This window comes from Myotis yumanensis, unplaced genomic scaffold (genome assembly GCF_028538775.1).
Source record: "Myotis yumanensis isolate MYYU_CA2020_CCGP unplaced genomic scaffold, mMyoYum1.0.hap1 SCAF_10, whole genome shotgun sequence".
Taxonomy (NCBI): domain Eukaryota; kingdom Metazoa; phylum Chordata; class Mammalia; order Chiroptera; family Vespertilionidae; genus Myotis; species Myotis yumanensis.
The window spans coordinates 61,840,074-61,907,315 of record NW_027223761.1 but is presented as its reverse complement, the minus strand read 5'-3'; the positions used below and the strand labels follow the sequence as shown (position 1 = coordinate 61,907,315).

General features: G+C 43.2%; 2 protein-coding genes across 3 annotated transcripts in view; both read right to left on the bottom strand.

Annotated features, from left to right (window-relative positions):
• Positions 1-41,619: 41,619 nt before the first annotated feature.
• MMP27 (matrix metallopeptidase 27) lies at positions 41,620-53,539 on the bottom strand. Its single transcript, XM_070426913.1, has 10 exons — positions 53,438-53,539; positions 52,398-52,636; positions 51,172-51,320; positions 50,953-51,081; positions 46,727-46,888; positions 46,430-46,550; positions 45,039-45,169; positions 44,176-44,335; positions 42,825-42,928; positions 41,620-41,861 (listed from the first exon to the last, which is right to left on the bottom strand). The coding sequence occupies exons 1-10, from the start codon at positions 53,537-53,539 to the stop codon at positions 41,620-41,622; spliced, it is 1,539 nt and encodes a 512-aa protein (XP_070283014.1).
• Positions 53,540-62,433: 8,894 nt separating this feature from the next.
• The window catches only part of MMP8 (matrix metallopeptidase 8), an 11,565-nt gene continuing 6,756 nt past the window's right edge, over positions 62,434-67,242 (bottom strand). For both annotated transcript variants that reach the window (XM_070426910.1, XM_070426911.1), the window contains exons 5-10: positions 66,968-67,129; positions 65,579-65,696; positions 64,719-64,852; positions 63,634-63,787; positions 62,691-62,794; positions 62,434-62,537 (exon numbers count right to left, since the gene is read on the bottom strand). In XM_070426910.1, the coding sequence (XP_070283011.1) occupies positions 62,434-62,537; positions 62,691-62,794; positions 63,634-63,787; positions 64,719-64,852; positions 65,579-65,696; positions 66,968-67,129 (776 nt within the window). The remainder of the gene's footprint in view (positions 62,538-62,690; positions 62,795-63,633; positions 63,788-64,718; positions 64,853-65,578; positions 65,697-66,967; positions 67,130-67,242) is intronic.

Sequence of the window (67,242 nt, the reverse complement as noted above, 5' to 3'; positions counted from 1 at the left end):
GGATGAAAATGAAGCAGGGTATAGACTTTTGTCATCTTGAGCCTTTAACTCACGTTAAGAAAATGAAGGATGATGGAGAACCACTTAAAGAAAGGGAAAACATTATCAATTGTATTTTAGAGGACTTGCTATGGTGTGAAACACTGGATGTAGCAATAACCCAACAGAGAGAAGACTGTGTCCTGGACTGAGAAGGGAAACAATTAAGTGAATTTGAAAAATATAAATAAAGTAAAATGGACAAATGAGATGGAATGCTCTGACACTCCCATCACATTTGCAATTAAAATGATACAAGACTTAATCCTAGCCAACAGAATTGGGGCTGTAGCAAGCTTTTGGGTGAGACACACTGAAAAACAGGAGTGCCTTGGTTTCTTTGGTTGACCACTTCCTTCCGAGTAACCATTGTCTAGAAGTAGAGGGATCAGCCTTATGGGACAAGAGATTCTCGCCTTGCATGTGTTCTTGGACTGGACAGTCATCCTGCAGTAGAGGAAGTGTCAGCCCAGATCAATCATTGGTCTCAGCACTGATCAGAACACACCTGAACCATTGTGACCAGTAGTAGAGCCCACAGTTTTTAAATGGTTATAACTAGAACCTCCCCAGAGAGGAATCAAAAGATAAAAGGAACTCAAAACACATTCTATCAGGAAGGTAAAGTATTTAAATAGAGAAAATTCACAGTATAGCTCCATTTGAACACCTGCAGTGTTCTTATACTTGTTCTGTGTAAGCTCAAGGCACTGAACTGGAATTAGTGGAGAGACAGGGTTCCCAAGGAGTTGATAACAGCTCACTCTAAATCTAAGTTGTGGAGCTGGCTGACTATGGATGCAAAATGTGCCCCGCCAATGTAAATATTCAACAGACCAGGCGTGGACCTTAAAAGTACCTTCCAGCCCTGGCTGAGTAGCTCAGTTGGTTAGAGCATCATCCAGATACACCAAGGTTTCAGGTTTGATCCTTGTACGAGTCCAGACACATACAGGTCAATCACTGAATGCATAAATAAGTGGAACAACAAATTGATGTGTGTCTCTCTCTCTCAAAATCAATCAATAAAAAGTAAATACATAAAAGTACCTTCCAACTCAGTCTATTCAGTTTTAAAAATACTTCTATTTTTCTTTCCCATTAATTCTCTTGCACAGAACAGAATAGTAGATATCTTGCCCCTTGCATTTTGCATAGTAAATGATTCCTAGATATATGTTGAATACGTTTTGTGTATTATTATCACTGAGTTGTTACCATATTTCCTTTTTGTCAGGATTTTTATAAGCTTATCTTAGACTGAGGTTTCCCAATTATGTATCAGGATTCACTGAAAATCATTAATAATCTGTGTCTTACTACTGATGTCCCCACTTATGAGGTTGAATCAGCCTCTCATATCGAAACTGAAAGTGCCAAGCATTTGCTTGCAACTAGTGCCTGGTCAGCTTCTCCACACTTGGAATTAGCATCTAGTGACAGGAAGACTCAAGTGCCACACGGATACATTCTGATGAGTCTGGAAGTTGTGGCTGCAGCTACTTCCGGCTTCCAGGGATATACTGAAAAGTATTCTAGAAATAGTATCCAACACCCAGTGTTGGTAGCAGTTGTAGTGCAAGCTGCAATGACTATGCCAAGCTATGGTGAAGTAGCATCTTAGTGAACAGGTTCTTATAAGGTATTTGGGATTCTTGGTTGTTGTAGCCTCTAAATTTGCTCTTTAGTCTCACATATACTCTATAAGCTACCCAAATGTTTTAAGTACATTCTGTTTCTATTTAATTAGTCAGAGTTTGCTCCTCATGCTTACAACCAAATACCCTGACTGATACAAACAAATTGGTGAATTTCATTAAAAATACAGTAATAAAGTGAAGAATATTGTCTAGAAAATAGAATAAATATATGAAAAGCTAAAAATCTGGAGATAAAACCAGGAGAACTAACACCCAACCAAGAGGAGTTCACAGAGAACTGAGTAAATGGAGAGTAACACATTATCAAAGAAATTATATAGGAAAATTTCCCTCCTTTAAAGACTGAGAAGTTCTAGACTGAAAGAGTCGACCAATGACTCAGGTCAACATATGCAAAAAAGTCCACCTTAAAATTCAAAAAACCAAATACAGATAGAAAAAAACAGACCACAATCAAAGGATAGAATTCAAATGTCTAGAATACTGGACTTTAGAAGACAGTGGGAAACTGTTTTCAAAGTTCTAAGGGAAAATGACTTTAACTTAGGTCTATCAATCAAGATATAAATTAAGAAGTAAGAAAAACCAATTTTCCATGTGTCTTCTCTCATGGTTACTGGAGAACACAGTATAGTCAATGACAGGGTAAAATAATAAAGAGAACAACATGGTATTCAGGAATGAGGGGAGCCAATGAAGAAGAGAAATGAAGGGGCGTTTCAGGATAAGCAGCTGAGCATCAAGGTTAGAGACTTAGTGAGTCAGGATGGACAGCTTCATGCTCAGGAAGGAAAAATGAAACTAAATTAAATGGTTGAATAATTATTGATAGGCACACATAAAATCAGATGGAGCATTTGAAAAAAAAACTTGGAATGGGCACACAGAAAACTAAGCAATGAAAAATAAAGCAAAAACTAACATTTAGGAAAAGAAACCTTTTTTAGGGAGAGCAGAAAGCTGTATGTAAATGGAATTTTTTTCATAGTAACTATTTTGATTTAAAAGTAAACAATATTTATATAATAAAAATGTAAAGTATTAGTTTAGTTTAAAATGTGATATGAGGCCATACCGGTTTGGCTCAGTGGATAGAGCATCTGCCTGTAGACTGAAGCGTCTCGGGTTCAATTCCGGTCAGGGGTGTGTACCTTGGTTGCAGGCACATCCCCAGTAGGAGGTGTGAAGGAGGCAGCTGATCGATGTTTCTCTCTCATTGATGTTTCTAACTCTCTATCTCTCTCCCTTCCTCTCTATAAAAAATCAATGAAATATATTTAAAAAAATAAAATGTGATATGAGGAAAGAGGAAGTGTAGGGTGGAAAAGGATGGGGAACTGGGAGTGTGATAGAGCTAAATCTTATTTTAACAGAAATTGGTAGATAATGTATAAAATAGATAAGTCAAGAAATAAATGCATAAGCTTATTATTTAGGGAAATGAAGTTGAATACTAGGAGATAATTAAATATGCTGCAGTGTTGCCTCTGAGTTTTTCAGACTGGGGCATAGCAAAAGGCAGCTTTATTTTAGGTCTTTTACTACTATTTGATTTAATTCTTACAGAAAATTAGAAATAGGTTTGCATTACATTTACTTTTTACTTAAATGTACCTGGCATCAGTTCTCTTCTTCCTCTATCCCTTTCCTCCAATCGTATTTAAACAGGACCTCCCCTGGCTCTAGGTAAAGAGAGCTCACCTAAAAAACAGAGAGAGGTAAAAAGTGATATATTTCATATATCCTTTGCCTTTGAGCTTCTGAGTCTTCAGGTTTTGACAGTTTAAGGATTACTCAAAAGTAATTAAAAAAATATAACATCTGGGTTCCTGCAATTAATTAAAATTAAAAAAATATCTAATGTGTTCATTTTGTAATGTATAAGAACCATGACTTTTTTTTTGGGGGGGGGGGGGCAGTAGTTATCCTTTAACAAAATAAGCAAGTAAACATCTAATACACTGATAGTATAATATGTCATGGAGAAAATAAAGCAGAATGAGGAGGGGAACAGGCATGTCACTCTAGAGAAGGTGCTCAGGAAAAACCCTCCTGAATAATATATATATATTATATATATATATATATATATATATATATATATATATATATATATATCTTACCTAATAATAGACAAACATGCAAATTGACTGTACTTTCACTATGCCTTAAGCCAATCGGAGCGACTATATGCAAATTAACCCAATCAAGATGGCAGCCGGCAGCCACAGAGCTGGAGCGAGCAGGAGGCTTGCTTGCTCCAGTGATGGAGGAAGCCAGCCTGCCACCAGCTCTGAGCTCCATTCAAAAGCAACAAAGATTCAATTATAGAAGGTAAATAAACCCCAGATACCTTCTTTCAGCAGGTCCTGGCCACAGAGCTGGAGCGAGCAGGAGGCTTGCTTGCCCCTGTGATGGAAGAAGCCAAGCTTCCCGGCAGCTGCTGCCTCCTCTCAAGGCAACAAAGTTTCAATTATAGAAGGTAAATAAACCCCAGATACCTGCTTCCAGTCACCATGGCCATGGAGCTAGAGAGAATAAAAAAAAAACAAAAAAAGGAAAGGCCGGGAGCTTCAGTTGCCAGAGGGCTTGGTCAGTCTGAAAACAGCCATCAGCCCTTCACCCAGGCTGGCCAGGACACCCTTCAGGGCAAAACAGTTGGCCCCCACCCATACACCAGGCCTCTATTCTATATAATAAAAGGGTAATATGCAAATTGACCCTAACAGCAGAACGACTGGGAATGAGTAGTCACTATGACACACATTAACCACCAGGGGGCAGATGCTCAATGCAGGAGCTGCCCCCTGGTGGTCAGTGTGCTCCCACAGGGGGAGCTCTGCTCAGCCACAAGCCAGGCTGTCGGCTGCCAGTACAGTGGTGGTGGTGGGAGCCTCTCCCACCTCCTCAGCAGCCCAAGGATGTCCGACTGCAGCTTAGGCCTACTCCACACTGACAAGTGGACATCCCCCAAGGGCTCCCGGGCTGCCAGAGGGATGTCTGATTGCCAGCTTGGGCCCAATCCCCCAGAGAGCAGGCCTAAGCCAGCAGGTGGACATCCTCCGAGGGGTCCCAGACTGCAAGAGGGCATAGGCTGGGCTGAGCGACCCCCCCTCCCCCCGAGTGCACAAATGTTTGTGCACCGGGCCTCTAGTATATAAAATAAAAGAGAAACATGCAAATTGACCGTACCTCAGCTACATCCACAAACCACGCCCACAAGCCATGGCCACCAGCCAATCAGGAGCGAGTGTGCAAATAAACCCAACCAAGATGGCGGCAGCCACAGAGCTTGAGTGAACAGGAGGCTTGGGTTGCCCCTGGCGATGAAGGAAGCCAAGCTTTCCACCTGCCATGGCCGGCTGTGGGCTCCGCTCAAGTCTACAAAGTTTCAATGAAGAATCCAAAGGCAACAAAATCTCAGACATATGCCAAAGCAATTTCTTCACTGATACAGCTCCTAGGGCAGTTGAAACTAAAGAGAAAATGAACAAATGGGACTACATCAAAATAAAAAGCTTCTGCACAGCAAAAGAAACCATCAACAAAACAACAAGAAAACCCACTGCATGGGAAAACATATTTGCCAACGTCATATCTGATAAGGGCCTAATCTCCGAAATTTATAGGGAACTCATACAACTTAACAAAAAGAAGATAAACAATCCAATCAAAAAATGGGCAAAGGATCTAAATAGACACCTTTCAAAAGAGGACATTCAGAAAGCCAAGAGACATATGAAAACATGCTCAAAGTCACTAATCATCCGAGAGATGCAAATCAAAACAACCATGAGGTACCATCTCACACCTGTCAGAATGGCTATCATCAACAAATCAACAAACAACAAGTGCTGGAGAGGATGTGGAGAAAAAGGAACACTTGTGCACTGCTGGTGGGAATGCAGACTGGTGCAGCCACTATGGAAGACAGTATGGAGTTTCCTCAAAAAGCTGGAAATGGAACTCCCATTTGACCCTGTGATCCCACTTCTAGGAATATATCCCAAGAAACCAGAAATACCAATTAGAAAGGATATATGCACCCCTATGTTCATAGCAGCACAATTCATCATAGCTAAGATCTGGAAACAGCCTAAGTGCCCATCAGTAGATGAATGGATTAGAAAACTGTGGTACATCTACACGATGGAATACTATGCTGCTGTAAAAAAGAAGGAACTCTTACCATTTGCAACAGCATGGATGGAACTGGAGAGCATTATGCTAAGTGAAACAAGCCAGTCAATGAAGGAAAAATACCACATGATCTCACTCATTCATGGATAATAAAGACCATTACAAACTTTTGAACAATAATAGATACAGAGGCAGAGCTGCCTCAAACTGATTGTCAAACTGCAGTGGGAAGGCCAGAGAGGGTTGCGGGGCAGAAGGGAGGGGAGTAAGAGATCAACCGAAGGACTTGTATGCATGCATATAAGCATAACTAATGGACATAAGACACTGGGGGGTAAGGGAGGGCAGGGGATTGTCAAGGGCGGGGGGTGGGGGAAGGACACATATGTAATACCCTTTGTAATACTTATTATAATATTTTTTTAAAAGAATATATATATATATATATATATATATATATATATATATCTTGACTTATATCGTTACTCAGAAGTTACTTTCACAGTTTTGAGAATAAAATAATAGTGTTCATAAGGTTGCAATTTTAATTCTGGTATTTCTATTTTCTCACCCTATGTAAAATGAAAATATGTCTTTATTAAAAGAATTTATTGGTATAAAAAATAAAGGCTACAAAGTTTCAATGGTCCTATCTAATAAAAGACAAATAGGTTAATTAACCGTACCTCCAACATGCGTCCCATTGGCTAATCAGGGTGATATGCAAATTAACTGCCAACCAAGATGGCGGCCAGCAGCCATGCAGCTGAAGCAAACATGAGGCTTGCTTGCTCCAGTGATAGAGGAAGCCAAGGTTCCCCATCTGCACGCCCGGGCTCTGAGCTGCACTCTGAGCAACAATGTTGCAATTATAGAAGCTAAACAAACCCCAGGTACCTGCTTTCAGCCAGCAGAGGCCTCAGAGCTAGAGCTGCAACCGTGTTGCAATTATAAAAGCCAAACAAACCCCAGATACTTGCTTTCAGCAGCGGAGGCATCAGAGTTGGAGGTATAGAAGGTAAATAAATCCCAGAATAAATAAAAAAGAAAAAAAGGAGAGGTTGGGAGCTTCAGTCGCCCGCCAACCTGAAAACGGCCCTCAGCCCCTCATCCAGACTTGCCAGGCACCCCAGTGGGGACCCCCACCCTGAAGGGGGTGCAACCAGGTGCAAACAGCCATCAGCCCCTCATCCAGGCTGGCCAGGCACCCAATTGGAACCCCCACCCTGATCTGGGACACCCTTCAGGGCAAACCAGCCAGCCCCCACCTGTGCACCAGGCCTCTTTCCTATATAATAAAAGGGTAATATGCAAACTGACCCTAACAGCAGAAAGACTGGGAATGACTGGTCACTATGACACACACTGACCACCAGGGGGAAGACACTCAATGCAGGAGCTGCCCTCTGGTCATCAGGGTGCTCTCACATGGGGAGCTCTGCTCAGCCACAAGCCAGGCTGACCGCTGCCAGTACAGTGGTGGTGGTGGGAGCCTCTCTTGCCTCCTCAGCAGAGCTAAGGATGTCCAACTACAGTTTAGGCCGGCTCCCCGCTGGCAAGTGGACAAACCCCGAGGGCTGCCAGGCTGCCAGAGGGATGTCTGATTGCCATCCCCTGGGGAGCAGGCCTAAGCCAGCAAGTGGTCATCCCCAGAGGGGTCCCAGGCTGTGAGAGGGCACAGGCCGGGCTAAGGGACCCCCCTCTCCGAGTGCACAAATTTTTGTTCACCAGGCCTCTAGTAGAAGATAAATAAATCCCAGATACCTGCTTCCAGCTGCTGTGGCCTCTGCTCAAGGAGGGTCTGGGAGCCTGAGTTGCCCGGGGCCATGCCAGCATGCAAGCAGCCATCAGCCTCTCACCATGCTGGCCAGGCAGCCCAGTGGGGACCCCCATCCTGAAGGGGGTGTGACCAGCCTGAACATGGCCCTCAGCCCCTCACCCAGGCTGGCCAGGCACCCCAGTGGGGACCCCCACCCTGAAGGGGCTGTGGCCAGCCTGCAAACAGCCATCAGCCCCTAACCCAGGCTGGCCACACTCTCATGGGGTGAGAGTCCCCCCTGGGGGGCTTGGCCAGCCTGCAAACCACCACAGGCCTCTCATCCAGGCCACTCCACGTATCAAGGGAACCCCCACCCTGATCTGGGACACTCTTCAGGGCAAACCAGCCGGCCCCCACCCATGTTCCAGGCCTCTGTCTATACTAATAAAAGGGTAATATGCTAATTAGACTGGGAGACCTTCCAGGAGACCTTCCGGATGTTCTTCTGAACAAAGCCATGGTGGCGGGGCTGAGGTAGAGGCGGTTAGAGGCCAAGAGAGGAGGGCAGTTGTGGGTGATCAGGCTGGTGAGAGGCGGGGCCATTGGGCGTAAGTAGACCAGCAGGGGGGCCAGTTGGGGGCAAGCAGGCCATCAGTGGGGGTCAGTTGGAGGTGATCAGGACAGTGGGGCGGGCAGATTGAAGTGAGCAGGTCAGCAGGGGGGCAGTTAGGGGTGAGCAGGCCAATGGGGAGAGAAGATAGGGGCGAGCAGGCCAGTAGGGGGGTGCAGTTGTGGGCTAGCAGGCCAGCAGGCAGAGTGGTTAGGGGCAATCAGGCAAGCAGACAGGCAGGTGAGTGTTTAGTAGCCAGCAGTCCCGGATTGCGAGAGGGATGTCTGACTGCCAATTTAGGCCCGATCCCTGTAAACCAGCAGTAGGACATCCTTCGAGGGGTCCCAGGTTGGAGAGGGTGCAGGCCGGGCTGAGAAACACCCCTTCCCCTATGCATGAATTTTGTGCACCAGGCTACTAGTGTATATATACATATAAATGTATATATTATACATGTATATATATATACACACACACATATGAATAAATTTATTTCAGAGATGAAGGGAGAGGGGGAGAGAGATAGAAACATCAATGATGAGAATCAATGATCAGCTGCCTCTTGCACGCCCCCTACTGGGGACCGAGCCTGTGACTCACAACCCAGGCATGTGCCCTGACCAGGAATCAAACTGTGAACTTCAGGTTCATAAGTCGATGCTCAACCACTGAGTCACACCAGCCGGGCTCAAAAGTAATTTTGATTTGACTTGAGTTATGCATTAATCATTACCCCAATCATATAAATTGTTGAAATAAAAGATAATAAATTATTCATCCTCATAATAATAGCTAAATATAATTGAAGGTTTTCTATGTGCCAGGTCATATACTAGGTATTTTACGTATTTCACCTCACTTTTTTCTCATAAAACCCCTGAAAGTAGCACTATAATTATCCTCAGGTTTAATGGAAACTGATGCCCAATATTGCCCTTGGAGTGTGGGCAGGAAGACTCCCTGCTCTCTTTTGCCCATACCCCGGGCGCTGAGATTATACACTTGGATAAATTGGAAACGGTTGGCCTATTGTGGTTTTCTCATCCAGCATATCACCTTTCAAGTCTGATGTTTATTCTGCCGTGTTATGTTCATGAAACCTTTTTCTGCAACATTAAGCAGAGCAGCTACAGATCAGGAGCCTGAGTGAAGGCAGGAGCCAGGGTGAAGGTAGGAGCCAGGGTGAAGGCAGGAGCCAGGGTGAAGGCAGGAGCCAGGGTGAAGGCAGGGTGCCTTTGCACAAGTGCTGGATGTAGGCTTGAGGTCTAGCCAGGCAAGAATGCTGCAATTCGTTTCCCTTCAGCACTCATAAAACTCTTTCTTTCTAAGGCTGAGTATGGCTTCGGGGTCCCCCACCCACAATGCAGCATTCTGGACAGCAGCTCTGCATGGAATGCGGTTGTCCCTCCAGGTGGGAAATCTATTTGCCTTCCTTAGTCAATGAGGTCCTTATGAAACAATTCTTAGTTCTAGGTGTTAGCATTCCAGTGAGGGAAGGCTTCCTCTCACCCTCAGATAACTATATAGATTACAAAGCACTTTCGCGTACATGGTTTTATTTATCAGTATAACAGCCATCTGAGCTCTCATTTATTAAGTATATATTTCATGCTAGACACTATAAAATATATGAACTTCAGTCCTTTGAGGTGGGTACTGCTATACTCATTTTAGGTATGCATGTATGTATGTATCCTCACCCTAGGTGTGAGGACACTTTTTCCATTGCTTTTTAGAGAGAGTGAAAGGGAAGAAGGAGGGAAGGAGAGAAACATCGGTGCAACAGAGACACATTGATTGGTTGTCTCTCATATGTGCCACAATGGGGGGTGGGGATCAGACCTGCAACCAGGTACATGCCCTTGACTGGGAATCGGATCCTAGACCCTCCCGTGTGCAGGCTGATGCTCTAACCACTGAGCAACGCTGGCCAGGGTGATACCCATTTTATCGATAGAAATGCGGGCTCAGAAAAGTGGCATGATTTGCAAAAACCCACTAGTTGGTAAATAGCAGAAGCAGGAATAGAACATGGACTTCTTGCAGGGTAAGTTCTCAGTTTTTTTCAAACATTGTAGCTGCCTCTAGATTTCCAATCATTGGAGGAAATTCCAGTCCTTTAGCCAGATGCCTGGTGCCTGGTGGAATGTTGTTCAGTGGGAGTTTTGCCCCACCCATACTTCTATCCTCTGTCTTTCGTGTGTGTGTGTGTGTGTGTGTGTGTGTGTGTGTGTGTGTGTTTAGACCCTTGAAACCTTCCTAGGTCTCCTATTGGCCAACCACAGAGTTTAATCATCTTGCAGACATAATTACTTTTCTTACGAGTCTCAGTTCTCTACCTTAGAAAGACCTTTATAAACTGTATACCTGCTCTGAATCTGTGCAAAGACTCTGCTGACAGCAGCTGAGTATAACTAGAGGGTCCATAGATGCCTAACCTCATATTAACAAAGAATCCAGGTGAACAAACATGCAGACAGCCTTTCTTTCAATTTTTTTGGCTCTGTATTTGCCATATTATATCTAAAGCACTTGGATTCTTACTGGAAAGGTATATTTTAAAATGGAAACATGGTTATTATATCTAATTTTCTGTCTGTCTCACCTCTAGGTCTTCCAGTCAAAGTTATATTTCCAGGCACTTCCTTCTTTTGAAATTTTAATACCCAGTTCTTTTTTATTTTCTTTCTTATATTTTATGTGAGTGGAATCTATCACACTATATTATAACTGTTGGCTTTTTAAAAATTCTGTCTAAGATACGCACTTAAATATTAGAAGCAGTTATCTTGGGGGCAGGGAGACAGGTTATGTATCAATGTTGTCCTTTTTCCTTAGGCTTTTATGTATTTTGTAATTCAGGAAAAAGTTACAGAAAATGTATTTTATTTCAGACCATGCCTTTAAAAATGGTGTTGAATATCTCCACAGAAATATACATGTGCCAGGTTATGTGTGATTCTATAATATTTTATGTTAAGCAAATACAGATATACAATAAATAAAAAACAAACTTTAGATGAGTTTTAAAGCTAAAAGAGATAGTTTTAGAAGTAATTATATTTGCAAATTTGATTTGTATTACACCTGTAACTACTTCTTTGCCAATAAGAATTATTTCCTTAGGACACCTTGGAGGAAAAATTTGAGAAGCCCCGAGTGTTGCTCAAGCCATATCTGATAGGTGTGTTCTATAGGATTTCTATACTAATAGGAGAAGGAATGATGACCTCTGAGATCCCTTTGAAGTCCAAGTTTTTAAAAATGCCTTTGAAAAGGCAGGCAGAGTCTAAACTAGGCAAGGAGAAAACTTAGATTTCTGGTTTTGAGGTGATTCTACCTCAAGGAAGATCATTCATGTTAAGTAGCATTTACTTACCCAGTGACTTTATTTTCTTCCATACAAGATCAGGTCAGAAACCGAATGATGTCACCCAAGGGCAACATACCCCTTCTGTAATTGCTACAAGGAGTTTATCGTGTTTCCCCACAGACCCCAGACAGAGATCTGCTCTCTAGTTGATATTTATGGAGTTTGCATCTTATATTTAAGTTTCAGATCCTTAGCTCAGATTTATTTGCCTTTTTGTCCATGATCCATCTTCTTATACCCGAGAGCAGTGGTTCTCAACCTGTGCATCGAGACCCCTTTGGGGGTTGAACGACCCTTTCACAGGGGTCACCTAAGACCATCAGAAAACACATATATAATTACATATTGTTTTTGTGATTAATCACTATGCTTTAATTATGTTCAATTTGTAACAATGAAAATACACCCTGCATATCAGATATTTACATTACGATTTATAACAGTAGCAAAATTACAGTTACGAAGTAGCAATGAAAATAATTTTGTGGTTGGGGGTCACCACAACATGAGGAACTGTATTAGAGGGTCGCGGCATTAGGAAGGTTGAGAACCATTGCCCTAGAGCATGGTGAAGCAAAAGTGTTTGTGTCCATGGATTCCCCACATCTACCCCTACCAAGGAGAGCGGATGGGACTCAGCATATAGTTGTATTCATGGCTCTGATTTATTTTGGTTACAGGATTCAGAGAAAAATCAGCAAAGGGAAAAGGTGGAAAGGATCAAGTCCAGGGGAGGTCAGGTGCACGTTTCCAAGGGTTCTTTCTCAGTAGAGTCACATAACATGCTTACATCTCTTAGCAACAAGTCGTGACAATATGTGTGATGTGTTGTCAGCCAGGGAAGCTCATTAGAGACTTAGTGCCCAGGGTTTTTATTGGGTGCTGGTGACACACTCACTCCGCCTGCCTCTGCCAGGCACGTAGCCAAATTCCAGACTCCCAGAAGGATACCAGGTGTTCGGCATAAACCATATTATTTGCACAAACAGTTTAGGCACAGTGAGCCATTCCTATCCATTAATGGTGGGAACCCTTCCAAAATGTACATTTCTAAAAGCCAGCCAGAGGCCAACCTTGCAAGCAGAGCTTTCTGAGGATAGCAGTTTAGGCCTGCCATGTCCACTCTTTTCTGCATGGTGGTCCTTCACACATTTTCTGAGAAAGGCTTTTAGTCTTGCCAGCAAAGGTAGGACCTCTGGCTCTTCTTTTGTAGCTTTTGGAATGAGCGTAACTTCTCTACAAACCTCCCTTCCTTTCTAGACCAGGAAGGACAGGGAGAATTACAGGGAGAGAATCAGTAGAGGGATTTTTAAAAATCCCTCAAACGGGACCAAATAAGTAGAGGCTTGCCCACATGAGCATCACAGCTTGGCCCAGGTAAATACCATAAAAGAGATCCCTCGCCACAACCCAGTGTCTGCCCTAAGTATGTGTTGGAGCAGGAAAATATACACGTGCAGGAGCCCCAGTAAGCACTTAGAGGCACCCTGCTGGCTTACTGACGGGGCCTAAGTGCTGATTTCAGGTTTAATACACAGTCATCACATTAAACAGTGTTTACTTGCCGGGATCCTATTGTGTCTGGCTGGGGCAGCTCCTTGATGTTCTTTCCTGGCCTCACCCGAATGCCCCGTGTGGCATATCTCCCAGCTCTTTTCATTGCCATCTCGGTAGCTCTGGGTCCCCTGTGCACCTCCTACGAGACCATCACTCAGTAACAAGAGTGTTGTCATCGTTTCCTTCTCTTGGGAAAACCTGGCTTTCTTGGTTACCCATTAAGGGAACGGTGGTGGGGGAAAGAAAAGTTACTCGAGAATCACCTCTGAACAGCTGATGGCTTTGACTAGATGAGGAGTGGCAAACAGGAGGCCAGTCCCCTCACGCCAGCCTCCTGAGCCCTTGGCAGAGAGCACTGTGGCATTTTTCTTTCTTTCTGTGACCAACACAGCATTCCAGGCAGCTGTTGCCAATTCCTCAAATTGACATATAATTGAAGCCTACTTGTTTCTGAAATAAATAGCCCTTAAGATAATTTTAGTCATAAAATAAGGAATTATTCTATTTTCTTTAACAAAATAAAATTTTAGTGTGTTTGACTTTCACCTATGCTGACAGAAATTGTGAAATCAACTAGTAGTTATGTTTCAGTTGTATTTTGTTAAGATTATCTTTGTTGAGCAAAGTGAAAAGCAAAATGCAGTAAAATGAAAATGGTACCGTACCTTTCTTTTGAAACAGACTCCATGGACAATGACTCCAGGTGACCCTTACATAACAGGGGCTTGAACAGCGTGGGTCCACTTGTTCAAGGATTTTTTTCAGTTAATACAGTCGGCAATAATATCCTCAGGTTCCATACCCGAGGATTCAACACAAGACCTGAATTGAAAACAGTATTTTCCCATTCCCAACCTCGGATTCCCAACCACATATGGAAAGTAGTGTTTTCAATCCACAGTTGGTTGAATCGCAGATGCGAAGGCCGACTGCAGAGTCAAAGTTACAGGGGGATTTTCTCTGTATGGTGGTGGGCTCCCTCAACCCCCATGTTTTTGCAAGGGTGAAGGGTAAGCATTTGAATTTATGAGATACAGTGGGGCCTTGACTTACGAATTTAATTCGTTCCGAGACCGAGCTCGTTAAGGAGCTCGTTAATTCTAATTACTCTATCAACTCAATGCAAAAAATCGGCGGAGAGACAGCTGCTATCTCAAAAAACTCGTTAGTCGGGACACTCGTAAATCAAGGCCCCACTGCACATGACTCTCGCCTGCAGCTTTGCATTTGTTTGTAGTTGTGTACGGAAGGTACATTGAACTTGTGTGAAGTCCCGGTTAGTTTGTGTCTCAGAGGGACGTCCTTTCTGTGGGACCAGAATGAGTAGTGAGAACATGCTCACAGTTCTCGGCACGTGGGGTTTTGTAATATGCAAGTGGCGGCTGCCCTTCTCATGTTGTCTAGTCTGAACATAAGTTTTCAGTCTTCTGTTCCCAGAATAAAATTTTCTGGACTGCATCCTCACTGGAGTGTCTACCCATAACAAAAGGAAAACTGCCTCTGGAGAAGAACTCCGTCTGGAAAAGTCCATTTTTCTGAGGAAGCAGTTTCCCTTGAAAGGGGTGATTGGGTTGGAATCGACTAAGAGTTCCTACCGGAGTATTGACAGAAGCTTCTCACAATGGTCCTGTGTTATTATAATATGAACACAAGCTATTGATAATTTGCTCAAGTAATTAAAATACTAACTAATAGAGTACTTTACATTTCTCATAATATTATTCCATCAGTTAATAATTTTATTCTTCCTAGGGTCCAGAGAAGAGCTGCACCATATGGCATTATTCAGATGTAACAGATAAGAGAAAGTAATGGTCGAGAGAATTGCTATATGGACCAAAGCTACTTAGGTAGTAGACCAAAGTCTAGAATTGAGGTCCTTTGAACTGAGTCCTATGTTCTTCTTTCTACATAGGTCACAGTTTTGGCTCTCTTGCTCTCTCTCTCTCTTTCTCTCTCTCTCTCTCAATCTCTCTTTTATTCTTCTGTTTTGTCACCCTCTCTCTTCTTTTAATTAGAATTTTTAAAATTTGTTTTTATTGATTTTCTTTTTAGAGAGAGGAAGGGAGAGGGGGAGAGAGATAGAAATATCCATTAGAGAGAAACATTGATAGGCTGCCTCCTGTGCGGCCCCTACTGGGGATTGAGCCCCAAACCTGCAACCCAGGCATGTGCCCTGCCTGTGAATCGAACCAGCAACCTCTTGGTGCAGGGGAAGATGCTCAATCAACTGAGCTACACCAGCGAGGCTCTGTTTTATAACAGTGATAAAAAATTCAACATGAATTGATCTTAACAAACTTTTAAGTGGACAGTGCAGTATTGTTATCCATATGCACATTGTTGTACACAAATCAACTACTTTATTATTGTAAAGCTCATATAAGTAACAGGCTAAGCAGCATGAAACACACAGTGCTGTTTACCAAGGAAGAGATGGGCAAACACTTAAGAATTGTATGTTTATTTTCATGTGAATTAGGATAATTCACTGGTGAAAGTGAAATGAATTTTACATTTATACTATATTTATATAAAACATGGAGCCAAGTTAAAGAATAGTAAGTGAACAGTGGTACACATGTGGCAAAAGTCACATAGTGACATGCAGTTGACTGAAATTTCGAAAGAGTTAGCATAGGGTTCAATTCCTTTCTCCAGCACTTCCTGACCATGTCATTTGGGGAAAAATACTTAACCTCTATGAGCCTCAGCCCTCTTACCAGTTGAAGTGGGAAAACACTACATCCTTCCAGTGTTATAAGGATTAGAGGCAATATATGTCAAGTTTTGAGCACCACAGCTGACATATAGCAGACACTCAATAATTAGAATTAATTGAATGCTTGCTATGTTTCAAGATTGTTCCAGAGCTTCACATGTTAACCTAATCCTCAAAAAAAAAAAAAAATGTATGGGAAAGGTACTATTTTAGCACCTTTTTGACAATGAGAAAACAGGTAATATTTTCCTACGTCACACAGCCAGTAAATGGTGGAAGGGAGATTCATATATATATATTGATTTCAGAGAGGAAGGGAGAGAGAAATAGAAACATCAATGATGAGAGAAAAATCATTGATCAGCTGCCTCTGCATGTCCCCCACTGGGGATCAAGCCCACAACCCTGACCAGGAATTGAATCGTGACCTCCTGGTTCATAGGTCAATGCTCAACCACTGAGCCACACGAACTGGGCAGAGGGAAGATTTGAAGCCAGGCAGTCTGGCTCTAGAACCTTCTTGTTAACTAATATTTTAAGTACGATCTGTCATCATGTACCTAAAGTTTATTATTCAGGGGCCTTTCCCCAGGGGCACTAGGCAGCCTCTGACATGTGCTAACAGGGATACCTGGGGTGTAGGGAAACCATGAAGTGACTTTGAAGATGGAGCATGAGGCTTGGAATTTATTTGGTAGATAATGGGGACCAACTATGAGGATCAAAATACTCCAGATACATTTCTGGATGTTGAGTATTAAACACACACACAAATAAATAAGGTGTCAACCAACCCCCAAACACCTGGTCTAGTAAGAAGCAGCTGGTTGAAAATTCACTGCAGTAACGAGGAATAGACGCTATGAGAGAAGTCTACATGAAACACAGTGGAGACACAAGGTGGAGAGGGTCAGTTCTTCTCAGAGAGGCGGAAAGAGAGTAGGCTTTATAAAGAAGATGGAATTATCTGATCCCTAAAAGGCCCATATGCTAGATAGGACAAGCACCTCAAAATCTGGGCCACTCTTACTAAATGCTATTCTTGCTAAATGTTGAAATGTAGCACCGTATTTTGCAGACCAACTATAAACAGGATGAGCTGGAGAGGAACTCCACCTGATAAATGTAGCCAACGGCAAAGAAGAAATCAACATGTAATTGACCAGCGTATCTATGCAATGACTCAGCCTCCCTTCCAGGAGACAGAGCTTTGGATATGAATCCCGGTCTCCTTTACTTGCTGCAAGTAAATAAAACCACCTTTTGACAAGCACATCTCATTTTTGAATAGGGCACCCTAAGTGGCGAACCCCTTGAGTTTGGTAACACCTACGTGGTTTGAGGAGAAGGTCATGGTCAGAGCTGTGTATTTCATCAAACAGCCTGTTGCAGCAGCTGGGAAATGAGGAGCTGACCCCGGGTGGTGGTAGTAAGAATGGGGAAGAGAAATCTAGGGCCATGCTTGAGGTGGGATGATTAGGGGGTGATGATTACAGGGCCTGAAGTTCTGTAACTGGGGTGGTATTATCAAGGACAGTTTATGGAAGAAAAGAATTACTTTGAGTTTGAAGCACCTGTAAGACACAGAGGGGTAGGTAAAAGACACCTCTTGGGTTTTGGCAACATTTTTCCCTATGGTATGATTATTAAAAGTCATGTTACTGATAAGGAAAGGAAGGGGTCATTCTTGACTTTTCCTCATTATCTCAGGGGCAAGGCATAGAGAGGTTAAGGCAATGCTTTTTCAAGTCACACAGGGTATTAGCCTTGCAGTTGTCAATAGAGAGTCAAGGAATGTAGGCGATGGGATGTGATTTCCACAGATGAGAGGTGGGGGACCACTGCAGCATCCAGCCCTGGCTGGTTGGACATAGAGTCTGTCTCGTTCACTTGAATATGGACTTGCTTTCTTTTTATTTTTTAAATATATTTTTACTGATTTCAGAGAGAAAGTGAGAGGGAGAGAGATATAGAAACATCAGTGATGAGAGAAAGTCATTGATCGGCTGCCTTCTGCACGCCCCACACTGGGGTTCGAGCCCAAAACCTGAGCATATGCCCTGACTGGGACTTGAACGGTGATCTCTGGGTTCATAGGTTGATGCTCAACCACTGAGCCACACCAGCCGGGCTGAATTTGCTTTCTTAAGGAAAACAGAACAGGTGTTGTTTCAGCTAGTGGGATGAGTAATTTTTGAGGACTTGGGTACTCGTTTAATTTTTATTTGATGAATATTTATTGCATAAATATTTATTATTATGAAGTTGGCACAGTTCTTGAGGTTGGGGATGCTGTAGGGAACAGAGCACAGCCCTGTAATCCTGAGCCTTACATTATGGAGGGAGGGAGCTAGAAAGTAAGTACATGAAGGAGTGGACTGCACAATGCCTGGGGAAGAGGACCCAGGAAGATGGGAGTGTAAAGGCTCTATAGTAGGAATGAACTCATGTTAGTTGGGTGAGTGCCTTTGTGAGGAAGTCATAATTGCTCGTCGTCCCCTTCATCCTTGGATTTCAGGAAGGAGCCCTGAATCTCTTAGTCGTTTAGTGAACAAATTCTCTTTGAGGGGCTACCCTGTTACTTGGTGTGGATCTAGGCCTGATATGTAAACATGAAAACCAGCCTTGCAAACCATTTAACTTCCTTCCAGCACAAATGTTCTGAGGGACAAGTGCCATCTAGTGGCCGAGTGAAAAAACATACCTGACACACTGGGAAGGGGAGAAGCTCCATTTTCCATCCGTGGCTACGCACGCACTCTGAAAATTTGCTCATTTCCCACTCGCACAAAAATCAAAGTTGAAAAATTAGTCAAAAATGACCTCCATTACAACCATTTTCATTAATTTGACATCTACTTGGCATTTTACATGTTTTTACATTTAATCTTCAATAGCAACTCTGCAAACTGGGCATTTTTATTATTTTCATTTTTAATATAAAGTTATTTAAAGATTAAATTACTTTTCTATTGTCTTAAAGGTTTTAAATGACAGAGTTTGCATTTATCCCTAATTTTTTTTCTGAGGCCAAACTTGAATTAAATTGTCTGTAGGTAGCTCTGAGCACTTAATAAAAGAACTAGTTCTTTTTTTAAAAAATTATTTTTATTTTTCAATTAGAGTTGGCATAGAATATTTTAATACTTTCAGATCTACAACCCAGTGATCACGCATTTAAATAACTTACAAAGTGATCACCCCAATAAATCTAGTACCCATCTGACCCCATATAATGTTGTTACATTATTGAATGGATTTCCCATGTTGTACTTTATATTCCCATGACTATTTCGTAACTACCAAAGTGTACTTCTTAATCCTTCATCCTTTTCACCTGTTCTCCCTACACTCTCCCCCTAATTTGGCAACCATCAAAATATTCTCTGTATCCATGAGTCTGTTTCTGTTCTGCTTGTTTGTTTACCTTGGTTTTTAGATTCCACATATAGTAAGTGAAATCATCTGGCATTTGCCTTTCTCTGTCTGACTTATTTCACTCAGTACAATACCCTCCAGGTCCATCTATGTTGTTGCAGGTGGCAAGACTTTATTCTTTTTTTTATGGCTGTATCATATTCTTTTGTATATATGCACCTCTTCTTTACCCATTCATCTATTGATGGACACTTAGGTTGCTTCCATATCTTAGATATTGTAAATAATGTTCAATGAACATATGGATGATTTAATGTTTTGGGTTTCTTTAGATAAATACCCAGAAGTGAAATTGCTGGGTCCTTCTTTATCTCTTGTTACAGCAGTGGTTCTCAACCTTCCTAATGCCGCGACCCTTTAATACAGTTCCTCATGTTGTGGTGACCCCCAACCATAAAATTATTTTCATTGCTACTTCATAACTGTAATTTTGCTACTGTTATGAATCACAATGTAAATATCTGATATGCAGGATGTATTTTCATTGTTACAAATTGAACATAATTAAAGTATAGTGATTAATCACAAAAACAGTATGTAATTATATATGTATTTTCAGATGGTCTTAGGCGACCCCTATGAAAGGGTCGTTCGACCCCCAAAGGGGTTGTGACCCACAGATTGAGAACCGCTGTGTTACAGCCTTTGTTTTAAAGTCTGCTTTGTCTGGTATAAATATTGCCACCCCAGGTTTTCTTTTCTTCCATGAATTGTCTTTTTCATCTCTTTAATTTCATTCTGTGTGTGTCTTTCAGTCTGAAATAAGTCTCTTATAGAAAACATATGTGTCTTATTTTATTATCCATTCAGCCACAGATGCCTTTTGATTGAAACATTTAATCCATTTGCATTTAAAGTAATTGCTTTTAGATATGTATTTATTGCCATTTTATTATTAATGTATTTATATATTTTCTTCTTCTTCTTAAAGAAGATCCTTTAACATTTCTTGTAATACTGGTTTGGTGGTAATAAACTTTTTAAGCTTTTTCTTGTTTGGAAAGATCTTTATTTGTCCTTTATTCTAAATAATAGCTTTGCTGTGTAGAGTAATCTTGGTTGTAGATTTTCATCACTTTGCTATTTCATCACCTTGTTTTTCATAACTGATTATTCTGGCCTGAACTGTTTCTTTTGAGAAATCAACTGACTGTCTTATGAGAGCTCCCTTGTAGGTAACTAACTGCTTTTCTCTTGCTGCTTTTAAGATTCTCTCTTTGTCTTTAACCTTTGGCATTTTAATTATGATGTGTCTTGGTGTGACCTCTTTCTATTCCTGGACTTGTCAGTCTATTGTGATCTTACTGGTTTTAGAAAGCAAATTCCTCTGTACCTGGGAACCAGGACAGCACAATTATCTCAGGACCTGAGGGTTCCAGATAATATTTCACTGTCAATACCTTTGTGATTTTTGCCTATATAAATCTGGTGTTGCTGCCATCTTATCACTATGAGATGTGGGAGAGCAAAATGCCCCCTCATAGTCCTGGATTTGCAATAAATGTGACTCTTTAATTCGACTTCTTGAGGCATCCTTCTGTGATTCGCGGGGTACATTATAACAAAAGGGAAAAAATGTTTACAAAATTTCCCCATGTTTTCTCTCAGAACTTTGTGTTTGCATTGTAATCTAAAACACCAGTTCAGGTGGAATAGGTCTTTTTTGCTCTAAGTGCTATTTGGAGCATCTCAGCAAGACATCCTGTAGGAGCTCCTTAGAAATGGAGAATCTCAGACCCTACCCAAGGCCACCTTGCATCACAGTCTGCATTTTACCCAGCTCCCTAGGGCCTAGGTCATTCTTATGCACATTAAAATGAGAGAAACACGGCAGCAGGGGTGTGTGTTTGCATTTCCCCTTTATTAAAAAGGACAGATGTAAGAACACATTTGCAGCTCACTCAACTTATCACTAGGTGGTGCATGGAGGATTTTAAATGCTTAAGATTCCAAGTTTTAAATTCGGATAATTATGAATTTAAATAATTAAATGTCAGTGGACCCCTGACATACTGGGTCCACTTAATTGAGGATGAATTGTCTGAGAGGTTGAGAGAGAGCAAATTAGTTCTGTGTTTAGGAGAGAGAGAGAACCCAGGATGTCTAGTTCTGTGATCTGATTTTATTCCCTTTCTGGTCATTGGTCTGAGTGTTTTCTCGATGGCCAAGCCTGATGTTTCCTTCCTAATAACTCCGTGGAGATTTGTGGAAACTGGTTTCTGTCAAGGTCTAGAAATGGGGGCTTGATTTTCCCCGATGGAATTACCTCTTTGGTAACGGCTGTATCCAAGCCCAGTTAGCACCAGCTGTTGGCTAGTTACTCTCACTGCGTTGGGTGTCACACACTGCTGGACATGTATTTACTTTGCCCTCTCCTTCTTCCACACGGAGCCCAAGGGGTCAAAATAGATGAAGTGAATGATGGCAATTCTCTCTCAGCAAGAAGAATACATTGGGAATTCATTCACAATCAGGCACTTCCCATTCTCCTCACCAGCCAGTCATGTCTCACTCTAGAGAGAAAAATGCCATCTCTGTCCTCAGACTATTCTTGGTAGCAAGTTCCACTTCCAGGTGCTTTTTAAAAAATTGAGTTAATGAAGATCTTGATGCTTCAAATCGATTCCTGAACCCTCGGAGTTCAGGTGGGTGTTGATGCTTTCTGGGAAAGATATTTCATAACTGACTTTAAGCACTCACTCCCGTGTCCCAGAACTCCAGGGCCGCCCAAGGGAGTTGCCTGTTTTCCTTGGAAGTTGGGTGCCTGCTTCGCAGGAAGCCGAGTGAATGTGAGTCTGGCTCCTGCTTGGTAAACTCGTGGCACACAAATGGGGACTGTTACGCCGAGGCTGGCGGCCTGAACCCAAAGCCTGAAGTTGGGTTGAGGGAGCCAGACCCAAGAACCATCCAAGTGATGGGAGCCCTCTGCCTCTGTTGCCTGGTCTGGTTTTCTCTGCTCCCCTTGTTTTCTCTTCACCAGGAGAGCCACAGAGGAGTAAGAAGGGCAGAAAGGCAGGCAGGGTGTGTGTGTGGCGGGGGAGGCAGTGCTCAGTATAGTGATTTGTAAAGTTTGGTCTCCAGTCCAGCCCATCAACATCACCCGGGGACTTGTTAGAAATGCAGATTATCAGGGCTCCCACCCTAGACCCACTGAATCAGAAAGTCTACAGTCTGTGTTTTAAGAAGCCCTCTAGGTAGTTTTGATGCTCACTAACATTTGGGAAGCACTGTTTTAGAAAGTTGGTGCCACTTAAAGTCTGTGGGCCATGGTCACCTGGGAGCTAGTTAGACATGAGAATGTCAGGCTCCCACCCTCCTGAGATTCTTACTTTATTGTCTGGGGTAGAGGAGCCCAATTATTGGAAATGTAAGAAGCTCCCCAAGTGATTTCAATTGTGCATTGCTAGGGACTAAGTGTTTGTGTGTCCTCCCCACCCGCCCCCCATTCCTATATGGAAATTCTAGCCCCAACATTATGATGTTTGGAGGTAGGGCCTTTGGGAGATAATGAGGTTTATATTAGGTCTTGAGAGTGGGGCCCTGAGGATGGGATTCATGCCCCTGCGGAAAGAGATCTCTCCCGAGTGCAAACACGAAGAAAAGGCGATGTGAGGACATAGCCAGGAGGAGAACCCTCACCCAGAACTGACCATGCTGTTCTCCCAGCCTCCAGAACCATGAGAAATAAGTGTTTGTTGTTTAGGCCACCCAGTCCACGGTGTTCTGCTACGCAGCTGGACCAAGGCATGCGTCAGGATTCAGAATCATGCTCTAGGAAAGACATGGTCAAACACATTGTGTTTTCCAGGAGAAAAGGGGCTCCCTTCTCCACAGATACTGAATAATTTTCCCTTGAGGGTCCTGGAGACCAGTGAGAAGAGCTCAGTTATCACTTCTCTCTCAACAGAGGGGTCAGTTTCAGGATCAGCAGCAGAAGACAGCCTGGAAGACTCAGGCTGGATGTTAGAAGTGACACAACATCAGCCAATGATACTTTCAGGTTCCCTCAAGGGAATGAAGGGAAGAGCCAAGATCAAGCCTTACCCCAATGGGAGGTCAAGGCCAAGAAAAGCCGAAATAGAGATTAAGAAAAAGAGGAACTAGCAGTCCAACTTCAATTCCCGCCCAGCCCAGGTTCAGCAACCAGGGAGAAAGTGGACAGTTCTCAGTGTGAGAGGAGTTGAGAGGCTGCCAGGGCTCTGCCTGAGGGCGGGGGCGCAGGGTTAGCTGGTGGAGAGGCCCCGCTCAGGGAGAGGGGAAGGCAGTGCTGGGAGAGCATCCGGACTGTCCCCACCAACCGGGTGATGGTCAGGATTGGCCTTGCAGCCTCACCAGGAATCATCAGAATCTTGGTCACGCAGGCTAACAAACCAGCTGTGCATATGGGTGATAGGTCAAGGATGCTGCAGCTCCGTGATCTTGTGAACCTTTGCTCCCACTAAGGCCTGCTTTCTTATAATCCTGGACCTGACTGGCAGCTATGTCTTTGGGTGTTAAAGGTTAAGTTTACTGAATGCTCCTTTCAGATGATGCAAAGCAGTGAGTTGAATTGTAATATTCCCCAAACCACCACTGGTACCCAGGCTTGTATCTGATGGAATCAATGCCGGGAACATGAAGGCCCAAACAAGATCATGGCAGTGTGACCGTGAGGTCATTTATTTCAATCTAATGCAATTCCTTGAGGCCTCCTAGGAATTAGACACTCTACTGAATATAAATATGCCTAAGGCATAGTTCCTACATGTAGGAAGGTGATCAGTTAAGACTAAAACGAATTACCATCATCAGCAATAACAACAAAAGAGAAGCTGGAAAGGCAAAGAACATTACAGAGGAAAGAGTAGTAGTCAAAAGAGCACAGAACCACCAGCCAGGGCACCTAAATCGAAGTTCCATCTTTGTTAGAAACTCATTGTGCATCTTAGCTTTCTTAGGCAGTGAATGGATGTATCAGATTTATCACACCAGTATTTCCTTTTTCACCTCCCAGGGTTATCTTGAGAACCAAATAATGCCTTAGGTGTGAAAATAACGAGTGAAGTACAAACTTTGTCAGTTTGTCATACTTTGCATCTGTAGTTCTTTGCAAATAATTTTCCAGCCAGTATTTTTATTACTCTGACAGACACCTGCATTCAGCAGGAATATCTTCGTGGAAGGACACAGGCACCCCTGGGTCTGGCATAACCTGGGTTACTATCTTTTGTCACTTGGTGTGTCATTTGATTGCTTAATGCAGAATCCACTGTGTTCCTTCCTTTCCCGTTAAACCCATTAAAGAAATAAACCACAGCAGTCGTGAAATCAGAGCCTTGGTGAAACTATTGCAGAAGAACCAGGAAGCACATTGCAATGGGACCTGCCGGTGCTGCTGCAAGTCAGGGTGCGCAGGAAAGTCAGCTTCTTGTAGGTAAAGTGATAAATGCACAAGGGGGTTTTGTTCTGTTTGTTTGCTTTGCATGGTGCTGAGTGCGGGTATGATAGAGTGTTGGGACAGCCATGTTTCATGAGTAGACTAGAATGTGAATATGGAGCTTCTGGAGACAGGATTTGGCGTTTAACATTTATCCTAGGACTTGGGCAAGAAAAATCGTCTCTCTAAAATTCACTTCTTTCTTTATAAAGTGCAACAGTATTTTAAAATACCCGCATAGGATTGTTACAAGGATAAATGAGCTACCATATAGTGACCAGGATATTGTTTAGTAAATTGTCACTGCTATTATTATTTAAAGAACCCTTATATAACTAGCTTGCAGATAAGCATTTTTAATAGTGAATATAAGATATATGGGCTTCTTTTTTTTTTTCTTTTAATACTCACCTGAGGATATGTTTTCCATTGCTTTTTAGAGAGAGTGGAAGGGAGGGAGGGAGGGGGAGAGAGAGACACACACATCGATTGTGTTAGGTTCGTGACGCAGGAAAAGAGAATCAAGCCAAATCAAGCCGATCAGAAAGGGGAAAAGAGGTTTTAATCCACATTTTCAGGCGAAACCCACGAGCCCCAGAGACAGGGCCAGTGAGTTTGCGCCAACAGGGAGGGGCGGCACTTCTTTTATACAGGTGTTTAGTGAGGGGCAGGAGGCATGAGCTGAGGAAGTTCCCGCCACAGGGGGTCGGCAGGGTGTTCAGGAAGGAGTCAGTATCTGTGTGGGGGTCGTTGTGGATTCAGGGAGGAGCCAGTATCTGTGTCTGGCATGCTGATCTGTCAGAAATTCCAGGGAGGGTCCATTATCTCATCACACATCTGCATGTATCCAATCCTGGGATCTCTCCGACCTAACATCCCGGCCTTTTGGTGATAGGAGATGCTGACTTGTTCTGACTACTTCCAGCTGACCAGGGACGACGACGAGGGGGGGGGGGGGGGGGTTGGGGGATTTAAAGGCCAGGGTCAGGCAGAGGCAGGTCAGAGGGCAGCCAAGTGTAGGGATGGAGCAGGAGCTGATTCACAGTCACCCGTGACATCTCCGCGATCTGGGAGCGGATGAACTTGAGGAGGCAGGGGGCTAGGAGAAAAAAGACACAGATGAGAATCAGGGGCCCTATCATGGGTAGGACCCAGGTAGCTAAGGGGCTTTGGAGCCAGCCAAAAGGAGAGTTGTCCTGGAAATGTCCTGCATGTAGTTCTTCACTCAGCTTAGTCAGGGTCTGCACGTTTTGCTCCACTACTCCGGACTCGTTGATGTAGTAGCAGCATTCTTCCTGAAGGAATATGCAGGTTCCTCCTCTTTTTGCAGTCAGAAGGTCTAAGGCGCGCCGGTTCTGTAGGGCTACTTGGGCTATTGATGTTATTTGTCACTGTAGGGAGGCTAAAGAGGCAGTAGTAGACTCCAGGGCTAACTGGAGCTTGTCATTAAAGTCCTGAGCCGTGACCAGACTGTTCCCAAGGCCCCCACCCCCACCCCCCTCGAGGCCTATCGAGGTATCGATACTCACCCCTAACATGACAGGGAGGAAGGCAGCCCGGCGGTTCCGGGGACGGGATGGAGGGAGCAGCCAGGCGAGCTCCGACTCTCCATACAAGGTTAGTTGGGGAACTACTGTGACCACGAAGCAAGACCCGGGGTCAGAGGAGTTCATGCAGTTGCTTAAGGTGCCATTGCACCAAAATAAGGTACCCAGGCTGGCCTTGGTGAGACTGGCTGCGGTGTGGTTTTGGGTGTAGTTCCAAGTGACTCGTCCCCCAGTTACCAGATTACTGGTCTGGTAGCATATCCGTGGGGGCAGGGTGGGCTCTGGAGTTTCAGGTTCCCAAAGGGGAATGCCAGCCATGGGAGGCTGATATTCACCTTGCCCCTGGGTTCTTGGAGAAGTCGTGAGTGGGACAGCAGCCAGCAAAGACCTTTGGAGAGAGGCGCATAGAAAGCAGTGCGAGACATTGGGCAGGGCGTGGGTCTCGTTGAGGAATAGTAGGGTGTGTTGAACAAGTCTGAGCCAAGAAGATAGGACTTCTACCCGGAGGGAGTCAGGCAGCTTCCCTTTAAGGGACTGTTAGGTCTGTAGGATGCTGTTGGAGACCTGGACTTGGGCCTCTTGGTCCAAGACATTTTCCCAGGAGATGTAAATGGTTCCTGAAGGGGTTGAGCTCCAACTACTTAAGTATAGCTTTCTCACAACACCCGTAACCCATTGCTTGTCCCAGGGATCCTGGATTATGATGTGGAAGGCCCCATTCTCCCAGATAAAGGAGCCACCCCTGTAGGCATCATTGACCACACAGTCTCTCCAGCGGCAACTCTCATAGGTGTCGACATCTTGATTACACCTGTCTGGGTCCTCTTGGTCGTAAGCAAAACAGGCATAGGGTCGGCCACCATTGTACACTGACCGGATGTCAACAGTCATCTGGATCTTTGTCTGGCATCCGACCAGAGGGCAGTTCTGAGATCCTACCTGCCGGGTGACTTGTTTGTAGTAGGTTTCATGGACCTTGAACCTCCACACATAAGTGGGTGGGGGTTGGTGTAGGTTGCTCAGGGCTGGGAGGAGGAGGGTGACTAAGGCGGACCTTAGTGGGGCCCAACACCTCACATTTATAGAAGTCATCCTGCTCCGGGGTCCTCTTGAGCCTGGAGAGGTGGTGCCATGACGGGTCGCTGAGCAGCTTGGCCGAGGTAGGGGTTGTAAGGATTACGGTGTGAGGTCCCGTCCACCTAGGCTCCAAGGCTTTTAGATTTAGATTCTTAAGGAGGACTGAGTCACCAGGATGAAGGGCTGGTCCTCGGGAGTCCTGGTCAGTTGGTTCTGGCTTGGGCAGAAACCTGTCAGCGTGTTCTCAGAGCAGCTGCCTGATTAAGGACAGATATGGAAGATAAATACCCAGGGGAGGAGGATCAGTAGGGAGACGATGGTTGAGCAAGAAAGGTCTCCCATGTAGAAGTTCAAAAGGACTTAAGAAGGTGGGGCTCCTTGGTGTAGCCCGGATTCTGGTCAGAGCCATGGGCAGGAGGTCCGGCCAGGAGCTGTGAATTTCTAGAGAGAGTTTAGTTAGATGGTCTTTAAGGAGGCCATTAATCCTCTCGATCTTACCCCATGATTGTGGTCGGTAGGGTATGTGTAGTTTCCAGGAGATGCCAAGAGAGGTGCTAACCTGCTGAATGACCCTTGATATAAAAGCTGGGCCATTGTCTGATTGAATGGAGGTGGGGAGGCCGAACCTTGGGATTATGTGTGCTATTAGGGTCTTAGCCACCACTTCAGCAGTTTCCTTGCGGGTGGGAAAGGCCTCTACCCACCCTGTCAGAGTGTCTACCATGGTAAGCAGGTACCTGGTCTTTTTGTGGGGAGGCATGTGGGTGAAGTCTACCTGCCAATCCTGCCCTGGGAGGTGTCCCCTCATTTGATGAGTGGGAAAGTTGGGGCACATCCTTCCCTGGGGTGAGACAGCCGCACACGTAGGGCAGGAGGAGCAGGCACTTGTGATCACCTCTCGCAGTGTGGGCGAGGTGAAGAGGGGTCCGAGGAATTTCCAAAGTGCCAGTGGTCCCATGTGCAAAGACTGGTGGACAATGGCCCCTGTCTGGGCTCGAGGAAGGGCGATTTTGTTATTTAAAATGATCCATCCCAACTGGAGAGCATTATGCTAAGTGAAACAAGCCAGTCAATGAAGGAAAAATACCACATGATCTCACTCATTCATGGATAATAAAGACCATTACAAACTTTTGAACAATAATAGATACAGAGGCAGAGCTGCCTCAAACTGATTGTCAAACTGCAATGGGAAGGCCAGGGAGGGTTGGGGGACAGGAGGGAGGGGAGTAAGAGATCAACCGAAGGACTTGTATGCATCCATATAAGCATAACTAATGGACATAAGACACTGGGGGGTAAGGGAGGACAGGGGTTTGTCAAGGGCGGGGGGGGTGGGGGCGAAGGACACTTATGTAATACCCTTTGTAATACTTTTAGCAAAAAATAAAAAAATAAAAAATAAAAAATAAAATAAAAAAAAATAAAAAATAAATAAAATGATCCATTCCTCAGGACCAGGTGAGCCTCCCCGCTGCAGGAATTGGTTTTTCTTTTCTTCTGTATATTGAGGGGAAATGGAGGGAAGAGAAAGGAACAGGACCGGGGCTGGGGACCCTTCACCCTGAGTTAAGCCTCTGGCTACCACGTCTGCTTGGGCGTTTCCCCGAGTAACCAGCGAGGAGTCTATCTGATGGCCTTGGCAGTGCATGATGGCTACCTGGGAGGGAAGCTGTAAGGCATCAAGTAAGCGGGTTATGAGTCTAGCATTGATAATAGGTAAGCCTTTAGTAGAGAGAGAGCCCCTCTCCCTCCAGATAACCCCGTGGCAATGGGCTATCAGAAAGGAATATTTGGAGTCTGCATATATCTTTACTCTCTTCCCTTTGGCCAGGTGTAGGGCGCGGGTCAGTGTTATGAGCTTGGCCTTTTGAGAGGTGGTACCCTCTGGGAGTCGGGCCATCTCCAGGGTCCGTTCGGATGTTACCACGTAGGAGGCTTTTTGACCTCCCTGGGGGTCCAGGCAGGAGCTTCCATCTACAAACAGAGTTAAGTCAGGATTAGAGAGAGGAGAATCTGAGAGTCCTGCCGGAGGCTGAGTGAGGGCCTCGACGACCTTGGGGCAGGAATGCGTTGCTGCAGGTAGGGTGGAGGCAGTGGGAAGGAGAGTGGCCAGGTGTAGGGCTGGGGACTGGGTCAGGATTTTCGAGGAACAGGAGATGGAGTTCTTGCATGCGAGAGGGGGCAAGGAGAGATAAGGATCGGTGGGACAGGAGATCCTGTAGTCTGTGGGTGGAGAAGACCTGTAAGGGTTGTTGGAGGCAGATTTTTTGGGCCTCCTTGGTGAGAATGGCAGCTGCAGCCAGAGCCCGGAGGCAGGGCTGCCATCCCCGGACCGTGGGGTCGAGCTGTCTGGACAGGTAGGCCACAGGGGTAAAGGCTGGCCTTAGGGACTGGGTGAGGACCCCAATAGCCATTCCCTGTCTTTCATCCGTAAATAGTTGGAACGGCTTAGAGGTGTCCGGGAGCGGGGGGGGGGGGGGGGGGGGTGCCAGAAGGGTATCCCGGAGCTTAGAGAAAGCCTGACGAACAACGAGGACGGGTGAGGAGAGGGGGCCCCCTGGTGTTTCTTTAGCAGCCTGGTATAGGGGCTTAGCTAGGAGAGCAAAGATTGAGACTCAATGGCGGAAGAACCCTACCAGTCCCAAAAAGGACAAGATCTGGTCTGCAGAAGTGGGAAGTTGTAGGTCTCGTATTGCCTGTGCTCGGTCAACTGTCAGTCCTCGAGAACTGGGCATCAGACAGATCCCCAAGTAAGTGATGGTGGGGACTGACAGTTGTGCCTTGGCAGGGGACACACGGTATCCCCTGTCTCCTAGAAAGTTGAGGAGATTAGCTGTATGCCTCCGGGACATGTCCAGGGAGGGGCTGCAGAGGAGGAGTCATCCACATACTGGAGAAGAGTGCTGGGTTCTAACGAGCATTGTTGGAGGTCTCTGGCTAGGGCCTGGCCAAACAGGTGAGGACTGTCTCTGAAACCCTGGGGCAGGACCGTCCAGGTGAGTTGGCAGGATCCCTGCTCATCTGGGTCCTCCCAAGTAAATGCAAACAGATGGAAAGAGTCTGGGTCCAGAGGGATGGTAAAGAAAGTGTCCTTGAGATCGAGGATGGAAAAGTGGGTGGTAACGGACGGGATGCATGAGAGGAGTGTGTAAGGATTGGGGACCACCGGGTGGGTAGGGACCACCGCTTCATTGATCAGTCGGAGGTCCTGAACCAGCCGGTAGGTCCTGTCTGCCTTCCTAACTGGGAGGATGGGGTTATTGCAGGGAGAATTGGTAGGGATGAGGAGACCCTGCCCCAGAAGCTGAGTAATGAGGGGTCTGAGCCCTCAATGATGAGTTAGAGAGATAGGGAACTGGGGACTGGAGGGAAACGAGGTGGGGTCCTTAAGTCTGATCTTGACCAGGGCATGGTGTCTAGCAAACACTGGGGTAGAGGTATCCCACACTTTTGGGTCGACAAGGGATGCAGGCAGTGGGGGATCAGCATCCCCGTGAAGGGAGGGGCCCAGGAGCGGAAGGAGCAGGGAGGCTGAAGGGCTCTGAGTGAGCCTCAGAGTGGCCCCTAGTTTGGTGAGAATATCTCGTCTTAACAGGGGCACACGGGGCATGAAGGCATGACTAAGAATGAGTGGGATATAGGGCTATCATCAAGGAGGCAGGGAAGGGGTCCGGTGGCCAGTGGGCAGGTGGATTTGCCGTCAATACCCATGACCGAGATCGTGGAAGGAAAAAGGGGCCCTGAAAAGGAGGGCAGGACAGAGAAGGTAGCCCCCGTGTCGATCAGGAAGGAGACCCGTGCACCCGCTACCTTCATTGTGACCCTGGGCTCGGTGAGGGTGATTGGAGTCATCAAGTCAGGGCGTCTTCTGTCTTTGGCCAGTCCCAGCATGGCCAGAGGCGGGTCATGACCTGGAAGGGCGGCCCCTCCATGCTGGGGCGCAGAGGGCCCACCACTTTTCCAGGGGCAGTCACTTTTCCAGTGGCCACTTTGACTGCAGGCCAGGCAGGGCTTGGTTGGAGCCTGGGGTTGAGGGCACTGCTTTGCCCAGTGGCCTTCGTTTCCGCATTTGAAGCATTCTCCTGGTGGTATTCGTCTTTTCGTTGCACCTCCACCGCTCACGGCCCCCTTGGGGCCATGCACTGCTGCTGTGGGCCTCAGGGCCGCAACCAAAGCCTGGGTCTGCAGGTCTACCTTCTGTTGAAGGCGGGTCTCCCAGTCTGATTCTGCCTTCTCCTCACGGGAATTAAAAACCTTAAAGGCTATGTTCACTAGATCTCGGACCGGGGTCTGAGGACCATCCTCCGCCTTTTTTAGCTTTTTTCGAATATCTGGGGCCGACTGTGAAATGAAGTGGGTGGCTAAGACTGTTGCTCCAGCCGGAGACCCAGGGTCCAGACGAGTATACAAGGTCAGAGCCTCAGTCAGCCTGTTAAGGAAGACTGCAGGGTTCTCATCTGGGCCCTGAGTGATCTCTCTCAGTTTTTCATAATTAACTACTTTGTGGGAGACGGCCTGTAGGCTGGCCATCAGGCACTGGAGCATCTGGTCCCGGTGTCGGTGCCCGTTTTGCCCTTTGGGGGTACCTAGTTGATACTCCCAGCCCGGCTCCTGGCGAGGAACGGCCTGGGCCCCCACCGGCATATTGGCATCTGTAAGGTGAACCTGATCTGCGTGGTCCGTTGCTGCCCCCAAGACTCTCTCCCAGGTTTTGGCACCAAATGTTAGGTTCGTGACGCAGGAAAAGAGAATCAAGCCGATCAGAAAGGGGAAAAGAGGTTTTAATCCACGTTCTCAGGCGAAACCCACGAGCCCCAGAGACAGTGCCAGTGAGTTTGCGCCAACAGGGAGGGGCGGCACTTCTTTAATACAGGTGTTTAGTGAGGGGCAGGAGGCATGAGCTGAGGAAGTTCCCACCACAGGGGTTCGGCAGGGTATTTAGGAAGGAGTCAGTATCTGTGTGGGGGTCGTTGTGGATTCAGGGAGGAGCCGGTATCTGTGCCTGGCATGCTGATCTGTAAGAAATTCCAGGGAGGGTTGATTATCTCATCACACATCTGCATGTATCCAATCCTGGGCTCTCTCCGACCTAACAGATTGGTTGCCTCACACACACCCCCCCAACTGGGGATAGGGGCAAGGAGCAAACCTATAACCTAGGTGCATGACCTTGACTGAAATCAAACCTGAGACACTTTAGTGTACAGTCCGGTGCTCTAACCACTGAACACATTGGCCAGGGTAGGGATTTAAAATATAGGAATTAATTTCCCCTTATCTGATTTAACAGGGTAGGCACTCCATTTTGATAATGTGTTCTTGCCCCAGGGAGTTAGCAGAATGCTTTACTAATTTCAATGCGATGCCTGAGGTAGAAAATGATCAATATATATATATATATATATATATATATATATATATATATATATACTTTAAAGAAATGTTGCCTCTAATTTAATATTTTAAAATTTATTCTTGTTTTGTTTCTTAAAAAAAGATTCATTTTTATAGAAAAAAGTAAATAAGTTTACAATGCTCATTAAAATAAAGTCTCCGTAGCCCACAAGGCCATAAAGTCAGCTTGCAGATTATTGAGCGAGGAGGTGGGGCAGAGTCCTCCTACATCGCAGACAACAGGTGTCTCCTCAGGATGGCATGAGGGAAGTTTTCTCATTTTATAAATTTTCCCACATTAATGAAAAATGTATGATCGTTTTGTATGTGTATTGTATAAGACCACGATGTACATTGTTGCCATAGATTTATTTCATGTACTTTTGAGAGTTCTGCTTTGTTTAAATCTTGGAAGTTAGGGGCTAGTGCCCTCCTGCCCATCTTTCCTCATTCTGCAATATGTGCTCACCCTGGGTTGGAGAATCTACAAAAGACCTTAAGAGTGTGGTAAGTCATGCAGGGTGAGTAAGGAGGTCACTGGTATACAGCATGGAGAATGAATACCAGGAAGAATGTCCTCAGGTGCATAAAGAGAATTGCCGTGGGTCTGTTTTGTTCAGAGGGAAGAGGGTAGGAGGGAAGAGAGTAACCAAAGAACTTATATGCATATTAATGGCCCGGTGCATGGATTCGTGCACATTGAAAGGAAATGAATTAAAATTCCTGGGGCGGTGCCACGGCTCAAAGGGTGTCTGCGGAGTGAGCAGGGCCCATCCAGCAGGTGGGGTGCCTCAGTCTGGCCTGTGGGGATCGGGCTAACACCAGCTCTTCGACATGCCATGAGAGGTCTCAGAGTGTGAGAGGGCACTCTGCAAAGTTGCTGTTGTACAGGGTGTGGGATGCAAACACAAGTGTGCAGTAAGCCAAATTTGGGGCGACAGTGCCCAGGAACAACATTACCCATGGCCAAAGGAGGAAACGTGTGGCCTGTGAGGAATCGGGCTCCCTCCTCTCTGGTTCCAGGGTGTGTCACCCCAAAACCACTGCTGCCAAGTCACTGCAGTGCAGCAGCTCCTGTGTTGAGCATTCGCCCCCTGGTGGTCAGTGCGTGGCTAGGTACCAGCCAGTTGGCCAGTCGAATGGTCACTTAGCCTTTTATATATATATACTAGAGGCCTGGTGCACAACATTTGTGCACTGGAAGGGGGGGGTCCCCTTAGCCCGGCCTGCACCCTTTAGCAGTCTGCGAGCCCTTGGGGGATGTCCGACTGACAGCTTAGGCTCTGCCGTGGATGCAGGAGAGGCTCCAGCCACTGCCACTGTGCTTACCAGCCATTAGCCTGGCTTGTGGCTGAGCAGTGCTCCCCCTGTGGGAGCGCACTGACCACCAGGGGACAGCTCCTGCATTGAGCGTCTGACCCCTGATGGTCAGTATGCATCATAGTGACTGGTTGTTCCACCGTCTGGTCGATTTGCATATTATCCTTTTATTATATAGGATAGATATACATAGCCCATGGATACACACTAGTGAGGGATGACTTGGGGACAGGGCAGAAGCATGGTGGAGAGGGTAAATAGGGGGAAAAAGGAGAGATCTATAATACTTTCAACAATAAGGATTAAAAAATGAAATAAAACAAAAAAGAAAAATTGTTGTGAAGATCAAGTAAAATGTACAACACAGTTTATCTTTAATCTTGATTTTATAAAGTTTCACATTAATGGACTAGGGCAGCAGTCTGCAACTGGTGGTCCATGGACCACTGGTGGTCTGTGAGGTCTGAAAGGTTGGTGACCGCTGGACTAGGAATCCCTTCTCAATTTCTTCTTGTCTCTACCTGGATCACTGCCTAGATGACCTAACCCAACTCTGTGTCTACACAATGACAATTCCCCGGTTTATGCCCCATGCTCAGGCTCCTCGGAACCTCAGACCCATGGATCCAGCTGCTGATTTTCTCCTCAATGTTGCTTTCCCCAGACTCAATCACCCCCATGAATGGACGCTCCATTCTTCCAGTTGTTCAGGAACAAAAGAGTTGGGTTACACTCAACTCCTCTCTTTATATCACATGACACATCCAATCAATCAGCAGATCCTGTTGTCCTACCTTCAAATCCATCCTCAGACTGTGTCTCACTGCTGCCACCTCCTCACTGCTGCAGTGGCTGCCTAATCTAGCCACTGTTTCTGCTCTTCCCCCTCCCCTATAGCTTATTGTCCTCAGAATGGCCAGTGGGATTCGTTTAAAATGCAAGCCAAGTAACAATCTTGTTTCTCTTCTTAAATATCTCTGGAATCTAAACTCTACATGTGACCTACACAGCCTCACAGGATGTGTCTCCGTGCCACTTCCCCAACTTCGCCTCCTTCCCCTCACTCCACCCCCACCCCAATTTCTCCCTGGTCTCAGGAGCCTCAGACCCTTTGCACTGAACACTTCCTCCTGGAACTCCTTTCCCCCATATATGGTTTGCTTGTTTCCTTCCTTCAGAATTAAGTCTCAGATCTCCACTAAAAGCTCTAATGCATCCCAGAACACCCCACATCTGTCACTTCCTCTCTATCTTTTTACCAAGAGTATTAGTCAAGTATCAATAGAAAAACAGAAATCATTCTGAGTGTTTGAAATGAGGGGTGGGGGGGGGGGGGTGGATTTCATACAGGAAGTTAGTGCTATGAGTGATGGAAGAGGCTGAGAAGGCAGAGGAGGCAGTGAAGCAACCCAGAAGTTAGAAATAGTAGGAAACCACTAGTCTCCCTCCAGGGCAGGAGAAAGGCACCCGCATCACCTGGCCAAAGCAGGAACCACAGTGGTTGTGGCAGATGCTGGACCCTGAAGAGACTGCTCCCACTTAGATGCTGTCACAGGAGGGAGAGAGAGAGACATCCAGCTTCTCCCTCCCTCCTGCCCTGGTCTCCCGCAGTGCCTCCTGCTGGATGAACTCATGCAGACAGGGGCTAACACAGAGCCTGTGCTTAGCCTGTAGGGGCAGCACCCACCACCCTGTTCTTACAGAGGCCCGAATGGAAGGCTACAGACCCAGCACTGGCACATCCTGCTCTATTTGTCCTCAGAGCATTTATCATCCTTGACATATTCACCGTTTTTTTTGTCTATTTGTGAGTTCTCTGCTTGGACTGGAATATGGGGTCCATGAAGGCAGGGGCTTTGCTGTTCTGTTCACTACGATATCCCTGGCTTCTAGAATGGTGATTCAATAAATATTCTTTGATTGAAAGAATATGCCTCAACAGACAGTGCATCTGACTTAAAGCAGGTATTAAACATATATTGAATCCATGAGACTGATTAATTATTACAATACCAAGGTAAGTACAATGTGAAAAATAACAAGGTGACATCTTAGTTGAAATCTATCTCAATAGATTTTCTAACACAGGACTCCTGAGAAAAAGCTCATGTAATCGAAGAGCCTTGTAATTTATGATGCATTTTCAAATATGATTCCTTCCTTCAAATTCCTAGAATCATACTTCTGGAAGGCTTTTTAACTCATTTAATTTGTTTCATTTTCATGAATTTGTGTAGTTAAAATGCTCCCTATTTGATTTTTTCTTTCTTTCTTTTTTTTTTTGTGCTTCTATAGCTTCTAAGTTTTAAAATAGTCCCGGAAACCTAAAACTCTGAACTCAGTTCGTCAAAAAATAAAACAACCTTGGAATTAAATGCTTGTACTATTTATTACTAATACAATTAAGCACTATACTTCTGAAAAAATGGACTAAAAATCACTAGTTTATTAAATTTCAAAATTAAAGCCAAACATGACTTAACAGGTTAATTAATCAATTAATACTGCATGAAACTATATAACATTTATGATTTCATGACCAATTAAGTATGTTAAAAACATTTTTTAGCTACTGATCTTCATTTTAAGATTATCTATACCTGAAGATAAAGAAGGGACTGAATTTGGGGCTAAAGATATGTCATGTGTTTAAAATAACTTCCAGACAAAAACAAAAAATAAAACCATGCCATTTCGTCTGGAACAAATGATTCATTCAGGTTAGGGTCTGAGTAAAGTCCACCCATGATGAACAATAGAAAGGTTATGATGAGTTTCTCTGTCTCTAGGCAAGAAGACATTCAAACACATTCTCTCTGTGTGAATTCTTGTTTCATCTCAGCTGCTCACATCTCCAAAATGAGTAACGATTGTTAACAGTCTTGTTCATGCTTGTTTCAAAGGCTGTTTCTTTCTCTCAAGACTCAATCACAGGCCCTCAAGAAAACCAGGAAGGACACAGCAAACTGGAACACTTTGTCGTTCTGGTTAATTTGTTCCCGGTATGTATACGGTACAGCAGGGGAAGAACTTGTTCGTCATTTATTCCAGTTTTGAGAAACCCTGAGATCAGCTTCTAATTTTTCCAGTTGTTTGTACTTTTGGATAAATTGCGTAACTTACTTAATTACGATAATGATGGCTTACGCATATGGAGAGCAGCTTACTACGTCTCAAGCACTAAGCCTGTGTGCTGTACGTGGCCAGTTGTTCAGCTTAAGAAGAACGCTAGGCCCTAGCCGGCTTGGCTCAGTGGATAGAGCATTGGCTTGTGGACTGAAGGGTCCCGGGTTCGATTCTGGCCAAGGGCATATGCCTGAGTTGCGGGCTCCATCCCCAGTGTGGGGTGTGCAGGAGGCAGCCAATCAATGATTCTCTCTCATCATTGATGTTTCTATCTCTCTCCTTCTCCTTTCCTCTCTGAAATCAATAAAGAAATATACTTAAAAAAAAAAAAGAACACTAGGAGCCTGGATCTCTTACTGTCCCCATTTCACATACGGAGACTCTCAGGCACAGGGCGGTCAGAAGTCGCCCGGGGTTCCACAGCTAGTCTGGGAACTGAGCCATGAACCTGAGCAGTCTGGCTCCAGAACCCATGTTCTTACCCAGCCTCTAAGCTGGCTCAGGGAATGAAAATGTCTTCTTTCTGATGCAAGGTGCAAGTGTATTTTGGTTCTGTTCTCTAGGAGAAAAAATACCTTCTTAAGCTGCTTTTCTAAGAAAGAGGAGGCCATGATGACATATTTGAGAGACATTAAAGCAAAGTTACTGCTTAACTATACTTTTCAAAAATAACCACATAAATAAGAAATTGCGTTCCTCATAGAGGGCAAGGCAGGGAGGGATTTGGACAGAGGAGCAGGAGGCTGGAGTCTGGGGAGTGATGGGGGAGTTGACTTGGGAGGTGGGTTGGTAAAAGGACATTAAGAATGTTGCTCTGGCCAGTTTTGCTCAGTGTTCAAAGCACTGGCCTGTGGACTGAAGGGTTATGGTTTGATTCCCAGTCAAGGGCATGTATCTCGGTTGCAGGTTCAATCCACAACCCAGTGGGGGAGGCAACCAATCAATGTGTTTCTGTCATGTCCATGTTTCTCTCTCTCTCTCTCTCTCTCTCTCTCTCTCTCTCTCTCTCCCCCTCCTCCCTCCCTTCTACTTTTTCTAAAAACCAATGGGGAAAATATCCTGGGGTGAAAGGAGGAGGAGGAGGAAGAGGAGAAGGAGGAAGAGGAGGAGGAGGAGGAGGAGAAGAATACCACCCCCCTGCCTAGTTACTTGTTAATGGGCTTTAGGGTCCCCATAGGATTTTGGAAGTCAAGGTTATTTAAACTCAAAAGATGAGTGATATTACCTGGCCTCTGCATTATACTTATCAAACTTTAACTTAGCTCTAATATTCAACATATATGCTGTAGAAAATTGTTTTAAGATACTCCACTGGGTTTAAAATAGGATTATTTTTATAGTTGCATCTTTCCCTCTCCTATAGATCTTTTTTTTTTTTCTTTTGGAAAATAAAGGAGAAAGTAATTGCCCATAAGCAAGTCTGAGTGCAATTTCAGATGCTCTCCAAATTATTGCATTTATAGGTATTCATGCCATGGAACTGAGAATAGATACAAGGAAACAAACTAGTACATGTTGTCTTAAACCTCACTACTTTTTAAAATGAACACTATTGAAGTAGAATAACATATAATAAAATTCATTAATTTTATGTGTACAGCTTTAAAAGAGTATATTCAGCAGTCACAACCATCATAATCATGATATAGAATATTTTAATCACTCATTTTCCTTTGTTAAAATTGATTTCAGAGAGGAAGGGAGAGGGAGAGATATAAACATCAATGATGAGAGAGAATCATTGCTCGGCTGCTTCCTGCACACCCCCTACTGGGGATGGAGCCCACAACCTGGGCATATGACTGGAATCAAACCTGGGACTCTTCAGTCCACAGGCTGATGCTCTATCCCCTGAGCCAAGCTGGCAATGGCTCACTCATGTTCCTTTATAGTCAATCCCTTCCTTCACCTCTGGCCCCTGGCAACTAGTGATCTGCTTTCTATTATTATAGTTTTGCCTTTTCTAGTTTTTCATGTAAATGAAATAATCTGATATATTGTCGTTTGTTTCTGGCTTCTTTTATTTACCATAATGCCTTTGAGATTTATTAATATGGTTGCATGTATCAATCATTTCTTGCTTTTCATGATTGAGTAGTTTTTCACTCCTTGGATGTACCACAGTTTGTTTATCCATTTACCAACTGATAGATATTTGGGTTGTTTCCAGGCTTTATCTATCATAAATAACGCTATCATGAATGTGTATGACAACAACTTATGTGAGCATGTTTTCATTTCTCTTAGATAAATATTTAGGAGTGAGGTCAGGGTTGATAAATATTTAACTTTATAAGAAATGGCCAAACTGTTTTCCAAAGTGACTATATCATTCTCACCAGCATTCTAAGAGGGTTTCAATTACTCTACATCTTGTCAACACTTCGTCTTTTTAGTCTTTTTAATTTTAACCATCTGGTGGATATGTAGTGGTATCTCATTGTGGTTTTTATTAGCATTTTCCTAGTGATAAAAATGTTGAACATCTTTTCGTGTGCTTATTTGTCACTCACATAGCAAATATTCTGGCTATTTAAAAAAGCTGAACCTGGCCGGTGTGGCTCACTGGATTGAGTGTCGTCCTATGTACCAAGAGGTCACTGCTTCTATTCTCAGGCAGGGCACATGACCGGGTTGCAGGCTCAATCCCTAGTAAGGGGTATGCAGGAGGCAGCTGATTAATGTTTCTCTCTCATCGATGTTTCTATTTCTCTCTTCATTTCTCTTCCTCTCTATCTAAAAATCAATAAAACATTTAAAAAATAAAAGTTGAGCTGTTTTTCTTATTTTTGTATTATAAGTGCATATGTATCTACAATATTTTTATTAAGTGTGTGGCTTGCCTTTTTATTCTTTTAACATATTTCTTTTTTTTTAACATATTTCTTAAGAGCAAGTGTTTTAAGTGTTGATGAAGTTTAATTTGTCATATTTTCTTTTATGGCTCACAGGGCTTTGTTTGTTGTATCTAAAAATCTTTGCTTAATCCAAGGGTCACAAATTCTTTAAAAAAATATTTTTTCTAGAAGTTTTATATTTTTTATTTTTCTATTTAGAGGTATGTGGCCCATTTTTAGTTAATTTTTTGTGAACAGTGTAAAGGAAGGTTGAGGTTCTTTTTATGTGTATGAATATTTGATTATTCTAGCACTATTTTTTTTTTCAAAGACTAGCCTACTATTTACTGCCTGCTAGGCTTTAAGCTGTAGTTCCTAACATTTACTTTTTTGTTTCAAACATGCAGTAACTCTTTTCTTTGCCCTTTTCTTTTAGGGATTTAGGAACACTGAACTCAAGGGAAAATTTGTGAGTTTGGGAAAAGGCTGTAGGAATTCTGAGATTTTTTTTTATCCATTGACACCTGCTTAGTCTATTACCTTATCAGAATCAGGTTCAACTGACAACCTCCCATCTTCTGGGTCAGAAAATGTACGAAGAGCTTTGCTAAGCATTTAGCTTTAAGAGTTTAAAGGTAAAATCTAACCATAAGAATTTAGAAACTTAACAAATAGCTGGTGTAACAAAGAGGGCAGGAACTTCCCACATATAGGTTTAGGTTTAGGTGACCCATACTAGTATACCTCAAACACAGGGAGAAATGCTCTACATTTTTTTATATTAAAAAAGTGTGCAAAAATCTTGAATTCAAATTCTCGAAGGAATGGTTCAATGCATTGGTCTATGCTTCAGGGGGTTGGAGGGAACACTACTTTCCTACTCCTGTTAGTTTCTTAATTGCTGGGGGCTCTCCTCTAGTGTAATGATTCTGCATCTCTCTAGGCTCTCCTTGCTTTTCGAGGTGGAATAGTTTATTTGGCGAATTTTGGAGTAGAAACTGGGCCCATGAGCTCCATCTTTGTTTCTTTTTCTTTGGGCTCCACACAGCCTATAGGGACCTCACATTCTTAGGGAGGCCTAGTGCTTCCCAGTTCTTCCTATGACTTGTGGGTAAGTATGCCTCATTCTAGAATTAGATGTTAAGAATTTGACCACAGACCCATTCTTCAATATAAGCTTCATAACTAATAAAGGTGGTATTTTGCTCTCCCAAATGTACGGTATTTCTCAGTGGGTTCAGAATGTGGATAGGGACAAGGAATGAAGTTTAGTAGGCCTCTTCAGCTCCAAAGGTCCAGACAAAACAGAATACTAAAGATTTGTTTAATAACTGTCTCCAGTATTTAGTTATTGTAAGACGCATGGTTTATTTCTCCAAGTCCACAAAGTATAAAATGGGCTTAAAGCACAGAGAAAATTTTATTTATACATAATAACTTTCTGTAAAAAGAATCACAAAATGGCTGTTGCATCTTTATCCAATAGATATTTAGAACTAGGACTGGCAACTTGATGTTAAAGAATAGTTTTATTTTACTTTGAAGCAGAATTCAGATTAAAAGACCTCTTGAGATTTATTTTAGGTCTATGAATTTTTTTTTAATAACTGTAGATTTCTTTCAGCACATGAGCAATACTGAAAATAAGCAAGTTTAAATTCTTCTGATAAAATATCTCCACTCCTCCTGAATGTACTTTTTCCTCGCTGGCATTAAAATCAGATGATGAGTTTAGTGGTTCTTTACATCGAAACCAAGTATTGGGTTTCAGCACTCGGGTAATGTTCTTTGCCTTAGGATCATATTCAAATTGCTTTGATCTACGGAAGAAATAGAAGAATCCTAGAGAGAGAGAATCATGATTAGTTATATTGCACAACTAGACAATGGTTCCATACTTCTTAATTTTATGAATGAAATGCAGAATAAAATAATTGAACATCATGCAGAGAAAACAAACTCGTGTAATTATATAGATGCATTTTGCTTTCTTAGTATCACATGAGAAATATTATTATTTTTATTTTCCCCGAGGAAGAAGTTAAGGTGTGAAACATGAATTTCAAGGGAGTTACTACCTTTCTAGCCAGACTTTTGGTTTATGCCGAGGTTTGCAAAGTATGTGTCTAAAGAGTGTGAGGGGGAGAAGAAGGCCCCTGTGGGTATAGACTTTGGTCCCATTTCCTCATTTTCGTAGAGTTGTTTTACTTTATCTATTTTAGGTGCTGTGCTTCTGTGTTGGATGTCGCTGGAATAAAGATTGCGTCACTCAAAAACATTTTTGGACTCCTGTTTACTCCATGGTCTGGGTCATTGTCTTTGAAACACTAGTAGCTGGACTGGTACATTAAATTGCCCGAGGTTCTTTGAAGACTGTAAATTCCTGGATATCTGCCACAATACCACGGCCTCAAAACTCTGGATAATTTGTAGTTTCACACACCTGAGCTGTGCATATTAAACTATGTACAGTATAGTCCAGGAATCACTGTTCAGTTTACGTGCTTAGTTATTTTTTATGCTTAAAACTCTTCAGGGAGTGTCTGCTAAGGGGTATCTTGGATCAACGATAAATAAAACTAATTTTGGTACTATTCAGATTGATTCGAAATGGTACAGCAGAGAATATAATGCAGGATTTACTGATTCAGTTTGTGATGTTGCCCGCAGGGTTAAAGTTTATTACCACATGTGCTCGAGAGTAGTAAAATTATGTTAAAATTGAAACCTTGAAGTCTTTTCTGTCTTCTTTTACAGTCAATAAAGCCTTCCAATTGTCCTAAGAGATTAGGCCTTGATGCTTACCTTTATGCTGGAAAGCAGCATCCACCCGGAGACCAATTCCTGGGAAGGATTTTACCACCCTCCGTGGATACCCTCGGTCCATGGCTTGGGTCACTTCATCATACCTGGATACATGGATATGAAAAGAGTTTTTGGATTCTTAGTTTTGGGGAGCTTAATTCATCTACTGCCCAACTTGAAGTCAAGCAGGGATGTGGAGAAAAAGAGGCCTAGTAGAGGAAAACTAATTGGATCAATATTAAAAAATATGGCAAAGGCCCTGGCTGTGGTTGCTAAGTGGTTACAGCGTCAGTCGAGGGTTCGATTCCTGGTCAAGCGCATGTACCTGGGCTGCAGGTTTGATCCCTGGCCCCAGTTGGGGCATGTGTGGGTGGCAACCAATTGATGTGTCTCTCTCACACTGATGTTTCTCTCTCTCTCCCCCTCCCTCCCTCTCTCCCTTCCACTGTCTCTAAAACTCAATGGGAAAAAAAGTATCCTCTCCCTGACCGGTTTGGCTCAGTGGATAGAGCGTCGGCCTGCGGACTGAAGGGTCCCAGGTTGGATTCCGGTCAAGGGTATGTACCTGGGTTGCAGGCACAACCCCAGTAGGAAGTGTGCAGAAGGCAGCTGATCGATGTTTCTCTCTCATCGATGTTTCTAACTCTCTCCCCCTCTCCTTTCCTCTCTGTAAAAATTCAATAAAATATATTTTGAAAAAAAGAAAAAAATATCCTCGGGTGAGGACTAACAACAACAAAATAAGGCAAATAATATGTTTGGTTGAATTGTTTACAGTGTCTTGAAAACAAAAATTGATGAGGGGGAGAAAACCACATCATTTGTCAGACTGATGCTATTCCAGGAAATGTTAAAGTTAAGGGTTCAGCTTGGGGCTCTCATAGATTTGATTAAATATATATTTTTTAAAAAGATATTTTTATTGATTTTTTTACAGAGAGGAAGGGAGAGGGATAGAGTTAGAAACATTGATCAGCTGCCTCCTGCACACTCCCCACTGGGTATGTGCCCGCAATCATGGCACATGCCCTTGACTGGAATCGAACCTGGGACCCTTCTGTCCACAGGCTGATGCTCTATCCACTGAGCCAAACTGGTCAGGGCTGATTTAATATTTTTGTGCCACCAGCAAGTTGGTTGACATCACCAGCTTTATTATTTTATATTATCTTTATTTTTTTTAAGTGGGAGAAAGATCTTTAAACTCACTAACACATTTTTTTTTTTGATAAATGCTATCCACCTGAAATTGCCTTCAACACAATTCACTTTAAGAAGACTATAGGTTAGTTTTATTTTTGCCTGTGCTAAAGTGATGCTATATGTTTTTTTTTCTCCAGAATAAACTTACCTCCAGCACCAAATGCCCACAAAGAAGTAGGTTTTTCTTGTGCTGTGGTCACAGAAAGCTGCATCAATTTTCTTTACATATCTTGGAAAGCCAAGTGTATAGATGGATTTGGGATAATCTGGTAAAACAGCATATCCTCTGATCATCCAGAAACTGTCATCTAGAAAGAGAGAAAGTGACTCTCTTATGATCTATTTTCTAGAACGAGAAATAGATGTCTTAAGATGTTTGAAAAAAATTAAGTTTTAATGCATAGAGACTTAGTAATCTTATGTCACCATTTATTCTTACCACTTTCTTTAGCTACTTGTATCATTAATATTACACAAATAACATGTACCTATAATTAAGAGTGTCCCATGTCAATTGGTTTCACTGTATTGGTTGCTTTTCTAACTCTGACAAAACCATCAAGTGTGTTTGGACACATTCTCCTAAATTTCAGCACTCAAGGGTTCTCATTGGCAAGTAATTTGAACAAGTCCTTAGAAAAAATAAGGTTATTGATTAAATATAAAATACCAGCTAAATATATCAAACAAACAATGACTATTTTTTTGGCATAAGTATATCCAAAATATTGCAATACATACTTATACTAAAATTATTTGTTTTTATCTGAAATTTAAAGCATCCTCTGGTTTATTTGCCAAATTTGGCAATCTTAGTAAAAAGGGAATATAGAAAAGACATGGATTACTTTTATTTGGCAGAAAAAAAGACTGTTGATATCATTTTTTTAATCTCCTGTGTAACTGGGTAGTGTTTATCTTCCCAGCCATGGAGAATCCCTGGATTCTTTATGACAGAAACCTAAGTACAGGCATTCATGGGGGGAAGGGAATGATGATGGGAAAAGTTACCTTTAAAAACCAGAATCTTATCTTTAGGGTTCTCATATGCAGCTTGAATATCAGCTGGCAGAGATGGCCAAAGTGATGAGATTAGTTCAAATTCAACATCAGTGATATCACAATAGATCCTCCATAGGTACCTGTTTTAAACAAAACACACTTTCTACATTCAGCCTATTATGTCTGGGTCCATGAGAATATTTTAAACTGAGGCTTGGATGTTATCTAATTGGTTGGTATTTTCCTCAAATAATTTAGAGCTTCAATACAATTTCCCTAAGTGAAGTTAGGTGGCTGTGAGTTCAGTTCTACCCTTTGGACTACCAAGGTCAGGACATGCCTTCGTGCCCATTCTCTTGGGTACGTAGAATAGCAAACTATCCATGGAATCCTCATAAATAGTACTCAATGTTTTGGGGGAATTTAATTCATCTACTACCCAAATTGGAGTGCTCAGTGGCCTCATTTTTGCCCAAACTGAAATACTCAACATTCTAAGCCAACACCAAGCACTCTGAGAACTTTTTGGTGCCGATGTTTGCTAGAACGAAGGAACATTATTGTGGGCATTGCAAAGTATTTCCACAGATTTTCCCTTCTGGAAAGTTCTGATTCTCTGAATGAAACTTGAAAAGTCCTTATATTCTATTCCCCTTCCCATGATGACAACCCTCCCCTGCCACGTGGTCTCTTGCCTCTGCTTCAGGAGCATGTCATTACAGCGATGTATAGTCATAGGTGGAAAGAATATGATTTCAAATATTCTTTCCTTTTGTCCCATATCTTGTTAGACGGCGCATATCCTTATACTTTGTTCTAAAAATATGGCCATGGTGTACATAACTGGCACATCATGCTGCAATTTATGCCCAATAAATTGTACACAGAGATTTCCTACTACAGTTAACACTTTGTTGTTGTAACATTAAGAAATGGCCTCCTGATAGAGTTTAACATTGGGCTCTCCAGGTAGAAAAAAGATCTAATTTTTATCACTTTCTGATTTGCAGGGTGTAAATACTCTAACCATGGCCAGTTTTAAGCTACCAAAGGGATGTGAACTGGTTTACAAAATTCCTGAAAATTTAACAATTGGATCCTGAAATGCTATAAGTCATCTCCAACAAGCCACGAGATTGGTGTGTTATTTTAGCTAAAACATCATTGAAGGCTGACTTTCTGTGGAAATTTAAAAATTTGCCTAAAGACCTTAAAAATCAATTTATCAGACAAGTAAGAGATATATGCACAGAGAAAAACATTCAAACAGTTGGGCAATTATAAAATGAAAAGTAAAAGGCACACATTCTTGCTATGCTCACAACTCCCTCTTTATCCCCAGATCTCTTGAATAGAAAAATCTTCGTAGAAAGTTAAGGTATTTAAGGGGATGGGTTTACCTGCCTTTAAAGAACATTACTTCTCTGCGGAAAGTGGTGATAGCATCAAAAGTCAAATCAGGGTCGCAGGCATGGGGTTCAGTAGGTCTCTTTGGCTTAGCAGGTGCTGTAGGTAGCCCCCCTTTGATGAGAAAAGAAATACCAGAATTAAGAGGGCATGTGGAAATACCTACAGGAGGATCTTACCCAACTGAATATTTTCTTCATGATAGTATTTCAAGAAGAGATTTTCTCAACTTCCTCCTAGAAACCTTCCCATTTAGTTCACATTATACTCAGATTTATGGTGTTGCTCACCGTAGATGGATTGGATTCCATTGATATCGTCCTGAGAAAGTGGGTATTTGCTAGGATCCAGGGAGACATAATTTGGGAACATCAAAGCTGTTTGATCATTGGAGTGAGAGAGCCCCAGTGAGTGGCCAAATTCATGAGCAGCCACAAGAAATAAGTTGAATCCTCAACAAAAACAGGGAAAACAAGAGTACATGAGTCACTCAACAGGAAAATGGTTACACATGAGACTAGGAAATAACTAAAGGTTTGCCCTATAGCGGTTAATTCTTGTAACATATGCATCATCATTTATATGGGAAATATTTCAATATTAATCAGTGGTATTAGTCATATCATGGAGAAATGTAACCCAAAGTAAGCAAATGGCAGAAATCAAGTGTCTCAGGAATGGATAGTATTAAAAAAGATTGAAGTTGCCAGCTTTGGTTGTTGCTAGGCTATGCTATATGTGCTGTTTCTTCTACTCAATTCAGAGGTTCTCCATTGGCTGTAGGGTGAAGTCCAAATACCTTCACATATAGCCTTTCACTAGTAAGGTCTAGTCCCTGCATTTTCTCCAGGCTCATATTTTATTTTCATGTTCCATGAGCTAGCCACGTTCAATCATTTGCAGTTCTCATCTATGCTACTTTCTTTCTAATCTCAATGTCTTAATATCTCATTTCTTCTGCCCAGAATATTACCTCACCTACCCCTTGTTACCTAGCTATCCTACTTATTTCTCTAGAACTATCTCCTTCATGAGACTTCCCTTATCCCCTCAGCTCCTACCCAGGTTGAGTTAAATGTACCTCTCTGAGCTTCCACAGACTCAGTGCCTAATTCTGGCAGAATGCATTAAGGGACAGCAATTGTCTATTTCTTTCACCAAGCTGTGAATCTTTCAGTCAAGTGACTATGTCTTAACCATCTTTTATTCCTGGTGACTGCAAAACTTATCAATAGTGAGTGCTTAACAATGGTTGCTGGTTATGCAGGTATTTATAGAATCGTTACCTACACCTCTTATATAAGACCATATTACTCTGTTCTTCTCCATACCAGAAATCGTACTATGCATGGTGGAATTGCCTTTTTACTTCTCTGTCACTAGTCCTTAGGGTTGTAAATATTAGAGACTGCCCCTGGACTTAGAACTAAGCCTATGGATCCTAAGGAAAAGGCTGAGCCTTTCATGATGGAGCCTTGTCCCATGATATTTGCACAAAATGGACATGAAATGGCAAAAGGATTATTACATGGTATTTCATGCTTTTCTGCTCTTGATGTTGTTGCTGCCCCTTGTCTGGCTGGTGATATCACAGGGTTTGCTTCTGGACAAGGGATGGGACAAACAACTGAAAAAATAATTAAAACACAGGTCATCTAAATGAGGTCCAAACTTTTATCCTGGCTTTCACGACCCTCTATAATCTGAATCTTATTCACCATTTTAGCCTTCTCTTCCACTGCAATTCTAACATTTCAGTTGGTTGGATTACTCTGTCCAGAGCACTCTTTATTACACTTAGCCTTCAGAGTTCCTGCTTGGCCTTCAGGTCTCTGACCGGACATCACTTCCTCCCCTGACTTCTTTATCTGTATTTGGGTGAATTTCTTTGATGTGCTTCTATTACATTCCCATAGTTTCCTTTATCCGAATGTTGATCATACTGATGTGAATTGCCATTTGATAGTGTGTGCTCCCTAGCTTGTAAACCCTGGAGGTCAGGGTCTGTGTCTTATCCACTATTGCATACTCCATTTCTATCACAGAGCGTGGGCCAGAGAGGATGTTGAATGACTTCCTTTATCAAATATTTGTAGAGCATCTATCATGTGCTGAAGATGTTACAGGACGTATGATACGGTAGGAAAAGGATAACATCCCAATTTTCTTGGAGATGTGACTAGATAAAATTTGCATTATACATTGGTACCTTTGTGAATATTTTTTCCTTGTGCCTGGAAATAAATCATCATTACCATCAATACTAATAACCATCAATGTCAAACACCTTTTGAATGTTCACAATGGGCAAGTGCTTTGCAGGGTGTTGGATTGCAGGTACTTGTGTCATCTTCCTGCAAGAATGACATTATCAGCCTTATTTTACAGATAAATAAACACAGCACAAGAAAATTAACCAAGATGCCCAAGGTCCCTCTGTTAGTGAGTAAATGGGAAGCCCTAAAAGAGACCAAGGGCTGCCAAACCACAGACCATCGCTCTTTCCACATCACAACACTGTGCACCAGTAACATCTAAAGAGCCTGTTCAGGTGTTCAGTGCACGCCTCTGTGTAGCACGTACACATTCACATACAGGCCTGGCTTTAGGAGGTTCTTGGGAAAATCTCTCTATGAGCTATGGGTTTGTCCCTCTGCTATTATCATGTAATGACTTGTTCTTCCTACAAGAAGCAGTGGGATTAGCAGATGACTATTGTCTATTGCTCTTAGGCAAGTTATACTAAGACTTTAGCACCTTTCCCACAGACAGACCCTACATGTTTCAATCAAGCAGGTAATCATATAGCATATATTATTGCCAAATTTTTTATTTAAAAATCACAATGTGATTGGAGATTACATTTGCATAAGGGTTTTGTTGTTTTTATTAGAGAATGGGAAGATATTTTCCCTTTAATGTCAGTGAGCTACAAGACATACAATTGGATTCCTTGGGACTTACAATCTATACCTTGAAGAATATAATAAAGTAGTTAAGAAGCAACCCATTTATTTGGGTACTGTTTCTTGCTTCTGCACCCAGAACTTGGTGGAGGGCTCTATTTATTCCCTGACTTGCTCAAGCAAGTTTTGCCAATGTGGGGCCCAGAACTCTTTGGATGTTTTAATAATCCACCCCTCTTGGCAGAAGGTTTATAGCAGTGTGGGTCATAGTAATTACTACTAAATATTGGACTTAATAGGGATGAAAGGATGGTGAAATCTTTGACTAATCTCTGCCTCTAGATATGAAAGTAAATCCTGGGAGTCATGCTGATTTTGGCAAATACTAGGATATTACCTATTGAACATATTCACACTGCCTTTAGGGCAAATCTAAAGAAATATTGGGACAATGTCTCAGCAGAAGATACATAACCAACATGACCCATTCAACCCTACTTCCTTCACCCACGTGTCTGTGATGCTAACCTTTGTGGCAATGGAAGCAACCGACTCTAGACTTGCCCCGGTGCCTGAAGTCCAGCCACGCACTGACTTTTTTACCCCGCTTGTTCACTAACACTTGGAAGAATAACTGCATTTCAGTGAGTGGCCATAAACCATACTGAGTCACTGGCTTTCATTTTTGCAGAAAGTATAAAACTGACATACAAACTATCTGGAGTTACTTGGTCAGAACTGAACTGTGGCATGTATACCACCCATCAGCAGAGCCACAGCCTCTGCTTTCCTGGGACCCTAGACACCAGGTACCAGCTCCAAGGTAACTGCTGTCAGTGATTTAAAAAAAAAAAAAAAAAAGAGTGGGGAAAGTCTCCGAGCTCCTTTGTTTGATGCACATGCTTTTCGTGTAGTAGAGTTTTGTTTTTTTATTTAAAAAGTAATAAAATATCCCTTATTTTAGTGCCAGGGAGGCCCTTTAAGAGAAATAAAATCAAATGCTTGTTCTGAAGGAATGGAGCAAGTGTAAAGATTAGCGTCTAATTCGTTAGCAGATGGGTAAGAGTTTGAAGAGGAAGTTCATGCTTGTAAACAGACCTACGAGCCACGAGTTCACACACACCATCCTTCAATCACTAACTAAAAATTACCACGTCTGTAGAGGCTTTTTAAAATCCTCACCCACAGATGACTTCTACAGCATGTTCTGCCTTGTATACTGGTATATATGCCTAGAACTTATATACCGCCAGATCATGAACCTCCAAAGGCCTGGAATTCTTCTAGTACAATCCTGTGGTTCCCGCAACACCTTGCATAATTCCAGGCACAGAACGAACCCTCAGGCATTGTGAGTGTATAAATGGATATGAGTAAGTGGAGAATGTTATGATTATAATAAGATTAGCAACTTTATGAGGTGTTGTGTGGCTGAGGCTCTGATTATACAAGCACAATTGTCTGAATAGATATTGAATGCTTTCATCAGTCATCTGAAAATATGGAAACTTGTGAGAAAATCGGACCATTAAAAAGCTACTACTTGCAAAACCATTTTCAGGAATTCTCTAGAATAATAAAATTTTGTTCATAAATAAAATTAGGCTTACCTTCTCCACCCTTGGTCCAATTTTCAGCCTCATCAAAGTGAGTGTCTCCACCCAGACCTACACCAGGAGGAAAGGCATGGGCGAGGAGTCCCAAGGGGCCATCAAAAGAACGAGGACACTGACCATGGACTGAGACAAAATTCAAAGGGGGGGAAAGGTCAGTTTCTTCAAAGCCTTGAGATGAAATAGCCATGTTTTCCTCACGATATTAAAGCTTACCTCGGTTCCGAAAGGCAATCATTATATCCGCAACCCCCTTGGAAATCTTGGTGAAGGTGAGTGGAGTGACTTTGCTCCACACCTCTAAACCTTTTTGGATAGCCTCATCCACGTCAGCTCGTGCCATATCTGGCGTGTAGTTCACGATTCTTAAAAATTAACATAAATATGTCAGTTGGTGGTTATACATGCATGTATGCATGCATACTACAAAAGAAAAAAATTTCTATCTTATGAATCAGATGCTGCAGTGACTTTGGGTATGCCGTTATACTTACACGTGTATTATACTTTACTATTTAAATAAGTACTTTTTCAATTCTCTCTCATCTGCCTTATTAATCAGGTAGTATTATAACACTTTAACATATAAGGTTCAAAGAGGTTAAATGACTTCCCTAAGATCACACTCTAAATGGGAAAGCATTCGTCCCATGGACGCATTTGCTGTGTGTGTGACTGTATTATAAATGTTCTAAAAAGCATTGAGATGTTCCCAATTGGCTTGTGGAAATCAGTCTCATGCGTGTGTTGTACGTTAAGAGTGTCAGTTGAGAGTCATGAATACTTAGTTACTCAGCAAAAGATTTTCCTTTTGTTTATATTATTTATTTTTCGAACCCTATTTTTAACTCAATCCCTAAGACTCAAGAAGATGAAGGAAGAACTACCAGAAAGACTCTTTAGGGCCAGCCAGGAGGGGTCTAGAGCGATGGTCAAGGCCGCTGACTATATCTCAGCTCATAGGAGCACTTCATCCTCTTCCTGCCAGTAACCAGCTCCTGTCTTTAAGGTCCATGGAGCCAAACTCCATACTTCACTCTGTGGTCCAGCCTCACACTCATCTCTAAGGTCTCCCCATTTTCTCCTGAGCACAAGTCATCTGTACCTCCAAACATCTAAATCAAATGGCAGTGCATCTGATCCTGAACTTATATGGAGGTGGCAGAGGCTAGGGAATTTTAGGGCACACCTGCCAGAGCCAGTGTGCTGGTAAGAGCTAGGTGACCTTGACTATGGGAAATAACCTTTGGTCTCATGTTCCTTGTACTTAAGGTGGTAAAAACAGTGGTGCTTACATCACAGTTCGTTGGGAGGGCAAATCAATGAAATCTAGGACGCGCAGTGCACACAGGAAGTGTGCGGGAAAATAAACTATTATTATTTTTGGAGATGATATTCCTGTTCCTTGGGACTGGAGGGAAATAAGTTGACAGAAGCATTACCTGTATGTGAGGTTGTATTTCGTCCACCCAGGGAGAGTGAAGCCATACTGACCCACATCAGGAACCCCACACCTGGGTGTCTTCATGATCTCCAGCGTGTTTGAGTCCAGCTTTCCAGTCACTGTCAGCCCAAAAAACGATTGCATTTCCCGAAGTTTGCCATCCATGAGACTCCTGTTCATGCTTTGAACAAGATGGCTCCCTTCTATTTCAAGAGAGTAGAACTGGTTGAGATATGCCTGACCAAAAAAACAAAAAGAAGGCATGGACTACAGGAAAGCAAATTTCCATCTCAGTATAAAACAAAATTGTCTGAAATCCTTTTGGGCAGTGGGGGAGGAGGAGGAAAATAAGCAACGAGGACAAGGAAGGAGCAAGGGAAACAAGAAGGAAACAAAGAGGAAAGAAAATAGTCACCCCGTTTTCCAATTTCCAAGAACTGTAGAGCCATGTGTCATCAGAGTTGGCCAAACCACTCAACCCATAAAACTCCAAACCTCCACAGAAGAGAATCAAGCTTCTTCTATGTGTTACATGATTACATATCTTACACATTTTTACTGTGACATTCATTTTAGTGTTTCCTTGAAACAAATTCTAGATAGATGATTATTCATCTTGCAAATTTAATTGATTTAATCAAGTATGGCAAGCCACCTGGACTGATTTTTAGAAGGAATCTCCAAAGCAGTGTATTTTTCATACATAGAAGGATAAGACCTCCTAGCTGGTCTTAAAATACTTTTATATGGAGCTCCATTTTCTGCAGGGCTGTTCCCTTTCTCTGCTCACCAGCTCTTCACTTGTTATCATTGCTCAAAGGTGTAGCAATCCTGCATCTCCCCAACCCCACACCCTCACTCTCCACCCCCACACATAGATCCTTGATGTCTGTGGAACTAGGGAAATAAAAAGCAGCTCCTTCTCACAAGAGAGTTCAGGATTCTTTTGTAGGTATTTCCTGTCTTTTTAAGTCCCAGGACAATCAATAAAATGATCTTTTTATTGATAGTCATGAATAACATTTATTGAGCCAGTACCTGAGCCAGCTGCATGTTTTCTTCATCTTTCATTTTTTGTTCTGTAGAAAATGCAGAAGAAAACGCTGTGAAGAGCACAAAAAGAAGCAGAAGGCTCTTCATTCCTCTGTCTCTTCAGTTGAAGCCTGGTTCTGTTTGCACAGAATTTAGAAAATAATAGTGAGACGTGGCATGGATTGGCTTGTATCATCGTTTAATTAATAACAGAAAAAGGACATTTGCCATGAAGTGTGTCATGATAGGCTTTTCTTCCCCTTCGGTTGAATTGATTTTGCAATCAAGATCTGCAATTGTTTAGTAAACAAAGCCATTGTTCATTACTGAATTAAATATAATATGAAGTCAGCTCCAAGTTACTTTTGTCCTTGCCAACTTGGAGGTTTTCCTGTTCATAAATTCTTGAGAGTTTATAAAATAACAACTGGCCTGGTGCATGAAATTCGTGCACATTAAAAGGGAATTCATTAGAGGAAATATTTTAATATTGCTATTTGTCCTTTCTCTATAAAAGAAGAGTCAGAGATTAAAGAAAATTAGTAAAATGTATATGAAAATCTTCCTCCTGTCAGAGTCTGGGGCACGCCGCAGGACCCAGCGTCAAGTCCCCGCCCACCCACGGGTGCCTTGAAATTGTGCCAGACCCATAACCAGCTGGCCCCACCCCTGTCAAGCCCCGCAGGGTGTGGGGTGCAGCCTCAGGTCCCCCAGCTTGGCCTCAGGTTCTCCAGTTCCAGCGCGAGGGTGCGAGGGCGCGAGGGCGCGAGGGCGCGAGGGCACAAAGGTGTGACAACCATTTGCATATTAGCTCTTTGCTAGAGGCCCAGTGCATGAAATGAGTGCACTGGAGAGGGGTGTTCCTCAGCCCAGCCTGCACCCTCTCCAATCTGGGACCCCTTGGGGGATGTCCAACTCACAATCCGGGACTGCTGGCTCCTAACCACTTGCCTGCCTGCCAGCCTGATTGTCTCCTAACCACTCCCCTGCTGGTCTAATTGATGCCTAACTGCTCCCCTGCCAGCCCGATTGCCCCTAACTGCCCTCCCCTGCAGGCCCAATTGCCCCCAACTCCCCTCCCCTGACAGCCTGTTCACCCCCAACTGCCCTCCTATACTGATCATCTTGAGGCGACGTGGGGGTGGCCATCTTGTGATGACATGAGGGAGTCACACGAGGTTGTGAGGGCACAAGGGCCACCTAGGCTTTTATTAGTATGGATTATATAGGATTATTTTGACTGAAACTCTAAAATATCTTGGGTAACATGATATCATAAATGACAGTTGAATTAGGAATAAAACGATAAAATTAACTAGGGAAAACATCAAATGTTTATTGAGCACCTCCTATTTGCCTATCACTTTAAGTCACAATCTTGGTGTAGAATTCAGACCTATACAGAGATCAAGGCCAGAAAAAATGGAGGCAAGTAGCAAATGTACAGTGAAGATTCCTGAAACTTTGAGAAGGGACTGAGAGTGTTTAAGTTAGTGGGGCTTGCAGTTGGTCTTGAAAAATGCGTAGGATTTAGATTTCACAGAGGAAGGGACAAGTTGTATGAGTGGAGGGAAGCCATAGGAAGCAGGTACTGCAGTGACAATGAGCTGTAGGAAATATGGCCCTATTGGAGCAAATACATGTGTTGACAGCCATAGTAGATAGGATGGAGGGTCTAAGAAAGGTATAGAGAAAATGAATGTTTAGAATCTTTATTATTTCATAATTGCATTTGATTAAGAGTGTGTCTAGATAGAGAATTTCAGGCTGAAATAAATTTCCCTTTGAACTTTGAATGTACTGTTCCATTGTTTTCTAGAATCCAATGTTGTGGTTGAGCAGTCTTTTTATTCTGATTCTTGATATTTTTCTTTTTTTTCTTCTGAAAACTTTTAGAAATCTCTTTACCTAGATATTCTGAAATTTCATAATGATGTGTCCTAATGTAGGTCTTTCTGCATTAACATTGCTGGGGAGTCAGTGGGTCCTTTCAGTATGAAAACTTCAATTGGAGGGAACTTTCCTGTTACTTCTTTGATAATTTCTTCCCATTCATTTTCATCTTTTTTTTTTCAGGAATATATATATTTGTTGGACCTCTGGATTGAGTCTGTGTGTTTCTAATATATCCTTTACTATTTTCCATTAACTTTATTTTCCAGTTCACTTACTGAGTTTCTCACTTCAGCTATATTGTTAGTCTCCAAGAGCTCTTTCTAGTTCTCTGAGTATCATTTTTTTTACTTTTTTTTTTTTTTTTGCATTTTGTTAGTCTATTTGGATGTAAAATAGGCCGTATTTTAAGGGAATATTAAGCATATTTTTAGTTTATTTTGACATTTTATTTTGCTCCCAGGATTATCTGTATTCCAAAAAATTTTTTGGTGTCTGCTTTTCACATTAGAAACATTTTCACAAGGTTTGGAGACCTTGTGTTGTGCAATCTGTTTAAGAATAGGAGGCAAACCCTGGCCAGGTAGCTCAGTTGGTTAGACTGTATCCTGATAGGCCAAGGTTTTGGCATCTATTCCTGGTCAGGGCACATACAAGAAGCAATTAATGAATGCACAAATAAGTGGAAAAACAAATTGATGTTTCTCTCTCTTTCCCTCTCACTTTCTTTACCCTTCCCTTCCTCTCTTTCTCTAAAATTAATAAATAAAAATTTAAAAAGAATGAGAAACAAGAAAGCTGTCTGCAAGCTCTGTGTGCATGGGCAGGGATTGTCAATCAATGACCTTCACTGCCCGGAAGTAGGTGGGTTCTAGACTTGACACATTAGTTGGAATGAGTTTTGGTTGAATATAATAGAAAAAAAAAATGGCAGATGACTTTAAAAAATTATTTTTCTCTCCCATAGAAGGCGTTCATATTTGGTGGTCCAGGATGTGTATGAGAACTCCACATCATCAGGGAAGTAGTCAACATCTTGCTGCACCCACCACGCTCTTAGCGTAACACCTTATCATGGTCCAGATGGCTTCTCAAGCTTTACTGAATGTGTCTTCCTCACAGGCAGCAGGAAGGGGAAGGCAGGAAAAGTAAATTCCCAGTCTCTTTCCAGAAGCCCATACAATATCCTGCTTTCACATTTTGGCAAGAAATTAACACGTGACCACACCTAGCTGAAAGCAAGGATACAGACTGTAGTCTTTTAGCTGGATGCATTGCTACTTCAAACAAAATTGAGGTCTTATAGCAGCAAAGAGAGGGGAGAATCGTGTTAATGTAGGCAACTGGCAGCCTCTGCCCCATTTTTCTACAGTGTATCTGCAAGTCTTTATTTCTTGGGCTAGTAAGTTTCACCAGAGAAGACTCCTCCAATTGCCCATCATTTTAATCTCCCAACAGCAAAGATGAAGGAGATGCCTCTGGTGCCCTGTGTCACATCCCCGAGGCACTCCCCTGATTGTAGTTGCGACGGCAGAGGATGGGTTTGTGTAACTCACCTTGTTCTGACAAAGTCCAGCTTGAAGGGCACACTTGGATATTCTTCTGCTTTCTACCCAGGGCACTGAGATGCCACAGAGCCTGACAGGTCATTGCCTTCGAGCCACGCAATGGGTCAGGGAACAGAAAGACGACTGTTCCAGCCTTCTCTCCACTGAGACCTGAATAGTTGACTGGTGTTCTGTAGGCTGCTCAGGCGGTCCGGATGAACCTGAGCCAATAGCAGTTCGCAGTTGCTCATAGCAAATACCCAGTAACACACACTTGTGTTGGCTTTTGTTCCTTCTCTGTTTCAGTCTCCTTGCTACCTCAGTCTTGCTTCCTGGGACCATGTCCTGAATAAAAGAACTCTACCAAGGTCTTAGGCTTTGCTTTTGAAAATAAAGACCTCAAGCTAAGACAAAAACAATCTTATTATTTAAATTTCAAGCTTAGATTCTTACATCACTTGTACTCACATAAAATTTCAGCGGAACAGCCAGAAAATAGCATATGTTGTCAAGAAAAGAACCTAAAAAAAGCATCAATTTTTTGAATTCTTTATTATAATTTATATTTCTATCTACTTTCTATAACTATAAAATATGGTTAAAGAAGTAATATGCACTCAGTTCTTATCTCAAAAATGTGTAGGTGAAGTTTGGGCCAACAATCTATCATGACCAACAGGTGTTCTGAGAAGATGAATCTCCTAACTTCATGTCTGTACTAACTGACGTAAGTGTTAGAAAATATGATAGATAACCTGAAACTGAGTCTACTGTTAAAAGTGAAATACCCACATCTTACATGTCATTCTGCACTTGCTACATTGATAAAATGAATTGTTTATATATCGATCTCACTTCCCTTAGCATAGCACTATAATACATAGGTCACTGATCTATCCTTATTGAATAAATGAACAAATGAAGACAATTATAGTATTCCAGAGGTCTGATGCATGGAATTTGTGCATGGGTAGGGTCCCTAGGCCTGGCGTGCGATCAGGGCCGGTCTTCCCTGGCTGCCAGCAGCCAGCCTGCTCTCACTGCCCATGCCACCCATCCCCGGTTCCCCATTCCCCATCAGGGGATTAGAGCCTGCTGGCCAGGGGGAGAGACTGAGAGGTCCGCTGTTTCCACCCACTTGCTGGCCCCACCTCCTGCTGCTGGTTGCCCTCTGTGTGTGGGATGACTGGCTGGGTGATCAGAGACCCACTTGTTTGCACCTGCCTTGGCCTGGCACTGCCCGTGTCTGTTGCCACCAACTCCTGGTTCCCCGTTCCCAATCAGGCCTGCCAGTTGTGGGGAGGGAACAGCTCCTGCATTGAGAGTCTGCCCCCTGGTGGTCAGTGTGAGTCATAGTGACCGGTCGATCTGCCATCTGGTTGATTTTCATATTATGCTTATATATATATATAGATAGATAGATAGATAGATAGATAGATAGATACTAGAGGCCCGGTGCACAAAAATTTGTGCACTCGGAGGGGAGGGGGTGCCCCTCAGCCTTGCCTGTGCCCTCTCGCACTCTGGGACCCCTCGGGAGATAACGACCTGTTGGCTTAGGCCTGCTCCTGGGTGGCAGAGGGCAGGCCCAATCCCTAGGTGCAGCCCCTGGTCAGGCTTAGGGAAGGGCCGATTGGGGAGTTGGGGCATCGCCTCCTGTCATGCACAGAGCAGGGCGGATGGGGAGGTTGCGATGCCACCCTCAGTCACGCTCAGGGTAAGGCCGATTGGGGGGTTGGGGCACCGCCCCCTGTCACACTCAAGGCAGGGTCGATGGGGAGGTTGCGGGGCCACCCCCTGTCATGCACAGAGCAGGGCCAATCAGGGGGTTCAGGCACTTCCCCCTTTCTCTCACAGAGCAGGACCCATCAGGGGGGTTGGGGCTCTGTACCCTGTCATGCACAGAGCAGGGCTGATCAGGGGGTTGGGGAGCTCCCCCCTGTCACTCACAGAGTAGGGCTGATAGGGGAGTTGGGGCACCGCCCCCTGTCACACACAGAGCAGGGCGGATCAGGGGGTTGGGGTGCCACACCCTGTCACACTCAGGGCAGGGCCAATGGGGAGGTTATGGCTCTACCCTGTCACACACAGAGCAAGGCCCGTGGGGGGGGGGGAGGCGGGGTTGGGGCACTGTACCCTGTCACACACAGAGCTGCAGGGCGATCAGGGGGTTTGGGCGCTGCCCCCTGTCATGCTGATCCCGGTGCCTGGAGGCCTCGCGGCTCCACTGATCCCGGTGCTGGGAGGCATATTACCCTTTTACTATATAGGATAGAGGCCTGGTGCATGGGTGGGGGCCGGCTGGTTTGCCCTGAAGGGTGTCCTGGATCAGGATGGGGGTCCCCACTGGGGTGTCTGGCCAGTCTGGGTGAGGGGCTGAGGGCTGTTTTCAGGCTGGCGGGTGACTGAAGCTCCCAACCGCTCCTTTTTTTCTTTTTTATTCTGGGCCAGATTTAGCTCTGAGGCTTGGCTCCAACTCTTAGGCCTCAGCTGCTGAAAGCAGTTATCTGGTTTGTTTGGGTTCTATAATCGAAACACTGTTTCAACTCCAGCTCTGAGATCCTGGTTGGCTGAAAGCAGGTTTCTGGGGGTTTGTTTAGCTTCTATATTTGTAACAATGTTTCAAACTGCAAGCTCAGAGGCCGGCAGCGGCAGGTGGGGAACGTTGGAGTACTCCGTCACTGAAGCAAGGAAGCCTCCTGATAGCTTCAAGCTGCCTGGCTGCCGGCCACCATCTTGGCTGACAATTAATTTGCATATCGCCCTGATTAGCCAATGGGAAGGGTAGCGGAGGTACGGCTAATTACCATGTTTCTCTTTTATTAGTGTAGATAGATTAGAGGCCCTGTGCATGAAATTTGTGCATGTAGGGGGAGTTGCCCTCAACCTTGCCTGCACCCTCTCCAATCCGGGTCCCCTCGGGGGATGTCCTCAGGGATCGGGCCTAAACCGGCAGTCAGACAGCCTTCTCACAATCTGGGACCGCTGGTTCCTAACTGTTCATCTGCCTGCCTGCCTGCCTGATTGCCCCTAACCACTCTGCCTGCCTGCCTGATTGCCCCTAATTGTTCTCCCTTGCTGACCTGATCACCCCTAACTGCTCTCCCCTGCCAGCCTGATCACCCCTAACTGCCTCTGCCTTGGCCCCCGCTACTGTGGCTTTGTCCGGAAGGATGTCTGGAAGACGTCTGGTCTAATTAGCATATTACCCTTTTATTAGTATAGATGCTAGTTTGTGTTTTCTCGTTTTGTAAAATAAATTGAGAATAATGTGCTGGCATATTTTAAGAATTTTTTTGAGGGCATTGAGCATTTATAAAATACTAGAGGCCTGATGCATGAAATTTTGTGTAAGAGTAGACCTTCCTTCCCCTGGCTGCTGGCACTGGCTTCCCTCCGGCACCTGGGAACCGGGCTTCCCTCCTCCGGCCACCAGCAATCACCCAGGACCCGGGCTGGCTTCCCTCCAGCTTCAGCTTGGTCAGGAAAGACATCTGGAGTGACATCCGGAAGATGTTTGGTCTAATTAGCATATTACCCTTTTATTATTATAGATTCCATAACCTGTGAAGCAATATCTAAAAGCTTAATATAATTGTGAGAAGGGAATAAATGGCTGTAAACAGTATATCAAAATTTGCTATTTTTATACTTTAGATTAACTATGTGGTGGTAGCTAAGAAATTATAGTAGATTACAAGTCAGTTGTTGAAAATATTTATTTTGAATTCATTTAATAGATAATTTTTGAATTAGAATAATGTGCTAAATTATCTACACATATATAAAAGCCTAAGTGACCCACGACTGAATGACCAGTTGCTATAACATGCACTGACCACAAGGGGGCAGATGCTCAATGCAGGAGCTGCCCCCTGGTGGTCAGTGTGCTCCCACAGTGGGAGCAATGTTTAGCTGACTGACGGGCACCAGATGCAGGCCTCATGGCTGGCCATCGAAGCCTGGAGACTGCAGTGGAATGGCAGTAAGCCTACTGAGTGGTGGCGGCAGACGCAGCAGGGCCAGGATGAGCAGGAGCAGCAGGCAGGAGTGGGAGGTGGTGTTGGACTGCTGGTTTCGACCCGATCCCCACAGGCCACGCCGAGGGACCCCATCAGTGCATGAATCCGTGCACCAGGCTTCTAGTACAAAATAATAATTACTGTGGAATTTAAAAACTTCAATAGAAAAAGAAAATAGGATGTGCTAGTGATAAATATACTTATAATTCACATATTTATTGTGTAATAAGGTACATTGCATTCTAAGATCTGCAAATGTACATGATTTTGATGTCTAGACGACTAGACACTATGGCCTCACAGGTGTTAAAGTAGGACGGGCTCCTTGTGTGGCCACTGGAAAGAGCCACTAGCAAATTTAAGCTCAGTTTAATGAGATTTATTGAATTTTGTGCTCAGCATTGTTTGTACAGTAAACCCTAATTATCTGGAGAGGGTGTCCTCCTGAGTATACCAGGAAAAAAAGAAATAAAGAGCTACAGTTTCAATGAGCCCATTTGCTTGGACTGTAGAAGGAGAGAATGGGAGGAAGCAGGAGATGAAGTGGTACCTTTTGCTGCCACCCCTCGTTCCCCCGAAGATGCCAATAGTCCTTGCTGGGGGTTCAACTTTGTCATTATCTGCTGATTCATTTCCTTAAGTGCAGGTATACTGCATAAGCTTCCTAGGGCTACCATAACAAAGTACCAAGACTTGGTAGCTTAAAACAATAGAAGTGTATTCTATCAGAGTTCTAGAGGCGAGAGGTCTAAAATCAAGGTGTTGGGGGCGGGGTCATGTTCTCTCCGAAGGCTCTAAAGGGGATCGATCCTTCCTTGCCTCTTTCTAGCTTCTGGTGGATTCTGGCAGTTCCTGGCATGTACATGCATTGCTCCAATCTCACCTCTATCTTCACACGCCTTCTCCTCTGTGTATTTATGTCTCTCCTCTTCCCATAAGGACACCTAGTTCAGTATAAACTCATCTTAAGTCATTACATTTGCAAAGGCTAATTCCAAATAAGGTACATTCATAGATACCTAGGGTTTGGACTTAAGCATGTATTTTTTTGGGGGGGTTGGGGGGGGACACAATTCAACCCACATGTATCAACAATCTTTATTTCCAAGATTGGAAAATAGCACCGCATTTTCAATAGAAGCAAGGGGTACTGTCTAGCCAAAACCCAGTGCTAAATTGCATGTAGCAGTACACTTAAGACATGTTTAAAGAGATTTAGGGATATATATGCATTTACAAGTCAGATAAGCAAGTGATGAAATAGTTGCTTATCTTCTGGGTGACAAAGAGTTCTTAACCCCTTTCTCTCGAGATGGGTTCACTAACCTGAGATGGAATATGAAGGAACTAAATCAGAATCTGCAAACAGCTGAATACATAAACATATTTTCACAGAAGACAAGTCCAAGGAATAGAGTGATACCAAACAGCATTATTTACTATTGAGAAAAGTATAATAGGACACACCATGGATATGCAAATTAGACTTCCCTTTCATATTCAGAAAATGGATACAAACACATTTGATTTTGCTTCAACTCTATCTACAATTGAGCCATCGAATGCTTCTGTCCACCCTAGTGACTCTACGACTGTTAAGATTAAATGCATAATATCTTGGTCCACTGAAGAAAAGGAAGAAATCTATTTAAAAAAAAAGATAAAGTTTTGAATTAGTCTGTGGAAGTAAGATTTCCGATGTTCTCAATTAAAAATACTCCACTCCTATCCCATAACATTCAAATGCAAATATGCCACTTAAAATATTGAAACAAATTAGTTTTTTTTTCTACTTACCATTCTCCTGGAAAACTGCATCAACTCTACTGTCTATTCCTTGAAAGGTACTTGCTATGCTTTTGGGATAACCTGGTTCCATGGATTGTCTTTCATTATCATATCTGATGAGAAAAAAAAATCCTGTGTTTTAAGGCCAATACAGTATGTAAGTATAATGGCTTTATTTAAATTGCATATGTCCTTTTTACTGGGACTAAGAATGGGTAACTTTTAAAATTTGCACCCATTTATAAAATATATGGGTATCATTATTACTAAAATAGGTTTTTGATTACTGGTGCAGTGTTATTTTTAAAAAGAAGAGCTACATTTTCTAAGGCTTTTGGTTAACTGATACATAGTCTCTCCCTCTCTCTCTGAATAAATGTAAATAATAAGTCTAACTTGGGCACCAGATTTTGTAGGCTGTCTGGATTGCACTTGCTTAAGAATATTAGACTTTAACTCATAAATGAGAGTTAACCTAACTTTTTGCAGCCCATCCTAGTGCTTTATTAAGATTTGCTCCTGACATAGAATCTTCAATACCATTGTGCAGGCATTTTAATTTTATAAAAAATAAAAATTTCACCCTAGCCGGTTGGCTTAGTAGATAGAACGTCGGCCTGTGGACTGAAGGGTCCTGGGTTTGATTCCAGTCAAGGGCACATGCCTGCGATGTGGGCTCAATCTCCAATGGGGGGCATGTAGAAGGCAGTCGTTCAATGATTCTCTCTCATCATTGATGTTTCTATCTCTCTCCCTCTCCCTTCTTCTCTGAAATCAATAGTAAACAAAAAATTTTCAAAAGATATAGCAACAGCAATCATCGTATGAAAAAGAATGGCTATCAAAGACCAGCTAGGTTTTTAAAGTTTTCAGATGCCTCATTGTTAGTGGTTTGTAGACAGGGTAAATAAACATAGATTCAATCTCTAGTTGAACGAATAGTTGACCTTACCTCCAGAACTGGTTATTCACAAAGAAGTATGTTTTTGTCCTGTAGGAAACAGCTGCATCAATTGCTTGAACATTGCTTGGGAACCCGTAATTTGATATATCCTTGGGATAACCTTGCTGAATGTCATAGCCATTTAGAGCCCAGTACTGGTTGCCTGCAAATGATTCAGTTTATATGTGAGATAAAATTCTTCCTTTCCTACAAAATAATGTGTATCACTTGTTATTCATTGCATACGTTTATCATAGAAATGAAAATGGGACAAAGAGTCTTTAAAAAATAAAGGTGATAAAGTGAAGTTCATTGGGCTATAAGAGCCTCAGTGGTACTCTAGCTTCTATTTAAAAATTCTAACTTCTCACCTGGCAGGTGTGGCTCAGTGGTTGAGCATCAAAATATGAACCAGGAGGTCATGGTTTGATTTCCAATCAGGGCACTTGCTCTAGGTCAGTGATGCCGAACCTATGACACGCGTGTCAGAGGTGACACACGAACTCATTTTTTTTTGGTTGATTTTTCTTTGTTAAATGGCATTTAAATATATAAAATAAATATCAAAAATATAAGTCTTTGTTTTACTATGGTTGCACATATCAAAAAAATTTCTATATGTGACACGGCACCAGAGTTAAGTTAGGGTTTTTCAAAATGCTGACACACCAAGCTCAAAAGGTTCGCCATCACTGCTCTAGGTTGTGGGCTCGATCCCCAGTAGGGGCCATGCAGGAGGAAAAAAAATAAAAAGCTCCAACTTCTCAGGTTGACATCTCACAATTGGATGTCTTATTTTACATGACTTCTATACAGAAACTAAATTACAGCCTTGGGGAAACTTGAGGGTGGAGAAATACTAAAGTTTTTCTCACTTTGTAGATGAGAAAACTGAGGCTGGAAGGGGATACAACCTGCTCAAGTTTACACAGCAGTTAGTGGCAGAGATGGGACCAACTCAGGTCTCTAGACGAAGCCTGGCCAGCATAACACTCTCACTGGCTCACCTCTCTGAACCTGGGAGAAACCACACAAAAACCCTTTTCCCCTCCCTTCAGGCAGAACTAAAAAAAAATGAAACCTTCGGCAGTTACCTTTAAATAGGAAAACTAGGTCCCTGTCAGAATCCTCATAAGCAGCCTGTATACCAGTTGGCAGGGATGGCCAGAATAGGGAAATAAAATTGAGTTCAACTCTTCGTAGCTGAGGGTGCCTTCTCCAGAAGTATCTGATGGAGCACAAGGGAGAGAACACACACTATAGTCTATGTAGGAAGCTTCTGTGAGTCTTGGGTTAGTATGGGTCCTCATAAGATTGCTGGGAGATTATGACAATATAAGAAAAGCAAAGTTTCTAGCACAGTGACCAATATTGTTCATCTGGTCTGTTCTTTACAATTCCAGAGGTCATAAAAGTGACCTTATTTGATTACATTTTTGCACTGTCCCCTCCTCACTCATTGACAAGTCTTATTTTAGTCTCTTTCATTATTGTTCCTGCAAAAATGATGAGAATATTTAGAGTATTTAGCAAAAGCAATACAAGTACACTTAGCCTGTGATTACATAATCACCAAATAGACAAAGGGAAATAGAAAAATTCAATCTTTTGGATAGTCGCCCTACAGCTTAAGTGATAATTTCCATTTACTTGATTGAATTTGGGTGAATTGAATAATGTGCTGGTGTTGTGTAAACCTAGCTATGGAGTTCCCAAGTTAGCTAGAGCCCATGTCTCTTTACATCACCACAAACACCTGAATGTTCATAGATATTTTAGTTTTCTTTTGCTGGATGTTTCGAGTTGCCCAGAAACCACTAGAAATTCCAATGAGGCACATATGTGTAGAATTCGAAGGAAAGCTGAATAATGTGTAATATGCGACTTAATTAAAATATAGCATTAAGTTATGCCAGTAAAGTAAGCCAAAGGAAGGAACAGTTCAATCTTATACTTGTCTTTAAAGAACAGTATTTCTCCACGGAGTGTGGTGATAGCATCAAATGTCAGGCGGGGGTCACAGGCGGTGGGTGTGCTTGGTCCCGTTGGCTGGACAGGGTTGTCTGAAGGTCCTGAAAAACAAAAGGCTTTTTGTAAATGCAAGCACAGTGTGATTTTTTTTTTTTTTTTTTTTTTTTTGTATTTCAGCACTTTCCAGGGCGATGAAGCATCTTCACACGAAGAGGAACACTGCCCAACTACCACACAAGGCATCAATGTAACTGTACATTTGTCCCTCTTAAAATTTTTTAAAAAATAAGAGTCATGGTGATTTTCAGAGACAGTTCCAGGTTAAATTTTGCAGTTAATAAATTTGAATTCTATGCTCCACTTAAAATCCTAAATCACACCCTTCTCCTCCTTTTTGCTCCCTCTTTCTGCATTTTTTGGGTCTCTTAGTATCCAATTCCCACTCCTCCAAAATCCACCTTCAGAAAGGAACTGATACCAGACTTTTACCCCACAGCATAGATCTAAGTCAAATTTTAGCAATATAATTTTCTATAACTATTTGCACTTAGAAGTGTTTTTTCATTGTTGATTGAAGGGCTATATTAATAGTTAGGAGAACTTAAAACTTTGGTGAGCAAAGGAAGCAGATGTTTTCAGGGGAAAAGAAGTTGGGGAGGGAAGGCAGTTAGAGTAGGTCTCATCATTCCTAAAACTGCTACTATGATGATAAAAATTCCCTAGTTGTGGTGCCCTGGCAGGCTTGGTTTTGTAATTCTATCCCACCAGAGAGAACAGAATGCTCCCCCCAGTTCCATTCCACTTCGCTCTCCATTCCATTTCCTTCAACACTTTTTAATCACAGCCACTAGGGGGCAGGAGGGCAAGACGGAGGAGAGATGCAATGGTCTTACCCAGATAGTACTTTTATAACAGGGCCAAAGGCTTCTATATCCCTCCCTGAAGTTTCAGTCATGACTTTAAAAAACGTTTCTCTCCATTGCCATTCACATCACCCTCTCTCCCCTACAAACAACAATCTTAAGATACACGCACACACACACACACACACACACATATCTTCAATTTACATAGATTTGTATATTGTGCAGTTTAATTTGTACTCTGTATGATGTATCATTCTGTTTCTTTCCCACGAAGTGCAATGTTTTAAAGACCCATCCCTGTTGTTGCCACACGTACATGTAATTCAGTGCTTCTCGCTGCTGCACATGCTCTATGGCATGCATCCAGCACATTTCACCTGTGCATTCTCCTCCTAATAGACTCCCAAGTGCTCTCCAAGTTCTACCACCAGGAACAGGGACTGCAATGAATATCCTTGAACGCCCAGGTTTTACTACGTTCTGCAATGTTCTTCAGATGACCTTACCATAGATGGCCTGAATGCCATTGATGTCATCTTGAGGGAGCAAGTAGGTGCTGGTTTCACTGAAGGCGTAGTTGGGATACATCAGGGCACCAGGGTCAGAAGAGTGAGAGAGCCCCAAGGAATGGCCAAATTCGTGGGCAGCAACAAGAAACAAGTTGTAATCTGAAATGCAAGCATGTGTGGTGAGTGGCTTGGTGTACCCAAGGGTGGTGGAAGGATGATCTCAAGGAATGCAGCTACTGAGCCAAAATGGTCTGGAGAAATAGCCTTTCACG

What these genes read in the sequence shown, in the direction of transcription:
- MMP27 (XM_070426913.1), bottom strand. Translation starts at nt 53,539, where the DNA reads ATGAAGAGCCTTCTGCTTCTTTTTGTGCTCTTCACAGCGTTTTCTTCT. An exon ending in TGGAATCCAATCCATCTACG is followed by an intron (nt 46,551 to 46,726) that starts GTGAGCAACACC and finishes TTCTCATCAAAG; the next exon opens with GGGGGCTACCTACAGCACCT. An exon ending in TGCTGCTTTCCAGCATAAAG is followed by an intron (nt 41,862 to 42,824) that starts GTAAGCATCAAG and finishes CTCTCTCTCTAG; the next exon opens with GATTCTTCTATTTCTTCCGT.